Source organism: Ptychodera flava, chromosome 22, assembly GCF_041260155.1.
Source record: "Ptychodera flava strain L36383 chromosome 22, AS_Pfla_20210202, whole genome shotgun sequence".
In the NCBI taxonomy this organism is placed as follows: domain Eukaryota; kingdom Metazoa; phylum Hemichordata; class Enteropneusta; family Ptychoderidae; genus Ptychodera; species Ptychodera flava.
Window position 1 is genome coordinate 26,154,205 of NC_091949.1, and position 70,000 is coordinate 26,224,204.

The following is a 70,000-nucleotide window of genomic DNA, read 5'->3' on the forward strand; positions in this document are numbered from 1 at the left end:
GACCAGTCCCTTTAGTTGACTTTAGCAATTATGACTCTCAAAGGCAGGCACGTTTTATAACAACGACTAAGATCATAATCTTTCGCAAAATGCGCTCGTTCTTCATGCAGTCTCATAACGATTTGTTAGGGTTGTCATCGATATCGCCACAGCAGTTAAACATGGGATACTTCCCTTTTCGTCACACATCGTTCATTCAAATGACAAATGTGTGGAGTCAGTAGACGACAGCCTATCTTGTGATAGTATTTGGTAGCCGGTATCATGACAGTTTGTGTTCGTGTCGGCTGCACAGACGATCTGCCCTCTTGTGAGTTCGACTTTCTGAAAAACAAGATATGACTTGCGACAAAATTGCTTATTTGACACACAACCAGGAGATCTGCATTACATTTCACACCGGTATGTTTTTGAATATTGCCAATATACTCTTCGCCAGTGGTTTAATTCAACCAAAGGACCGTGCTTCAACCACATCAAAAATCGACTCGGAGGCGAGTCGAGGCTGTTCAGTGGCAATGTTAGCTTCACCGCTCGAAAGTTATTCTCGGAAACAGGACGGCAGCATTGGTCAGGGCCGGATTTCGCACATTATATGGAAAGCTGTGGTTATTTCTTCGAAATTATGTGATTGGACTGCATACTTCTTCTTTGGGCCTTGGACTTTCGCCGCCGAAACGTCAATTAGCAAACAAATCACAAGATAGTTCAGTCACATGAATCCGTAAATTTTGATGCATCGATCTATCGTGATGAATTCTGAACTAACGCGCATTAATTTCAGAGTTAGGGGAATTATTTGTACTAGTTTCGAGAACTTATAATATCAGTATACTCATTGATATAAAAAATAGACCGTACTGCTGCATATCAAATCAACTTTTAGACGATGAACTTCGAAGTTTTACATTGTACACATTTTTATATTAAAAACACTTTTCCGGAAAAGCGGGTGTATGGGAAAAGATACCGCGACTGTAGCGACTATTGCTCAAGAAAATGTCTTTTCCACTTTCTGCATTTACCTTCGTGGTCCATTAAATCCAACGTCAAGTCATAGTGAACTCTGAGCTCAGTCCCGCATGTAAATTGCGACCGTGATATACGATGATGGATTTCATTAAAAAAGTGCTAGAATTTCGCTTTTCCCGTCAGTAGGCCTACATGTACAGGTTGGTAGTTATTATATCAGACTGATTTCAAACCGTGTTCATATTTCCCAAAGTTTTAATTAGGCCTAATAGCTGCTATATTTTGACCATCTTGATAAAGATCTCGCCACCGGAATATTCATGAAGGTAAAAAATGCGTAAATCGAAATCCCATTGTGTACATGCTGAGAGGTAAACTGCACAGCTGGCAGCCTGTTGATGAAAATTGACCCCCTAGCTAGCTCGTAGCCTGCTGCTCTCTTTCTTTCTACCTCCATGCTTTAGCTGGCGAAAACGAATATATGGTTCAGTTAGCAATATTTTTATTCAACGAGAGCAAAAAAAATAACATTTTCTTCAAGATTGAGTGAAAAGTGATAGTTATCAAATTCTTTGCAAAGTTCGTTTCGTGAATATTTGAGCACTTGGGGAGCCATACTCAGAAGACGCCATTGTTATGGATAGCGTCGCGTCGCCTTCTCAACGTTGCGTTCGTCTATATTTTAGTACTGACACGTCCCGCCGGTGTCTAGGAATGTCCACTAAAGACTCTAATCTTGAAATCCTGGACCGTCTCGACGACTATGCGGTACGTTTGAATCTAGTGCCAGTGTGGTGATCGCCAAAGAGTCCTGCATCAGCTGAACGGTTCTCGTGTAAGCTTACAATTTACCAGGTATGTATGTACAGTATTGTATAGCTATTCACTTATTCTTGACCAGCCAAGTGTCTGGGATGGGATACGTCTACTCCTTCTGGTATAAACGTGTCCAGCAAAATCTGTATCTGGCACAGTATCGAACGTTTGTTTGTTTTAAATCATCGATATTCCTGATAATTTCAAACGAATAATGAACATCGAATTTCCGGGTCACTTTATGCTAATGAGTGTTGATACCTGTCAGGGACTGGACAAAAATTACGGGCGGGGGGATTGATTGGTGTTTTTAGAGGCCTGTGTTGGCACCAGATTGTCTCACCAGAAAATTTACCAACCAGATTACAGTTTCAATGGAAAACAAAAGGTAGTCCTCCTACATACTTAAACAAAGCAATCCCAGGGATCAGCAAAGTGCCTTATAAAATGGAAAATAATGACCCTTCAAAAAGTGTTAGCAAGGAAAAGATTGTCCCTCCAAAATTTTCATGTGCCCTGTGAGTCACAGTCTGTATAAATGATATCTTAATAATTGACATATAAGTTCTCATTTAACTTTGAACTGTTAAAGAATACTTTTAACCTTTACAAAAAATCACTAGGGTGAAAGACAATATCACATTTTTTGTTCACATCTGTTTTTTTAAACCAGTATTCTCATCATGTATATTTATATCAATTGCCAAACATTTATATAAGCACAGATTTAGCTTGCGTTTTATTTAAAATATCTGTTCGGATTTTCTTCAGAAACAAGAATGTTCATGTTAAGTGAATAAACATTCCGGTGAAATTCCAAAATCAAATTTCTTTCTTACACATTCACTTTTAACCATCTCAGTCCAATCAATTGTATTAACAGTGTTCAAAATAACACCTGTCTGGCAGTTCGAGACTGGTTGTTTTTCTGCAGGACTTGTAAAATAAAAAGGTTACCAGTCTTGCGGACAGGTTGACTTTAGCGTGGGGAGTCTTCTTTAAAAATATGTCTGCTATTTTTTCTCTGGGCTCCCATTCAAATTTTTATGGCAAGACAGTTTTCTTTCCCGTAAATTCATCCTACTCAACAGCGCATAACAAAAATACTTAGGCACAAAAAGCAATCGCAGTATCAGGACTGGTAAGTTTTTGGCAGGACAGGCAACTTTTTGAAGTTACCAGTCCTGGTGACTGGTTGATTTTTTCCACAAATTTCGAACACTGGCATTAATATCAATAATTAAGCATCTATAAACACACAGATATAGCTATTGATTTATTGCAAAAAATCATGGTTTCCTCATGGACTACAATGTATATTGAATAATCCAAAAATCAAATTTTTTGTACACAGATGTATTTTGCATCCAAATTCCAACTACTAGAATTACATAAATTATCAAACATGGATAAATGTACATAAAATGCATGTTGCATAGGGGAAAACTGTCAATATTTTGCCTAACAGATTCCAATGTATTAAATTTGATATTTTTTTAGTAAAGCACTGTATTGGCCACATCCTGTTTTCAAATAGTTTCAATAGTTGCGCAAAAATGGTAACCCTGCCCCAAAGGCATGCATGACAATTCAAAATACTTTTTTAAAAATGGACCCCAAAAAGGCCTTACCCCCTGTAATTTCTGTTCAGTCTCCATGAAAAGTAATCCAAGGAACACATGATTTATACGCTCTATTGTTTGTTGAACCTCTACTCAAAATGGCTGTGCATGAAGGTTAATAATAAGATAATGAAGATTTGCTATCCTTTATTTTCTTTTGAAACTGTAATCAGTTGAATGTTGGCCGATTTTTAATTCAATCCCACAAGTCCACTTATTCAAGCTCAAATTTATGTATGCACAATGGCTCAAGGACAGAATAGGGCCCATTGATATTTTTTGACCTTTTTTTCTATAGTCATAGGAGACATTACATTTAATGATTTATGTTGTCAATTTATTTCCTTTGTCACAATAATAGTATTAATTTAGAAGGTTATAAATAATGCAAAGTTACATGTACATGACGACTAGCATGTTTAACCTTGCACCCTGACCCCCTGGTACTCTATGACGTCATCAGACATTTATGTCTGAGCCGGGTTCAAAGGGTTAAAGAACCACTAGCTGTAAGTCTTGAAATTTGTTTACCTCAAAATACATGTATCTCCCCATTTTGTCCTGGTTTTCTGAATTCTGCCCTATAGTATCGTTTATGTAACTTGTGTGACAAATTATTGATATGTTGGACTTGCACAACTCTACAAATTGCTAAGGACTGTGATTTTTACTGTGCGCACCGGTAGGATTTCTCCGAGAGTGCCCCTGCTTTGCAAACATAGACAATTACTCATACACTGCAGCACAAGAGAGTTACCTGTACGACCACGGATAAGGCTAATTCACGTGCCGCGAGCCAAAGTTCAGTTTGCATGATTAGCATTTTAAGCTAGTAGAAATAGGTGAATTTTCACTCTAATTCACTTTATCGATTAATCTTCACTGTTAAATCACATTTAATGAGGCCTTGTATGTGCATAAAGTGGTGACCTGTGATATGTGTGTTCACGAATTCAACCTGTGCTGGCCGGTAAGGGACTGGAAAAATTTATAGGGAGGGAGGGCGAATTTTTCAAAACGATGCTGAGAAAAGTGACTCTCCCCAATCGTTATGCTGTCCCTGTATGTGCTATAGTCAACGTCAATAATATTTTATTTGACAGATCTTAAGTAATTCATGATGTGACGCCTCATCCCACCAATATGAAGGCTATTGCACTAATACTGGCAAATAAGTTAAATTCAGGTCAGAGGTCATCCTGGTTACTTGATATTTTTGCTGTACACTTTCCTCCCATGATGGCCGTCCAGCAAAAATCAGACCTATAGCCATATTGGCTGGGTCAAATGTCATCCTGGTCGCTTGATATTTTAGCAGAAATCTTAGTTAACATAATCAATCATCTCTTTCCACTAAACTTCAGACCTCCACCTCTGTTAGCTACAGTGTTGGGTATTGAAATTGTTTAACATTTCACACTACCGGTATGACTGAGGTGAGCCCAACTTCACTGCGGGAATGTATGAACTACATGCATTAGCATGAACTCTGTGTGACCAAACAATTCAGAGAATGTTGCCCCTGAGTGGCCCATCAAATGATGAAGTAAGGGCCATTCAACATTTTATCGCATGAATTGCACAATGCTCTGTGCATTACATTGGACTGCTTTGTGCAGTTTGTGTGAAGATTTCAGTGCAGATATGCACAGTATACAGGGTTTTTGCTTGTATGCACTGTGATGGGATTTAATGTTTTGGCAAATATTTAATCACATTGCAATCTTTATCTTGTCCAAAATTGCATGTACAGTCCCAGTGTTAGTTAATAATAAGTGTATACATCACCAAAATTAGAACATTCTCACAAACTTATTTTGGCTTGACGTTAAAATCATAAAAACAATGCTAGAAGATACAGCTAGTGGGGCTTAAGTTAACATGAGATTAATTTTAATCTTACCTAAACATGATATGTCATTTTATTTCTGTTTCTGCTGAAAATGAAATGTGGTGTTACTTTCAACATGCACATTTTAGATATTGATATGACCATTGATGTAAAAAGAGTCAATTTTCATCAATGGTCTGACAGTCTACCAGCTCTGAGATACTGCAGGAATGCATAGTGCAGTGTGAATCCAATGAAGTTGAGCCTTTTCAGGCAATGAAAACGCTTGATATATTTCTGATTCAAATATGTGTTGATGGACTGTCAGATTAATATGGTGATTCATCGTCATTATTGTCACGTGAAATCTGATGATTCATCATCTGTGTTTTAAGATAATTTAATTTTTCACAGTAGGATTTTTAACTCTTTTTATTTATTTCCTTGCAAGTTGCAGGTCCCGTGGAGATATTTATTAGGCGTTGAACAAATAAGAAAAGTGTAGTGCCCCAAGGAATGACAGAGTCACACGAAAAGGCATGCCAACAACTGAGAAGAATATGAGAGGTATGTACTTCATACACATGTACAAAGTCTGCACTGATAAGTTTTTTGTTTAAAGTTGTGAACTTTGAAGGACATGCTAACCAAAGCACCAGTGTTGGTGAATTATGGTACATGAACATGGTTAAGCAGAACCATTACAACACAAAGTAAGACAATTTTACAATGATGTTTGGTTATATTTGCAGAGCACCTAGCTAACAGCAATAAGCAACAAAATCTGCGTTTATAATCTTCTTTTGAAGATACAAATGTAATTGATAGTGATGTAGCTTAGCCCATGTCAAACTTTGAAATCACAATGAAATGTGTAAAGTCTGCAATTTATATAAGAGAAGCAGAGTGTTGAAACAACTTAAGGGGGCTCGTACATGAGTTCCAAACACAAATGTACATGACATACAATAATTGCATAGTCAAACCTAAGAAATGTTCTTTTTAACTCTGTCTCCCAACACTTGCCAAAATATTATTGAAGGAATCCTTGAAGTGTACTTTATGAACTTTGTACGAGAAACAAAACATCTAAACAATATCACAAGACAAACTGTCGTTAGAGAGTTTGTTGCAAATTGTGTAATGAAAGATGAAACAAGCTTCTGTTCTGATAACATGTTCCAGATTTCATGACATGCTCAAAAACCATAATTTTATCTTTTACTAAAATAGTATGAAACTATTTTCCTATAAACTTAAACCTAAACTACAATCCAGTGGAGACTATGTCATCAGCGATGACTTCTAGTTCAAGCACCAACAGATTAACTCTTAAAGGTATTGAATTTGATCCCAGGGCCTAGGAGTGGCACATCTAAAACAGTGTGTATCTTTGCATCAGAGGCGGAATAAACTATGAGTCAGGGTTCGCGCTAACGTTCGCCACAGTCGCAAATTGCGAATAGATGTCCGATGTGGCGAAAAAAAATGCTACGCCTTCGCCACACGTGGCGAAAGCTCGTGACTGGGTGCCGTGTTGACCCTAGACGCCTTCGAAAGTCACGTCAGTCCTGCGATCCCAGACTGACGGTTTTCTCGAAGGACCAATAATTTCGATATGCGGGTGTTCATTGTGATCGATCCAAAATATGTACTGGATAATTTATGTAGCCTACTATTCTAACAACTAGTCGTTTTTACAAATAAGTCTACGTTATTTTCCGCAATCCAAATTTTCCAGCATAAACGCTGCAAGCATCGTACGAAACATTTGACCACGTACGTCGCGTCAGGATGCAAGCATGAAGGGTAATTTGAGTTCACGCCGGCCAGCATAGCAGCCACAACGTATTCAAAACAGCGTGCACCATCGTTAATCACGCCGGTTCTGTCACTTTTAACGTATCAAAATAACCCTTAGATCGGTCAGACTATCGAAATATTCAGTCATTTAAATATCTAGCCTTTGAACAAAATAATTCGTTGCTTTGTCGTACGTCAACCGATGATCGACGGCAGAGTTCCTGACCATGCAACTGACAGACTGAAATGATGGCGTTGGACTTTGCCCAGAGCTTAAATGAGCATGCATGAAAAAGTTTCAAGATCCCCAGTTTGTATACTCTGGTCCGTGTACGGTTTGGGTAGTTTCGAGACACCCAAACAATGCAAATGTGTTACGAATGCACGGTACGATGCGATGCGGCTTGCGGGCAGCTACGATTGCCAACTACAAATAGTTTATTGATTGTTCTCAGCTGGGAAAGAAACTAGGTTTAAAATATCTTACGAAAAAAAAAGGAAATAAGGAAACCACCGAGAAGAGAACAAAGACAGACGAACCACGGTCTAGAACATGGTCGAACAAATTTCAGCAAGTTTTTTGTCTGTGCATGGAAGTATAATGTGAGACTACAGATAAGTCGGTTGATCATAGATTTGTCGTATTGACGAACTGCTCTTTTGATTTTTCACTGAGTTTGCGAATTTAACTAATTTTCAAAACCTAAGAAATTTTTTAATACCAATAGTTTTCTTTGATACTTTATGGACAATGCTTTGCATAGTCAGGCAATCACTGTAATTTTATCCAGATCACCAGATAACGGTATAAAGCAGTTTTTAAATCATGTAAAAAATAAAAAAGAGGAACAATTATGGCCAATGGTTAGACTTTGATGATTTTTTCATAACATGTTGTGCAAGTTTTGTTCCAAGAACTCTATTTGTTGTTTGTGTCATAATAAAGGTTAAAAATAAACAAAAGTTTTTTGTCCCTGTCTATAAAGAGAGGGGTCAATTTATTCACCAGCATTCATGAAATATAGATCTGAACGGAGTTAAGACCAATTTTTGTTTAATAAATATTTTTTTAATTGAAGGACAGACAACTTTCACAAAGGACCTGGAGTTTTACCGTGCTCCTGGTCATTATTATCTGCAGCTATAAAATTGGCAGAAAATGTGCTCAGCAGTTTATCTGTCAAGGAATTAAAGTGTATGTACAACAGCCCTGGCCCAACATTTGGATAATAAAGTACAAACGTTATTGAAAATAGGGTTTGTGCAATTTGTATGTGAAATTGATTTGTTGGGTGTGGCTAATAAAAATTGCTTGTGGCTAAAAAAATTTTGATCATTTTAGCCACACTAACAGACTGTGGCTACAATGAAAAAATTCCTAGCGCTAACACTGTGAGTGTATCTATTTATCCAGGAAATCTTAATCTCGACTGCTATGTTTGTACCGTACACACATAGAGCCAGTCAACGTTAGGGACACAAAAAAAAACACAAGGAACAAACAGGCAGTGGTTTTGAACAAAATCAATGTACCCGGTACTTCAAAATGAAAATATTCATACCTTGACGCACTTTGAACATAGCTCGTAACAAAGGACAATGGAAAGCCCATGGAACTACGTGTACAACTATAACAGCCACTCATGTAGTTGGTGCACAGTGAAGATTTTTCAGATCAACAACTTTTACGGATGGTGGACTTACCTTTCCTACTGCAAGGCAATTGTTATCTAACTCGATTTAGCATGAAATTTTTTTATGGACTGTGAGGTATGTAAGAGTGCCTTCAACAGCATACTCCGAGTTCCAAAACCGAGTCGGACTTACAAGTCCGAGTACTTGGACTTGCATACTCCGAGTAAAACTGCTTACTCGGACTTGTATACTCCGAGTACATGACCTACTCGGACTTGAATACGTCGAGTTACACTTGCTTATAGAAAAAAAACAATGCTGGAAAAAACACAGGAACAGCGTATACACTGCAGTGCATTTCCAGTCGCTCAGAGAAAAGAGTTTTTAACGCAATCTGTCTGACCTCTGATCCGATCTGTGTATCTTGTACAACACGCTCAAGTCATCGTCGAGTGTAGCTACCGTCACGCAAATTATGAGTTTGTCTTGTCTTTTCGTTTCATTACCGGATCAGATCCTGATTTGATACATGACTTGAATTGGGCACAAAAACGTTTCAAGATCACCGCGATGCAGCGCGGCAAGTTATTAGAACACGGACGCCATAATTGATGACCTGTCGACCTGTGACGTCATGGCCGTGGTTTGCTGGCGTAGCGAGGCCATGATAAACTTGCCCAAGCATTTTAGGCATATTATATCTTGATAAAATAATTAAACTAGTAATTTTCAAAATAAAATGAGCACAGTGCGCTCGTCTATGGTATGAACCGAGTGCGAGTGACCACTTGGTCGTAAATAATGACCTGACTTGACCTGTGATGTCATGCATTGATTTAAGTTCGCTGGACCGATTGTGATATCGAACTGAGTAACTGACTGGACTTGCCTGAAATTTATTGGTTTTTAATGCAAATGTTACGTCTAAGTCATCTTTCAAAAACTTTGCCGCCGGCCGTGGCAGTAGCTTTCTTCTGAGGGTAAAATCACGGTCCCGGTCCCTCCTTGTGGAGGGACCGTGGTTAAATATACATTGCGCAACAGATTACAAGACATCGTGAAAATGATTTTTTTTTCAAAAGAGCAGATTTTCGACATATCGATCCGCGCTAGCCGTAAACTCTGTGAGTAATAAAATACTTTTTTCGACAGATCGTTTCTTGTCCGGCATGGCAAAATATGCATTTATAGGAACACGTATTACTCGGCGTATTCAAGTCCGAGTAGGCCATGTACTCGGAGTATACAAATCCGAGTAAGCAGGTTTACTCGGAGTATGCAAGTCCGAGTACTCGGACTTGCAAGTCCGACAGGGTTTTGGAACTCGGAGTGTATAGTTTGAGATACTCCTACATACCTGGGACTGTTGACGCGGTGTTTACAGTTGTTACATGGTGGCAAATCCTTGTCGAATCGACGACTGCTGCATAAACAGTCACTGAAGAATCTGTGCATGCATTTACAAGCACTGGATATTTTTACCATTTTTAATCGAAAACCGTTCGTATACGTGTATGATGGTGACAAAAACAACATAAGGAATCTTGCGTACATTGTTACTGATTACTTTGACCAAACAAAAATCACCCAAATGCTGAACGATGATCATACAGAACTCTTCAGGTTGCAGGATTAAATGACCCCAAGCCCGATCTCAGTCAACAGTGCCGGGCTCGACGTCTACTCTATCAAACTGGACAAGAGAATATACTAAATTTACCTTGAAAAAAATTCAAATTGTGTATCATATTGAAAAAAATCTACTGGGGCCACGGAGCGAATTTAAAAAACCAACAAAACCCAACAGAAGCAGTGGAATGATCATTATTGTGCAAGGTCGTTGTATTATATGTCAGGGTAAAAAAATTGTAGCTTTGAAATTTCTGGACGGTATAAAAGGCTCAGTGGTAAAAATGTTTATTCATTGTTGACATCGTATCGATCTGATTGACACAACAAATGTTTGATCGTGCATCCCCTCGTGATTGGCAGCTGTTTGAAAGCTTTCCCCTATTGTTCTTTGAATGCTTCGAACACAATTGCAGGGCTCGACATAAGCGCTAGCCCACTAGCCCGAGGCTAGTAAATTTTCCAGAGGACTAGTAAAAATGTCTTCGGAGGTAGTCCTGCGGACTAGTGCAATTTTCAAGTTCCGTAGTTGTCCAGGAAAGTTTATCGCTACAAAACTAATGGGACGCCAGGCCACTCATTCGATAAGAATGAACCAAGCCTCGATCATTTTATATAAAAATACACTAAATTTTACCCAAACAAATTGGACAGTGAAACAGTGAAGCAAACTTTATTGATCACCAACTTAAAATGAAACAGTTTACCTGCTACGGAGAACCAAATTGTACTGTACATGCCAGTAACATGGCCCTGGGAAACATGGCTCAACGCTGAGCATCAAACGGAATTGTCTGCACGTCGTGTGTTTTGGTTTGCTTGAAGCTCATCACTTCGCCTAAAAACATGAGCAACCCCACAATTTCGTTCAAACTCTGTATCCTTGCCTTTCAAAGAAGATTTTTCTCAAGATTTCTTCAGGGGCATTCCCAAACAACACCTCCGATAGTTCGTAGCCAGTTTGACCCTGCTTTAGAATGCCTCCACATGCTGACCTCCATATATAGTCAAGACCCCCTAGCTTGTTTGAAGCTGATCTTAAAAAGAGCCACCTAGCTTGCCAAAACAGTGCTAGGGCAAGTTGCTACTGCTTGTACAGGTGAGGGAATTCCTCACAGATAATAACTTGGTCCTAGCAACTTATTGTTTTGCCATTTTAGTGGAAAAGGGTAAATTATTGGGGCAATAATAGTGAAGTGAACCTTAAAACAGTAGTGAAAAAACAACATATGAAATGGGTGTATCAGACTGTTGTATCCAATCACTTCTGGGAGTCATCGGTTATTTTTGTGCTGATCACATTTTGTTACCAGTAACTGGCAAAAACTTATAAAAGACACAAGCACATGAAATGGTAAAATGCAACATTTTTACTATTAAAAACTAAATTTTTAACAAACCATTATTACAAATGAGAGGTCCTCCCCACAAGCTGGTCAATTTTAAAATGTGATATATGTCAAAAATATGAAGGCACTCCACAGGAACATTTGTGAATGGCTGTACGAATTTCAGTTCTGGAGAAACAAATCTGTCCCCACCATGAACAAACATGTTCTTTGCAAATTAATGGTGCACTACCTGAGCTATGAAGAATTTTCCAACAAATTCATTCCTACGTCTGATTTTATTCTTGATGGCAATAGGCTATTTTCATGACCTCTCCTCCTACACAGGACATTTCATTCAGGTTATTTTTGTGGTTTATATATGATTCAAAGTTAAACATTTTGCAGTAAGCAAATGTGCTAGTCTTGCATGAAAGTTAGTTATTGGGTTTAAAAACCTTTGCGACAAAAAATATGAGAATGGTCATATATACACCTCTTTACAACATGAGAGCAACATTTGGCTTTGCTTTAGCAGGACTAGTAGATTTCATTTAGGACTACTAAAAGTGAACTGCTACTAGTCCTTCGGGCTAGTGGATGATTTGACCTTGCGTCGAGCCCTGCCACAGCATCGCAGCAGTTTTCGCATCAAAAATCAACTTAAAATGGATATAATGAGAGAATTTCACCAACAAGGTGATGCCACAAGTATTCACAAAAGTAATATATTGGAACAATGCTTTAATTTACTCTTTGGTTGTTGAAAACTCCAGATTTTCGGGAGCATTCGTTGATGCTGTTACCATGTGCCACTCATGTTGGATTATGAATGCCCAGGGAGATAGGGGGTATTTATAGGCTCCGAGTCCCCCTGCCTTTAATCCATACTGGCACCCATACGCAGTCAGTTCAGTCTTTGATTTGGGTGATTCCCCAGCATGACATGCCTCTTTTTAGTTCAATATATGTAATGTTACAAGGCACTGTAGGTCAAAGCTGCATGGTACAAAAATATTTCTACCTCAATATTCCATCCTAATTTGACAGATTTATATTCTAACGTATATGTCTTACTGTATTAGTTCTCGACCAACGTACAAAGACTTGGTCCATTTGCTGAAGCATTAATTGATGATATGTTTTGCAAAATTAATAGTGGAAGCACGACCATACACCATGTGTCTTGGAGATACATTGATGTTAGTCTCTCCTAACAAAAACAGGAATATTTAGTAAATAATAAAATAGGCAATGAATCAGTGAAAAAACATTTTTATCTTCATATTTGTATATTATGGCATAAACTTGTCAGTTGTGCAACAGTACATAGATGACCAGTTTATTCATCAAGGGAGCATTCAGTTATTACAGCCAGCACAATTTGAATGGGTTGGGGTTCACTTTAAATTGTTAAAAAAGTAGTTTAAGTGTTCAAAACATTTTTTGGGAGATAAAATGATTCGCTGCATTATTTCACTCTCGGTAGTCATTTAACTGTAAATCTGAACAAAAGTATAATTATCTGCCACTAAACATCTTGCCTTGGCAACTCTGAGGCTTGTCTTATTGTAAATCGAGCTCACTGAGAGCAATGAACAATTTCTATTACTTACATATTAAAGATATAGCAAGTTTTGTCAGGGAAAATATTTAACAGTGACCTGTTGACCACTAGTACCATGAAAATAGAAATGTTTAGTTGAAATTCCAATATCATTACTGTTGTCCACATCTGAACCTTCAAACACCCTATTTGAATCAAGTACATTTGTATCAATTGTCAAACACCTCAGAAAGCACAGAATGTGTTTGTTAAGCATTGTAAAAAAATTATTCATAGTTTTCTCATAGACTCCAGTGTATAGTGAATCAACATTTCAGTGAGATTCAGAAATCAAATTTCTTGCATACATTACCATTCTAGTCTAATGAAGTACTTTCAAATGAATTATCAAAGGTCTATAAATACAAAGATTTAAACAAAAACAAACTAAATGGATAATGTACAATTCTGATGATTTATTCTGTGTATCGTTATTTACAGAAATTGAAGGACGCAAACGGGGCTATCCAAGGACTAGCATGAAGCTGAAGACATTTGGTAGTTGTGTGTGTTTCTTCTGAGGACAGCGAGCAGGACAGAAGTTGCAAGGGTGGTGCCTTTATTCGGAGACACTTGCCATGGGATAGAGAGAGAAGTGAAACTGCGTACATTATGGAAAAACACTTGCATCAAAGGAAATGCATATTGAGGCTACCTTGCATTGAGGGCGTGGCCCCAATCAGACCAGAGCCTGAAGATGAGGATGTTGGGCCACACAGTACTAGAGATTTCCCACAATACATCATGATTTGTACCAATGTAGATTCCCCTGTGAAGTCTGTCATGTCTCCCATGTGTAGACAATTCCTGGACCACGTGTAGAAATTCTGAGAACGTACTTTTAAAAACACCTTTCTTCTCAATTCCCATTGTAAAGGATTAAGAAAATTGTGCTTGATTGAGAGAAGAGAAAGGATTTTTGTAAATTTTCCACTGATTGTGTCCTCAGCCATACAGAATAAAGTGATGGAAAGTAGGGAGAATTGTTGCACCTGTTTTATGAAACAAAAGGATATTGATTTTTTCCAAATAGAAAAGACAAAAGAAATTTACATGCTAACTATTTTCAGAGAATGACCCCTTCAGTTGGTAATAACTTGCTTCCCAAAACTGTGACATTTGTAGTACCTGAAGAATGTGACTTTTGTGGTTATTTAATGGTTTCTTTGAAATTTATACTGCAATATTTCAACGTACTTTTAATAAATATAATTAATCAATTATCGTGAGACTTCACATTATTGCTTTTATGCAGAACTGAAAAAGTTACAAGAAAACTAACGTCGTTGGTACAAATCGAACAGCATTGTGGGTAATTGATTGTACTGTGGGCCATGAGCCGTTATACAGACAAATGACAATATCAACAGCGCTGACAACTCATTACAGGACAATGTTTAATGTATAAGCATATGTTTTTGCATTTTCTTGATTCTGCTAAAAGCTCAATGATGCATTTTTAGTTTGAACAAAGACCACTCAACTTTTGAATTTTATTTACTAGATACAGGCTGTACTCATGTTATTACACCGACGAGTCATAAACAGTGATTATTTGTATAATTGTATTTTTTCGGAATTTTTTCTATTCTTGGTCAAGAAAGCTTCTCTGAGACCACAACTCCAATTGATTTGAAAGTTGGTGTGGAGGTTTTTAGGGTACAGCTCAGTAAGACTGTTTCAAATTGTGGTGAAGTTTGCATAATTGTATATTTGGCAAAATTTTTACCATTGTCTTTTGCCAAGTCTTTTTTTTTTAAATCGCTGCTACAATTGTACAGACGTTCAATGAATGACTTGAAATATTGGTTTCAAAAAGTCTGGTTATATTATTGTTTGTGATTTTTTTTCAGAAACCGCAGCTTTTGTTTAACACATGTGTCAATTATTGTAAATATTTCATTGGATTAGTATTATTCAGTGAATAAAAAGGACATTATTTTTTAATTGCATAACAGTTGTATGAACTCAAATTGTTGATGTGTGTAGTGTAACATGTGAGTATGAGTAAAATGAAAGAATACTAGTATATCATGAGAATACCGGTAATACATTTTAATCAATAATGGTAGATATTGTGCATACCATCCTATGGCAATATGCTTGCACATAATTCTGTAAACACAAAATGGAAGAATGCAGAAAAGATATTAAATATCCGCGCTGTACATATATATCAACTTGGTCCTGTTTGTTTCCCCATAATAGAACTAACTGCCCCATATCTATTTTCTAAGCATGTCTATGCATCATTACCAGTGTAATTGTTGATAATTGCACTGAAGTAAGGCCTTTTGAAATGGATCTGTCAAAAATAACATAAAGGATACAGAGGCCATGTTTAGAAGCAGAATACAAGGTTATTTGGTATACAATTATGGAAAAAAATGATGAAACAGTACAAAATGTGCAAAAGGTACAGGTTACTGTTTCAAGTGAATATCGATTCATGAGAAATTCAAAAATTAAAAGGAATGACAGCAGAGCAGTGATATTTTATTCGATTTCACGCAAGGTACCATGGAAAATTTAAGGCAAGAGGGTGGATTCCCATGATCACTAATTTCACGCAGAATCCATTGAAATCCTGCACAGGATTATTCAGGAGACTGTCTTATGGAATCCATTAAAATGCTGTAATGGATTCTGATGTGGATTCTAAAAGTGTTCCGTATATAGAAGAATCCATAATTGGATACCTTAGGATTCCCTGAGTACCCACAATGGATATCTCTGGATTCCCTTGGATTCTGATTGAATCCACGGAGGAATCCACAACAATGCTTGATGGATTCTGGCTTTTTCACATAGTGAAAGGCTTGTCACTGAAAGGAAACCAAATTTTTAGAAGTTCGGAAAGGTTTGGTCAGGTGTGAAAAGTCTACTCCCAAGGAATTACTGATAGCAAAATGGCTTATTTGCATAACAATGTAATTAATGGCAACTGAGTGAATGGAGATGCATATGCCTCTAAGAATGCTACCAAAACGACCCCCAAAATTGAATAGGGCTCTTCCCATCATGAAATCACAATACATGGAACATAAATTTGAGATGTAAGAATTAAGAGTCTGGTCATATTAATCCAAAATCCTCGCAACATATTTATACAATGACTGCACTTTGAGAGGAAAACAAAAGACAGAAACGCCTAGTCTTCTCAAGACTTCAGTTTTTACGATCCCTGACCTTTTCAAGTCGGGGTTTAACAAACGGTAGAACGTAAACCATTCATGTTACTTTGTCATTTTAGGGCTTATGCGTGTACATATGTCTGCAAGGCATTTGCACTCTTCCCTGGGTCTGATGCAGGACATGGCATGAAGAGGTCAAATTAGCATAAAGCCTTTATAAAGGGCTTTGGAACGGAGAGCTAGGAATTGGTGTACATTTGCAACAGTCAGGACTATTGGTGAATGAAAACATATTAAAATGTTAGATACTTGTACCTGATAAAGATATTTCTATAAAGAGGTATGCAAGAAAAAGTATCGAAAACACTGGGACAAGTTGAGAGGACAACGATACATACCTGGATTACACAACGGCTGTCCAGCTGATGTTGTATAACTATGATTGCGGCGATTTAGGTACTTGTCGACATGTCGCTGTTGTTGAAAAGTTTGCTCTCTTCCGTCCAAGTTTCGAAAATGGGTTGTGTAGTTTCGTCATGGTTAAACTGGGGTTGAACGGAGAATAACTTGAATAAAACGTGTTGCTTGTCGAACTGGACGGCTCGTAACTGCATGACAACCCACTCCAGGGACCAGGTACAACTTTAACACAGGTACAGCAAAGTCATCAAGGTGGCGCTTTACTGTTTACGACCCCCTAAGTGCTCAAATATTCACAGGAAGAATTTGCTTAGAAGTTATTATTATTAATGTTCAATTATGACAAAATGCAATTTCTGTCACTCTTGTTAGACAAAAAATATTACACAATGCACCATATATTTGTGATTCACCAGATTAATTAAGAGACAGGTTCGAATTCATCTACGAAGAGCAGGCTAGGGGGATCATTTTTTATATACAGACTTGCCTGTGCCTATCCCGTCCGTCTATTTACAGATTCACTGACTCGTTCTAGCTCTTTGAGTCAATCGATAAAAGTATTTTCATCTTCAATATGCTGTGTTAATTTGACCGATATAGTATCCTAAATTACTGTGGCGGGTTCCTTGCGAACGTATACGGACGTGTCCCATGCAATAAGCCGGAAAGCTGACGAGATCTTTGGCAAAACAACCACGTTTCGGCCTGAGTACGGAATTAGTAAGAGCTATTACTAATTCCATGGCCTGAGTGAGTAATACGGAGGCGGCTAAGACCTTCATACTGACTGAGGACTGAGTATTCCCTCACGGAACGGAGATGTCAGGGAAAGACGAGTTTACTTTTCAGAAAAATAAAACGTTCATTCTCGTTATGTTAGTCAATAAATCGAAATATTTTCGTTCCCTGTTGATGAAATCATAGACAGTCTAACTGTGATTAGACTGTGATTAGATATTTGACACATGCTTGATAAAAAGGATTTTTATCGACTATATTATATTCTTATTTGACCAAAATAATATCCAGCCTACTGTCATTAGTTCCTTTAACATTACAAAGACGTAGCCCATGCCCAAAGTGAAAGTGGCGAGATGTTTTTCGAAGCGGCGAAGAAATGTATTTGTAAGTACGACAGCGCCCAACCAGGTCGATCTACTATGTGTGTGCACAGACAAGGAGAAGTGTCTGTGCGTGAAAGAGAAATGGATTTCAAGACAAGCATGTCGTATAGCAAGTGCGATAAATAAGTTCAATTAAAAAAACAGAACTTTTTTTGACATTTTATCTTATTATGTCAATTTTTATGAACGCTTTTCAGATATATTGATAACTATTGTTTAGCCTACATGTCTGTCTGGCGAAAATTAACTATACATTCATGATTTATGCAATCTCATCGGGACACAGCCTCGCCTTCACATGCAGGACTAGGTTAGTATTTCTTGACCACTTGACGCGGGATTCGATTCAGAAACTAGAAATTAAAATTTCTTGCGCCGCTGTTGGACTCAGTCGCGATGTCTTTGTGTTTTTTAATAGCAACTTTAAAGTGAAAAACGTAGAGCCTCGAAGTCTATATACTTGTCGATTCGATGTACGACCGTACGGTACACTGTCAGATGAACTGATATATTTAAATGTTCTAAAAACCAATAAAAAGTCCACAACATACACGTCGCTGGTGTCTTTTCCTGGACGTCCTTCGACCCGTGACTGCGACCCTTGTGTTGTATTCTGTAGTTGAGTATAATAATTGATGAATTTACAGATTCACATAACTGAATGATCTTGTTGATGTGTAGGAGCGAGACGGCGAAAGTCTAAGCCCAAAGGGGGCAGTAAGTAATACATCACATGTTTTCTGAGAAAGAACCACCTGTTTCCAAAGCTACCATGCAAAATCCGGGCTTGATCAATGCTACTGTCCTGGTTCCGACAATAACTTTCGTGCGGTGAAGCTAGTTATATCGAGTTTCAAATATTCTAATGTTTTGCATTCAAATTAATAGCAATCACACCCATCTGTAATCCAAAAGTCGTAGGCAAAAGTCATGTTACACAGTTATTGTACAGGTCAAAAGTACAGCACAACTACATTATCAACCAAAGTACCGGTATACATGTCAGTCAAAGTCGTGAGAGAAAGATATGTGGACCTCAAATAAAACAATCACGAATATCACCAAACGTTGTTCCTGTTATCCGAGATGAATATGAGAGAGAAGAGACACGAGAGAGAGAGAGGAGAGAGAGAGAGAGAGAGAGAGAGAGAGAGAGAGAGAGAGAGAGAGAGAGAGAGAGAGAGAGATTTTTACGCTTCCACGAACCGATCATGATCTTTCGGAAATCGCCGTCGGCTTGCACAATTACGCTGTACGGATCACGAACGGATACTTTCCTGAAATTTGACTGACATTACAACATGCGTAGAACACGAGGACACCGCGACATTGCACTTTTATATGATATCCGATATTTACGGCTACTAGACTCTACAATATCGAACTTAGATTGAACCGTGAGGTTGTGAAATCTCTGATATATATCGGATATTAACTTGCGATTTGACGGAATCTAGTATCGTCTAGTATCGATGCTAGAGTCAGTCCTTTAAAGTCGGGCTTGGCCAGAACCTTGAGGTGGTGAAATCTCCAATATATATCGGATATTTACTTGCGATTTGACTGAATCTAGTATCGTCTAGTATCGATGCTAGAGTCAGTCCTTTGAAGTCGGGCTTGGCCAGAACTGTAAGATGGTGAAATCTCCGATATATAGCGGAAATTTACTTGCGATTTGACTGAATCTAGTATCGTCTAGTATCGATGCTAGAGTCGGTCCTTTGAAGTCAGGCTTGGCCAGAACTGTGAGGTGGTGAAATCTCCGATATATATCGGATATTTACTTGCGATTTGACTGAATCTAGTTATCGTCTAGTATCGATGCTAGAGTCAGTCCTTTAAAGTCAGGCTTGGCCGAAACCTTGAGGTGGTGAAATCTCCGGTCATTCTAGTATCGTCTATAGTATCGATACTAGTCCCGAAATCGTCGATATGTCAAACTTCGATACTAGATTGTAAATATCGGATATTTAAAAATTGTGCAAAGTCGCGCCTTCATGTAGAACACAGCCAAAAAGTTGAAGTCTTCTGATGTTGGTTTCGCAAGTTTTCAAACTTAGAATACTCACAGGAAAATGGTCGCCATGGTCTTCTCAGACTGTTAAAATGTTCTTCAACATCGCGTTTCTTACGATCGGTGATGTCATTTTATTATTATTTGATAGAAGTAGATAATGCACTGTACGTCTCATATATCTCATATTACCTGCCTGTTACGAGTTACTATTTATTTTCTATTTACTGTTTATTTTCAAGGGCCGACACAACTTGTTCATTTGTGACGTACAGTATAGAACTACTGAATGACGACCATTTGTCGATGTCGAGGCACCAAAAAATTCACCCATCCTTTGAAGCAGTCTATACAAATAAAAACATGTTTCATGTAAACTTTCACAATCGTCTCGTCTATTAATTCGACCATTTATTTCGGCAGTTTTGATTTCCTTTCAAATTCGATCCGACAATTTAAAATCATAATCATTTTTGTGTTCGAATTATATGGGTTTTTACGGTAATATTAAGATCCCGTACACATTGACAACGCTGGGTTTTTTACCCGCAATTTGGCAATTAAGTGAACAACTGAATTGCGTCCAGCACATGTCCAGTTTTCAGTCTTGAGACAGGCAGCTGAACAAGCGTATGGTCCGACAAACAAACCTGGCATGAAGTGGATGTGCATGTGGCTTCAAAACCTCCCTGCGGACCATAGACCCTCGAGGGTCTATGTGCGAACTAACCACCGTGTGCTAACAACATCGAAACCACAATTTGTATATTGCGTTGATTTGGGTCACTTTAGCCTTTACAGTGGACGGTGTGAGGCTGGGGTAATAGCACTAAACTCATGACCGGTGACATTTTTGCCAGGGCCATTTTAATAAAGTTTGGTTGGTCACTGTTGTGAGCCTGCCGTTGTCTATGCTGTGGGTTGGTGTTGACCTGGTTGGTTAGGCAAAAAATGAATTGTATGCATTTTCAGGGGTTCAGGGCGGTCAAACACTGGCCACAACATTTCATCTGTGTTCAAGCAAAAATCAAATGCCAAGTAACGAATGCGTGATTTTATGGATTTTTTCTGTCTTTCTTTTACTTCCGTGTTTACGTAGCTCTAAAAAGTTTAGGGTCGGCAGGTAAAATAGCGCAGGTCGGGTTATCGGAACAGCACAATTTTTTTGTTTGGCCTCAGCCCACTGACAAAAAGTGGTTAGTGCCAGGGCCTGTACGGAGGCTGCGGGCTTGTCAAACACCTACTTGTGTCAACAGATTAGTCAATTAGCGGGCGCTTATCCAACAGGTAGCTGTTGAATAAAAACAATACATTGATTATAATAGGGAGAATGGTAAATTAGGTGGCAAGGTGTTTTTCCACAGAGCACAGATCAGTGATGGAGGGACTCTACACACAGTGCAGACTGCATGTCTAGAGGCATATCAAAATATGGTCTGAGGTTGACACAGTATAAAACACATTACAGCAATAGAATACAAATCTGTATTAGGAAATGTGTATTTTCTTTCCAATAGAGCCTTAAAACATTTTTGATCAGCGTGGTTGCTTTTTACCTCCATACACACGGGACTGTGAAATACACTCACGTGTATCGTGCCTGGTTTAACAATTTCCCCGGACTGCCAGTGAATCCCTGTCCTGCCAAACAGATATATTCTCTTCGTTAATGACAAAATTCTTTCAGTACATGGTGAAATAATTTGACAGAGTGAATAGATTGTGGCATGGTCTTTATGGCATTACATTTATCATACATAATACCGACAACGGCTCTGTAAAAAATGTAAAAACTATGAGAGTATAAACCTTAGACTTGGTTCAAGTCTGTGATTTGTGAATGTTTGAGTGGAGTGAACGCAATGATTTGTATTTTGCTTTCATGTGAAACGCGCGCGTGAGTGGACGCGATGAGTAGGGTGAACGCGATGAGTGGAGTGAACGCTATACAGCGGAGTTTCACCCGGAATCCGGCAGAAACTAACTCACTACTGCGCAGACTTAAACGTGACGCATTCAATCGCTGGGAAAACCTGGCGTGAGCTGCCAAAGTCCGGATAGGTTTGTACGAAATAGGAGAGACACAAGAGAAACTATTATAAATGATTTTATTTTTTTAAAATTCACCGACTTGAACCAAGTCTATATAAACCTGTGAAAATATGACAGCCAATGATGATCACAGAAGCAAGGCTTGGTCATCGTCCGTGGGTGGAGGGACTGTGGCTTGGTACATTGGTTTGGGACAAGGTGACCAAGTCACAGTCAACTCGACCCCAAACATCTCTTTTTACATCCATGCCCAAGTCAACCCTCATTTTTTACGTCCGTGATCACATCTCCAATCACTGAAGAGATTATCTGCTAGACTTTCCATGTTCAATTATACCGGTACCTCATTCTGCCGATCTATGCTCCAAATTCCAAGACTGTCTGGCTCAAAAATATAATGTGATGAACGTGGATGAACAATGCAAGCTATGAGTCTATATTGTGAAAAAGGACGATCGGCATGCATCCGGACGTACCCCCAAGAGTGGTAACGAGTGAAGCCAATTTACGGCAGTTTAGCTACACCATGGAGGTCTGCCCATACCTTGATGGCTACATTAAGCCTAAGAAAAGTGAATAAAAATTGTACATTTAACCAAGACGACCAAGTTTCAAATGACGTATAAACATATTGTACAATTACTGTACATGAAACAATCACTGCCTTGCACAACACAGATCGATATGCATACCAGCAGCATACTAGCGTGATTGCCGCTGCTGTTTAAAATATGATAATAATCAGGCAAAGATCACTGATAACAAAATTTTGATAGTTTACTGACGACTGTAACTAAGGAACGATTAGGATGATCTAACAAAAAATCACAGTCATTACTTCCGTATCAGAACACAATAATCTATGGTTACCATGGCATATTACAACCTCGCACTTATCTGAAATTAGCTCCATTTATCTGAAAGTAGCTCGATTCCTAAAATGGCAGATTGTGTTTCGCTTTCAGCAGTTTGACAATCGGTCATCACTTTTATGTTATATATGTTCGTTTTTGTCTCAAGGCTCTTGGCAAGATAAGTCTACACACGCCTTGTCAATGTTCAATTCTGCAATGTGTCAAGCGATTTAGCCAAACGGTTCACTCAGGTTCCTTTGGGGCTAAGAAATTCATGGCAATCTAGGCATAATACATGGTAAATTCAAGCTATGGAAATACATCCCAAATACAGGAATGAATATAGATGAATTTAAAACATACAAATCATGGCAAATACATGATTGATACAGATTGTATTTATAATCTGTATTAACCTTTATTTACCTGTATTTACAATGTATTTGTAAGAGTGCATATACAGGTAAATACAGGCAAAAATACAGGGTCTGTATTTTTGTTTCCTGTATTACTGTGTATTGCCCTTTATTTACATGTATTTACCCTAAATACAGGCTAAAATACGTGCCTGTTTTGGCCTGTATTATAGGGTTTTCACCCAGTGTCATTTTTGCCCATGTTGTTTGTGTATAATGCTTTGGCTCGTGAAGTATTTGAGTGTTTTGAATGGACGTTTATTAGATAGTGCATCGTGTTGCATCGACTTTTTTTCACTTTTCGATAGGTAAATGACTCCAGGTAACAAAGTTTAGGGAAGCAAAGGTAAATTTAAAAAGCAACAGTCTTTTAACTCCATGATGTCCACGAGTTTCCGTAACGAACATTTCTCAGACATCGCTGTGTAATTTTGTCAATTAAATGACGTCGTGTCGTCTAGTTTTCGCCTGGCTGTTCGCCATTATTAGTTAGTAACGTGATTTATATTCTTCCTGCTAATCTACTACGGCGCTGCAAATACAATTTTGCTAATCCCAATGATGTCGCCAACCACCCATTAATATATATCGTGCCTTTGTCGTTCACTTTTGACATTTCCGACTCTTTTTCCCACATTGTGCTTCCGTGTCTTACTTTGTGTGTCCTTTCAAATTTTCTCACCTTTCAGGGTCTAGGGTATCACGAGCCAGTCATGATAAAAAGTGTCTGAAACATCGTCTGCAAGATAGTGAAAACGTAGACAAAGGATAAAGCCTAATCGAGTTGCAGTCTGATGGGTAAAATGCATGCATGATTCCCCGATCTGATAATAAAATCAACAACCGATCCGCATGGCTAATTTAGTCGGTACGGTACTGTCTCCCTAACCAAGCCGTGCGTGAAAACCCTTATAATCATTTGCTGCCTTTTGCCAACAGCATAATAATATTCTGCGAGGCAAATCAGTAGTGACGATACAAATTAAGCCATATTGGGGTAGTTTAGGTGACGCAGAAGGGCTTGCCACATCTTGTTCTGCCCTTAAACAAGACATTTCTGCCCAGTATAATCCAGTTTACCTATTTGAAGGTCGCTCGTAAGCCCGCACTAGTTAGCCTATGTACGAAAAATATTGACGTTTACACGGCAGCACTGGGGGCTTTTGTAAATGGCAACTTATTTGCCAATGACTACCTCGTGAAAGCTCTTAGCAATTGCACCATTTGTAGGCCTATTCAGCCATGGGATCTTTTGCTCGAAGGAACACTGCTCGGCCACTGAAGATGCACTGACACGAGTACTAACACCTTTACAAAATTACACTTTACTTACCTTTTGTGGCCGATCGAATTACCAAGACCTTCAAGCAATATTCCACGCAGCAACCATAAGAAAAGGAGAAAGAATAACCAAAAGGTTGATTCATTATTTCTTACTCATCTGTTGGAATGTCGACCCAGGCCTCCCTAACGTGCACGTCTACTTTAAAATTAAGAAATATTTGCGCACGGATTTGGTTCTGCATTGAATTATGAAAAACGTCAAACTCTTAATAACATGTCAAAAAACCATACTTGTTTGCAGTGTAGCCGGAAGGTATGTGCATTTGTAAAGACAAATCCATAATAAATCCGATTGATGAATTCCCCCGTCTAATTTGCCATATTGTGTCAATGATTGCTACCGTATTTCATCAATGAGGCGATTAAATTTCATGTCATTACGCCCCCTAAGTGCCATCTGTTTCGGTTCATGAGGTTTTATCATTCTGTTCTTTGTTATTTTCTAATTGAATTACTACCGGAGGTATCGAAACATTCTTCTATTTGCTATTATGCAGAGCAGAAAAATAGTGTGGTTTCGGTTACCCGACCTGCCCTAATTATGAGCCGCCGATCCTCAACTTTTGAGTGCTATACGGAAAGGCTGAACTTAAAAAATAAGAAATCATGAAGAAGGGCGAAATATACAAATCGAGTGGGACATCAATAAGAGATGCATCGTGATTCATTGTTGCACGCTACAAACAAGCAAAATTGCAGACAGCAATGTCCATATCGTGCACTCCATTTCATTTAGCAAATACACCTAGAAGACGAGAAAGTCGTTTTGTAGGTCTCTGTCAATTTCAAGCGGACTTTCGAACACACTTTAGAGGAACGTCTACCAGGTCTTTCTATTGATTACGCGTTGGAGTGATGTTGCTTGATTGTGGTTTGCAGTGCAGTTTATAAATATCAAAGTTGAATGTTGGTGAAAGTACAAAGAACTTGAACATAAAATATGTTTGAGCGACTTTAATGGCTAAAGCTTGAAAACATTGTGAAGGAAACTACTGGCAAAACCGTAAACTAATTTCCAGTTTTTAAAGAATCGCGTGTATTTTTCGCTATAATTTGCCCTATTTCGGCTGACAAGACACAATATTGAGTAACTTATCATTCATCGAACTAAATCAGGATGTTTGAAGTTCTTTCATCAAAATATTCAAGATAATATAGAGAGTTAATAGTTGTATTTCAGATCAAATGATCAAGGATTTTAAAACATAAGTGGCAAGCCAGTGAACTTGAACTTATGATCGCACAATATGTTTGACATGAATAAATGACAACTTCAGTAATGCATTACTTTAACACAATAATTAGTTTCTTCGATCTTAAAAGTGAAACCATTGTAATGTGATGAGTCACTTCACTGTTGATATATACGCTGTTGTGTATTGTGAAGTAACAGTATCAAATCTGAATACGTGTAGTGAAGGGATTATCCGTCACAGTTACTACGGAGATAGTTATCTTACACAAGGGTTTATGCGCCCAGTGGTCATCGACAACAATAAAATTATTAATTAAAATAACAAGATCTCAACTACACAAGTAGTACGATATGAATAAAGAATCAAATTTGCAACAAAAGCAAAATAATGCTTATTACATTTTACGAGGGTATTTAGGGAAATGGGATGTATCATTTTATCATTAATTCATATCTATTGTGTGATCAAAGCCAAGCCTTAAAGATAACTTTTAGACCCTATTCTGAAATAATCCGAGGGAGGAATGCAGTTGACCCGCGACATTTAGACCATAGGAGAAGCGCACTTTGGGCGATGTCACCTGTCAAACATGTCTACCGAGAAATAAAGCCTGTGTGGTATAAATGAACGCTGAACGTTTGTGTAGCCAACACTGTAATGATGCCAAGTACCACCTCTAGTTCGGCCAAGACGAGCCCATGAGAACATAACCACAGCCGCTAGTAGCATGGTGGAGAATCCGGGAACCAAGCAAACCGCACGAAGACGGAGAGGTAGTAACCGACAACGATGGCGACAAGAAGAACTGAATAGGACAAAATTATACTTAGAATTCGACTCAGTAAGTAACACTATGATATGAACCAATACGATTTATCTTTGAATAAACGGACTGCTGAACTCTAATTACCTAAGAACTTTCAATGAACTCTAGGGCTGAGTAGGATCCAACAATGAACATTATTTAACTGTTTTGTTAAAGTGGCTTACGGTGAGCGGGTACTTATTCAAGTCGACTTCAATCTTTTCATTAGGTAAAATATCGGATAGAGATTAATGACATGTAAGACAAAAATTACTATCACATGAACACGCCAAGTTTGTCGTCTCTGAACAGAAATACCAGCATTTATACTCTTGTCGTTCTACATCACTACAAATCGCGTCTACGTCATTCATTTTGATGCGTTAGATCTTTTTTGCGTGGATCTTCGATACATCGCGATGTGCTCCTCATTGTTCACAAACGATATGGCGGCCCGTACTACTACATATCGTAAAACAAATTAATGTGCATATGACATAGGTCAATGTCATTGTACCAGCTTTGAATGATATTGATGGAAATAAGTCTGAGTTATGGCTCTGGAGGTGAAAAATTGTAAAAATCAGCTATCTTTTTTGGAAGCCTGACAAAAACCATCCACTTTGCAAATTTTGAGCACTTCAGTTTTAGTTTTGTTACCAATATGGGGGCTCGTATTTTGTATAGACACAACCCCACCCTGAACATTTGACGCACAGAGTACACGTACTGGCGAGCGCGACGTTACAAAATGTGCACGTTGTTGGGATTCAGGCGATTTTTATTCTCGAGAAAAATAACGTAACTTTGTTTGAGTTTAATTTCTAAGCCTATGCTACCTCTGAAATCGTGTATAAACTTCGCGGTAGGTGCCTGTTGTGTGAGCTCCCTGGCATTTGCTCCATATACAAACGTACCGCCGTGTTCCTCGCGCCTCGCTTACTCTCCGACGACTAGAAATGATTGACAGCTCGCCCACGGCGTATTGATATTATTTCAAAGGTATTTTAGAAGTTTTAACGAAATAATTTCATTTTGCAAAATCGGCTTGTGCATTGTGATAGGTATATTATACGGTTGACGTAATGACCGTGTCACCGCGAGTCGAAGACGAGTGGTGACACGGTCATTACGTCACTTGTACTTTCCTTCGCTGAACTAAGAAAAATATTATGGAAAAATATGTAATTATTTTAGACTTTAGTTAATTGCATGGGAATAATTGGAATTCGACGAAGAATTGCTTGTATTCTTGTTTATTTTTTCAAAATCTTACTTCCTATCAATGGAGTGTTGTTTGACTGTACACTTCACATCCCTTCTATCATACAGCGAGCGTATAATCATGCTCTTACCGAGGCATGCTCTTACCGAATCGAGAATCAAAATCAGGGGTTACAGGGCAAATTATGTGAAAACTAGAGAAACAATTATCCAACATTTACCGATATTTCAAATTCAGAACGGCCGCCGCCCCTGTGCTAACTCTATAGGAAAAGAAAATTACATCTACTATTTTAAGAAAACTAAGACGGCGTGAACTGTCATTACTCAAAGAGCTTCAAAATGAGTCTACACGAGCGTTAAGTGAGAAAGGCATCGTAAAAACCTGAGAGTGGACCTGAAAGTGGCTCCGTATATCTATCCTCGAGGAGCATTCTAATTTTATTGATTCTAATTGCACAATTATCTCAGGCATCAATCGTTCGGTCACAGGAAACGGAAGAAAAATAACTTCTTTAATGTTCTTCGCCAATTTGATTTCCCTTCAAATCCCCGCTCAACCGAGCAGTTAAAAAGAAACGGCGTCGCTGCGGATTTTTAATAATACACTCCTTTACTTTGCATATTTTAGGCCATTCCATATCTTTTACTGACCATAAGGATAAACATTAATTTTCTTATATTACGTCAAGCCCTAAAATGTCCCTATTAAGAACGGTTGTCCTTGAGAACCACATTTTTTTAATTTACCAAAGTTTGAACAAAAACTACAGATAAGACTTAAGTGCATTAAATATTTCAATGTGCATGTCACTATTATTGCTAGGTGTATTGGGTACAACATAAATGGCTAATCTTTCTTTAAGGTACAATGAGCCTTGGAGACATATTTTGTGTCTGAAACTTTTACCGTTCTTTTCTGATCAATCACTTCTAGGGTCTCAATTTAAAGCTCTTAGCGTAGGAAAAGTTTTTGACCTCTTAGTTTTTCGACAATAGTTTTTATTTTGTGTCGATAGAGAGAACACAGGTATGGCGGTCATTTTAAATTTCAAATCTTAGGTAATTTGTTTTTCCGGTACCAAAACATTCAAGGTGGACCCCTTCCCCCGATTTTTATTCTTGATTTTAAAAGAGAATGGTTAAAAAAGATTCCTCAAGAAAAGTTTTAGCAAAAGTTTTAGTTTTTCACTTTCGAGGTGCATAATGCCTCAACACTAACCCTTATTGAAATGTATAGTTTGACGAAGTACTGTGTCTATTCACTCACACATTGTTCCCACATACAATTTCAAATCCACGTTCAGAAGCAGTATAATTATTTTTGTGCCTTATTTGTTCGACAAATCTGAATTATATTGATCAATTTGAATTTAAAACCTATATATATATATATATATATATATATATATATATATATATATATATATATATATATATAATATATATATATATAAGTTAATTAAATGAAAAATACACTTTATATCTCATTGAACCATATTAATCATTCTATGCGAATAGACAGTCTTTGGAATGATGTGGATATGTCGCAAGGCTATCAAATACCTGATATCAAATAACTACTCATTGTTTTCAGGATTCTCTTTTGTAGGAATCGAATCATTTATCTTTAGCTTAACTGCACAACTCTACTCTACATGGAATAAGACATATGCTAAAAATTGACCAAGAAGATCGACAAAAGTACTCTAAGGATTTTACAACATTGAATAAACAACATATTTATCTCCATTTATCAATAGAATTGTCACTAGAAGAGATTTTGTAGTCGAAAGGAAAGTCAACTTCTTCTCGACGTTTGAGGACAAGGAGTCCCTTAGTCATTTAAGATTCGACGTGGTCGAGCGCAATTTCCACACGATAACTCGCAAACCACCGCGTGGTCGCCATAATGGCGGTCTTCACGGTATCTTTGTAATTTTCAAGAAACTATTTTCAAGAAAATACTTATCACAAAATGAGATCGTGATCAACTACCAATAGGCCGATTTACAATTCAAGTTCACGTTTTACAGCTAATCAGGATAATAGAGCCATGGCGACAAACGCATGGCATACTTTCTTAGGTTTCAAATAAATGCTTCGCTGCGGAAAATGTCTTTTGAACGACTCACATGACATTCATGAGCACTAAAACTATTTGTCAATTGAGGGAAAAACCCAGCACGTTCTGTCTATTGAAATCCTTTACGATGGACATAATGATGATACTTCGAACAGATTAAGTACAAAAAGTACCTCCATTTAACTTTTGCAAAAAGTTGAATCAGCAAATTGATTCCATCACATGTACAGGATAGGTGAGCTGACTCTCCGAAGGAGAGACAGAATTCATAGAAGAAGTAGTGCAGCATTATCACTTTATGTAGTTTAAATTTCACATGTTGCCTGCAACAAGTATAATTGCTGGTCTGAATTGGTTGATTTCTTCAAAGATTATATTCGGCAAAGGGCTAGACCAAAAAACTTGAGAAGTATATGCATGCGTGAGTTTGATAATTTGGCTTGATTTCCGGTATAACTAACGTACAGCCTACCATTTGATGACTTGTTGATTGTCACCGTAGCGGACAACATAATATTTTAAGTTTTGGACAAACAGTCTTAAAATTCATGGTGTAATGTCGTTATTGTTTTTATGGTCCACCTTTGCACACATAAAGTATAATGCACCTCGGGGACAGGCATTCGGACTCTAACATTCACACATTACTTCCCTGGTCCACTACTTGTACGGACTCATTTTGAATCTGGTGACGGATATGACGTTTTGTTTTTGTTTTCTATGAAATTTCCCCAAGGCAGTTAACATAGGGTATAACGACCATCTTGCATCTCAAAATAAGAAAATTTATTTAATTTATGCTGGAGTACACACCTTTGGTTGGTGATCCCGAAAATTTACTGTAGATATTGAGATAGAATGATTTAAAATTTTCACGTGTAAATTTTGAGTGTAGGTTCAGAACGTTGAGTTCTGAGATGTCCGAATTTGAATAGTCGAACGATTTTGAAGACACTTACGGAAAAGTTGTTCATTGTTGAATAATGACAGTCTCTCCATGGTCTAATGCTGAAAAAAGTATTTCAAATAAAATCCTTTGTAAAACAGGACATTGACAACAGTTCAAATATCAAACAAGCCAAAGCGGACTGTTGACCACAGACTAGAATCATTTTATAGGTGCAGAGGCATGCAATATCTTCTTTTTCCAAAACAATCTTTCGCAGTGCAATCAAAGGATATCCACGCTACCTTAAACTGAAATATGGTAACTTTTGGCCACTTTGACCACGGAAGTAGACTACAGCTTCCATGCTGTAAGGCAGATACACTAAAGTTTCACTGGGGCTTCGTAGATGCTCAACCCAGTCACTAAATGGTGGCTGAGAAGTGATACGTTGCTCTTATAAATATCTGTTTTCCTATCGCTGCATGTGACCGAACTGATGAATGGGTAATGTCTTGTGCATATTTGGTATGTATATTCCTTAATCTCAAACCTGTATTCGTTCATCTTTACCCACCAGGTTTCTGTCTTCGTGAGTATATACACACTCACAGCGATCGGCGTTGATCGTTATTTCGCCGTCATGCATCCCTTGAAGATACGAATAACGAAGACCAAAGGCAAAATACTGATTGCATTAATATGGCTGATGTCAGTGTCACTATCCATCGTACAGGCTGTGTTTGCCAGGGCAAAGCCGTTCGTATGGGCTAGGAGGGATATTTACCTCTGCACGGAGTGGTGGCCCTCCGAGACGGCGGCCACTGTCTATGAAATGTTCGTGATCCTCATTTCCTACTTTCTGCCACTGATTGCTTTGCTCTTCACATACCTTAGGATCGGTATAAAGCTGTGGGGACGGAAACTTCCCGGAAACGCGGACGAACAACGAGACAAATCGTGTGCAAATTCCAAGAAAAAGGTAAGTATTTGTTCACAAATGATTGACAAGTCAGTATATTGTACGGACAAAGCCAACGAAGGAGATAACGATTTGATTTAGTCAATTGTTATGAAATCGGCCAAAATGAAGCTAAAACTAGACAGGTGCTGTTCACAGAAAGATTCATCGAAGAAAGAGTGATTTTCTTGTTCCTCCTGTTTCCTTCTCATTACTTGGTAGTCTCAATGACCTTTTTAGGAAGACACCAATTTCATCATATCACTTACATTATAAACGAATGTTAATCTTTTCTTTGAGAAACAGTAAGGTAGATTTTTCCAGACTTTGCTAGCAATTACAAATATTTGTGCTAAGTGTTAGTTGAGCCGGTTTTCTCAGGAAGTATGTAGTTTACCCTAGTCGAGGTGTTAATAGTTTTGACAATTTGCAAAATTACATGTATAAAATGTATTGTAATTGCCAGGACAAAATCTATCAGCTGTTCTTTGTATGTTGCGAAGACATTTTACCAAAAATTGTTATATATGTTGTAAAACATCCTAAAACCTTACGAACCCTCATGTAGGCGTTGAGGTAGAAACGAGACTCTTTTCTACCTCCATGGTATAGGTTTACCATTCGACTAGCCGAGACTCCTTACAATTGGCTATGCTGATCTGGTAACCATAGATACACCGGTCACTAGGGCGCGTTCGTGGTCGAAAATATAATTGGACAAGTGTTAACCGATCCCCAGACTTCCTACATCTACTTTAAAATGGAGCATGTAACCTTTAAATTGGAGTTTTTCAGAGTGATGTGATCATCTGTACTTGTTGCTCGGAATAAGAAATAATTGCTTTAACGAAGACGTTATCAATTTTAAGCCACTTTGTTCGTTCGCCGCCTGTACGTATCACATTACACAACCCACGCTTCTTTTACTCTATTGCAGAGGTCCCTCTTGGGGGCTGCAGCTCTCTGCGCCTCTAAAACGTGACTTTCTTTGCTATCAATTACATTGGTTTGAAATACCCAATGAACATTTAATGACTATGTACTGAAAGATATCTCCAGAGAAGTTCAAGTAATTTTCTACAAGATATGAACTCGCAATTTAAGGTACCTACACACCTACAAAGGTATCGGTTTTCATTTTAATAAGCCAAGATGACAGAAAAGTGTTTTTTGACTCGTTAGATTTGGAAGAAACATTGTGCTTTCCTCGTATAACAGATATTGAACTTTTTCTGCTGTATATTCAGGAGAGAGTTACCTTAAAAGGTAGAAAATTGCTCGTCGAGAAAGCGAATTTAGTTTTAAAGGGGTTCTTTGTGTTGAAGGAAGTTTATATTTCACAAGTTTTGAGAATGACTGTGCTTCTTACAGCAAAATCAATCTCGCCTACAATATATTGGGAAGCACGCCTTTTGACATTGTTTTGTTTAAAAGTCTTATCAGAACAAATTGCACTGGGTATACTGCACTGTGAAGTTGTATTATGTGTTTTCTTTTGCGATGAAGAAAATTAAAATGGGGTGAAAACTACAACTCGCTCGTTTTTTTTCAAAAATAAAGATTGCTGTTTCACAGTAAATTACTATATTGATGAATAGTTAGGTTTTGAATAGCATTTTAGGCATTTTCAAGATATTTAGGGGTAAAAACAATTACACAGTATTAAACCTCATTGGCGTAGACTCTCTCAGTCCTCTTCATTCCGGATGGGACATAAGGCGATGACGAGTTGCCTCCATTGGCATAGAAGGACTCGTTTATATAGTAATTTGAAATTTTAGACTTTTGATGAAATTTTCCATGCGAAATTTTAAATTACTCATGGATATCAAGGTCTATCGTGTAAACCTTGGTATATGAGAAACACATGAACTAACATTAACCAACATTTAAAATTCAAAAATTGCCGCTTTGTTCTGTTTTTGAAAGTATATGGCGGTAAAGATAAAGATATTCGCTTTTCACAAAAAAAAAATTAATTCTGTAGAATCTCTACATACCCAAAATGTTTAAGTGAGGCTACTCAAGTGGCAGAACAGCTAATCATTGTAACAGTTTCCGTATACATAAAGCAAATCGCCGAGGAAAATTTCCATCTTAAAGGTGGAATGCTTTTTTATATTTTCTTATTCTATGGTTTCGCAACAGATGAAGAAAATAATACGATTTCATCGTCATTATTCAACAGTCAGTGTGACTAGAACTGGCATGAACAAGGATAAAAGCAAGGAGATTCTAGAATAGCATATTAAAGCTTAAGCTTTGGACCTGATATATTAGCATAAAAAAGGGGTTACAAAATTATATATAGTTTATATATATATATATATATATATATATATATATATTATATATATATATATATACATATATATATATATATATATATATATATATATATATATATATATATATATTATATATATATATATATATATAATGTTCGAGCTACACATCGGTACTGAGTAGACTTTACTCAGGTCTTGCAGTAGATTGCAAAGTTTGCTTCAAAGCAAATCGTGCTCACTTCCAATTTAAGTGCAAGAGTATTGTTCACTAACCGGCTTAACCTTTCAAACCATATCCTTACACAATAGATTTTTACTTTTTGCTCTTCTTCGACTATCTGAGACAGAACATTAGTACATTGCGCTTGCACTTTGCACTGTCGAGGTATTTCGATCTTTATCCCTTTGCACAAGCCACGTTTGTCGTCTCTAAACAGAAAATACCGGGATTATTCTCTGGTCGTTTTACGACTGGCATCAATTTTGGTGTGTCGGGAAGTATTTGCGTCGATCTTCGATGTGCTTGTCAAAATAACAAACAATATGGCGGCCCGTATTTTGTGGCGATCAAAATTTGTAAAATCAGTTTTTAGAGTCTGACAAAATACATCCACTTAGCAAATTTTGAGTCCTTCTGTTTTAGTTTTGTCGCCAATATGGAAGTACAGACCCCATCGCCGCCAGAACTTTCTACGCACAGAGTACTCCTGAGCAACAACAAGGGAATGCAAGTACTCATTAATTATCAAGCTGTACGCTGAGCCTCAAAAAAGTGCCCAATGAAATCAATATTTTCATAGACTACGAGTGTTACGCTTGTATATTCCTAAGGAATTATGTATAATTACTAGAAACAACGAAAGTCGAAGCCGGTCGCATTACCGTGGGTTGGCTCTTGCTGTGCAATGAGAGTACGGTTGGGCGCGATGTTGCACAGTGTAAGCGCCGTTTCGGTTCAGTCGATTTTTGTTCTCGAAATATATCGTAATTTTTTTGAGTTAAATTTCTAGGCCTTTGCTACTTTTGAAATCGTGTATAACGCCTATGGCGTATTGAAATTTCCAAAACGTAGCTGAGTAGTTTAAACGTGGATTTGTTGAGGAAAACTACTTTGTTTGCAAAAAATTATGAATTCTTGGTCTGTGCATGTGACAAGCATATAATTCCTTTATTTTTCTTCGTTCAGCTCGAAAAATACTTGTGACATAATAACAGTGCTACCACTCGTCTTCGACTCCTGGTGACTCGGTCAGTACGTCACTCGGTTTGTTTTCTCTATTTTATGTGCTTAATATTTATTTAACCACAAAAAATGATGTAAATGATGCAAAAGATACAAAACAATATTAAAGGTATACTGTCACATGTTCCAAATTTGCCACAGTAATCATGGAAAGAGAAAATCTAACCAATCACATATTTTAAGCGGATGGCCGCTTCTTAAGAACAGCGCCCTAATATGGGTATTTCGAATACCAAGGAACGCCTCTTTGACCATATATGGGCATGTTTAGATTACAGGTGACTGTATACCTTTAACACCAGAAAAAATGAAAATAATGCAAATCTGACACATATACAATATTAGCATCATAAAAGTGACAATAATAATACAATCACACAAGACAAAATCTGGTGAAGACCAAGAAGGTAGTACTTCAAGAGCCTATCTAGTCCTTGGCCAGGACAACAAATTTAATAATTTTTTCTTCCTTCGCTGAACGAAGAATATTAGGGAAGTATATCTGAGCACATAAATACTGACCTTTCCAATTACTTATGTTCTGCAAGTATACAACGGGCCTATAAAATTTTATGTGAACTGTGCAAAGCATATGCTTTAAAGATGCGTTTCAGGTGAATTACACGTGGTTCAATCTGTGGTCCAAATATCACTGGCTTGGCCAACAGCTAACAATAGTGGTTTAATCGGAATATTCTAGGTCTAGAGCCTCTGGCAAGAATTGCAAACATAGTTTGCAAGATTGGTACAACACTTTTTGATTACGCAAATTTTGACCAGAAACACTGCAGGTTTTGCACAGGGAAGGTTGTGTTAAAGTTACTAGTGTTCAAATGTACTATCACGTGATCCTTATGTGTGCTCTGGTTACTATATACATAGGACAGCATTTGGCAATATCTATGCTTTCAGAAAATGTACATTTAACGGAGTTACAAGCTCGGTTGTTTGAGGACAATTCATCGCCTTGGAAGGGTACAATAATGTTTGCAACTTCAGACTCGAAAACTTCACGCCTTGTATGCTTTGATAATATGGCGTGGATGTTTGCACAAAACAGTAATCACCGAGCTTTAAATTTTAAATGACATTTATATGTCATTTATGTCTCGACAACGTTTAGATTTCCCAAAATGCACCTATAAAAGATGTGCTTAGCCTTGTGAGAAGTAGGCGAACACACTTAATACCACCTTGGAATATCTTATCTCACTTAGATCTCTCTTGAAGAAGTTGTCGAAATCGAACTAAATGGATATGTATTAGATTCCCTTTAGCTTGATGTCATTTGCACTGTCAGATTGTTGTGGCTGATCCCGAGGGATAGCTCAGCCAGGGTATCATTAGACATACCATTTTCAAATGTTTCCCCAGCTGATCCCCTGGGATTGTTCACCAGTGGTAGTGTTTGGGTAAACGTCCTTCCTTTTATGCCGGGGTAAATTGTTTTGTGCGTTTACTGTTTTATAAGACAGATTCGGCACTTATTTGTCCGTGTTTGGTAATTCGTTGGTCGAAATCGAAAATACCGCAATATTGCTGACAGATTTAGAATTCGTTAGCTTTGGGGTTGACAACATATTGAGTCGTTTGATATGTAAAATGTTTGTAAAGCGATGATGAAGATAAAATTTTGGTGAGTTAAAGGTGGCATATGCCACTAGTCAAAGGGACGTACACGCTGTTCATGATGTCGTTACTGTACTCAGCAAGCAGACGACATGCATTGTTGATACTATCTTTCGGCAGCAAAAAGGAACGCTGACCATATGAGAATTAGCACACATAATATTCATGGTTCAAGATGACCCTTCCTGAAATTGCCATTTTTGTGTTTATGCGACTCGGTAATTTTATTACCTTGTATGATCAAATTATTGGGTTTGTTTTAACGTCATACTCATGTCAGTTAACATAGGCCTGTGTGGATGCATTTTGTTGTTAATGTGCACTGAAAATCGTACACGACTGATTGATTTAATAATGGTTATTTGTTTTCCACCTTCCCTTGAGTGTGTCTGTTTCTGATTAAATTTTCATGATTTTCAGCTATTAATGCATTTTTCTGTTCAGTATTCAATTGTAAGTGTCTTATTTCTCCGGTCGATCAAGTATCAAATCTTCAGTATCATTTTGTGTGAAGGTTTCTTTTTAGAATAGCGAGTGCTGGGTGTTGTCTGGATAAGATACAAAATGAAATTGTACACTGTCACTTGAAAGGTAACCCTAGGAATTTTCAAAGCGTGCAGACGGCTGTAGACCCATCAGTTTCCTACATTAAATTTTAGTTATCTAAGCGCGCATTGGTATACATGCACCATTGAGAAACGAAGAATGAGAATCTACTCAAGGAGTTCGTGTATCATTCATTTTCCAGGACACTTTTCTTGGATTGTATAAAGTTCAAGAAATTGAATCCGATTCCACGCAAAACTTTTAGAAATTCTTTCTTACTCGGCCTCAAAATTTTTCACAACTCTTTTATGGTCTACCTCTTTTGGGAGCTCATTTTGGAGCTCTTGGAGTGAATAAAGTTTCAGCCATCTTTTTATGTGCAAAAAAAAAATAGGTATGATATTTCCTAACGGAGTAAACACAGGGATGGTAGCCATTTTGAATTTCAAATATGGGGGAACATTAGATAATTTCTTTCTCTGTTACAAAACTTTGCACGGTCACCCCTGACTTTCATTCTTCTTTGTTAAGAGAATGGTTGAATGCTCCGTTGACGAAAGTCAGAGCAAAACTTTAAGTGTTTCAATTTCGACTCACGCACGACCTTAAAGACAAGACTGCTAGGGCAAGTGTCATATCCCGTCATTTATGCATCTCTTGACGTACCCTCCCTTACACAGTATTGTATGTGACATGTCGAATTTGTGGCAAGTATTGAACCTCAATAATGCATTCTCAACATATGCCGTAACATGTTGAAACTTGATTCGAATTCTGCCAACTTCTGAAATTGAAGTGAAATGTATCTTAAGTGTTCAACATATTACAGTACCCATCCAACTATGCTCAAACCAACATCGTTGGCTTAAATATGCATATGCACGATTTCGACGTACACAAACATCATCATCAACATTATCTCACTTATGCGCGAGTTGATATGATAACATGGTTAAACGATTTGCAATGAAGGGTGACGTTTAGTTCCATGGTTTGCAACGTTTTAACATTTTACAACTCTTAGACATGTAGGAGAAATTACTTTTGCTCATAAAATAAAACCAGTGAAAAGTAACTTCCAGCTGCCTGGTTTTTTAATGGTGACAAGCATAAAACCGATTCGTAAGCACGAATTGAAAGAAGAAAGTGGAGGAAACTGATGCATATTCAATGAATATGGGTGTACAACAACTGTGAATATTCCATCACAGCTACCACTGTTAAGTCTTTTCATCAGCTCTGAATGGTAGTAATTTGATTTTTGAAGTTACTGCTCGATTTGTGCGGATCATGTAAAACCCCAACTGTGCCAACCGAAATGGATACAACTGTCCCACAATTGACAGCAACTTTCACAGTAAATGTTAAAATTCACAGTCTAAGAATGATGATTTAAAATATTGGAATAATTGATATAATGGCCTACCAAACAGTTATACTTGTCTATGTTTTAATATTCACTTTCAAATCATTTGAATTACTTTATATTTGAATGTGCATTTTGAAACCTTGCACTTGGCCTCGATTAGCATGATAGACTAATTTTATGCAGTCCACATACTGATGGAGTTGACTTGTTTATGACGCCTTTTTTGTGCATTGACAACCTGGATACGTGTTCTGACACTGACGAAAATGAACTATTCCTTTGTTTGTTTCTTTTTAGGGCAATGGTTGGCATATGGATAAATTACTCAGTCCTTGTGACGCGCGATATAATATGCACAAAAGTCGTGCTCCTTTATGTTAGGTATCACAACAATGTTTGAGCAAAAACGATGTCTCTGTCCGGGCAGTCATTCATGTAAACAAGAAATGTCAGCCCCATCCAAATTAAGAAAAACATACATTCACGTCACTCTGTTTGCCTCCTCTTGCGTAGATGTGAGTGTTTACAGGATAATATTCTTGGTTTCTCTAAGTATGCTCCTGCACTTCTTTGGAATTTCTTTTTGCCCGCAAACTGTATTACTTGCCCTTGAGTGATTGTACATGACAAAATATGATTGAACATGTACAGTTGGCATACGTGACGACCAATGGACACAAACCTTTGAAGACTGACTAAAATGCCTTCTTAGGGGTCACTATCTGCGGACCCCGTCCCTAACCCTGACAACGCCCTAGATTACCAGTGATTGGTATGAAATGCTGTCCGCGTCAACAAATTATCTAGGCAATGCAAAAACACACAGTCGATTTGACAACTGGAGAAGGCATTGCTTTGATATCGTGACTTAGCCGTTTAATTTATGGAAACAACTTAACTCTGCCTTTACTTTCATAAATTCACACGGCTGAATACCACTTTAATGTTTAAAAAGGCGTGAAATTATTTTCAGTCGCACATCCATCAGGATTTTGGCAAAGAGGAAATTGATTATTTAATTTGGATTCAAATTTTAAAAATGTAAATCATAGGGCAAAGCACACTTACCGCCGACTTTTCCCGTTATTATTCGGTAAAATACACATGTACACTTAAGTAGACCCTAAAATCGGCCATGTTTCGATGTGTTTGCGTTTTGTCAGTTTGGCGATTTGTGTTAAGGCAGAATACGCCCCGGGGAGAGAATTTCGGACTTTCAAATTGTTACAATTCTTTTCTAATCTGTTACCAGTGGAGACTCATATTAAAGCTCTTGGACTGTGAAAAACTTTTACCGTCTTAGTTATTTGAAAATAAAAATTTTCATTTTCCCCCACTGGGAAAATGCTTGATATACGTTCAGTATATTTACGTATATTGACGAATATGGAACACAAAATTAGTTTTACATGTTACGTATATCTTTGGATATGGAACATATCAATACGTTGATATACGGTGCGTATATCTATATGAAGATACGGCTAGATTTCATTCGGGTTCGAACCCACAACATACGGCATCAGTCGCCTAGCGGAGAGGCCACAGAGAGAACCGCTCGGCTAAATCTCCACTCCCAAAAAAGAGTGATTCAATAGCCGGCTATCCGTAATTCCAGCAGGTCCAGTTATACGTAATTCCAGCCGATCTTCTCACATCAAGTGTACACTGTACTTGTGCATTTTATTAGTATACGTACTTGTATACTTTACGTATTTGACATAGGTTGAGAGTCAGTATATGTGTGTGTGTGTTGTTGTATATCAAGCATTTTGCCTAGTGCCCCATAGAGTAAACACGGGGATGGTGGCCATTTTGAACCTGAAGTATCGATAAATGTCAGGTAATTTGTTTTTCTAACACCAAACGTTGCATGCCCACCTCCCCCGAGTCTATTCTTGATTTGGTTGGAGTATCATTGAAAGTTTCATCCAGGTAAATTTGTCTTTGACTTCCTAGGCGCTTATAACCTTAAGTTAAACGGCCTTCAGATTTGAAAACTAAAGACGCATCAAAATCACGTTGATTGACTCGTATTGACGTAATATTTACTTTGAATTCCCTCATAGGTAATAAAGATGCTAATCGTGGTAGTTCTTATGTTCAGCATATGTTGGCTGCCTCTACAACTGTTTAACTTGGTTGTCAAGTTTATGCCGTACATTTTTGATGACCCGTCACGTCAGGACATGCTGAGACAGATTAATGCCTGTGTCCTATGGCTGGCGATGTCAAACAGTTTTATGAATCCAATCATCTACAGTTTCCTGAACGATGGATTTAAGGTAAAGTAGTTTCGAATGGAAGAAAATTCTAGATTAAGGCATTTTGAAGCTTTAGCTTCTGAACTGTCACTATTTCAAATGTGTGGTATACAGATGCTATATACAGTTAGTGTGACCTTAATTCGTAACTAAAGCCCCCATAGCTGTATCTTTTAAATTTACATTGTCTTCGCCACGAAAAAGGTATCAAATCTTCGGAAAGATGTTTTCGATTTGCATAACAAAGCAATTATATCTTTGAAAATGTACGTATTATTTCAATCTTTTGCGACGAATTCAGTCCTTTGTTTACAGTATTTGTGTACCCACTCGCGGCGACCATGACACCGTGCCTTCAAGTCAGAAATTATTAAGTTGCTAGAGCTAAAATCTTTGCGTTCGTCGCCAGTGTTTATTAAACATCATGTTGTCATTCTTCGGTAAGCGTTTTTACCAAAGCTGCTTTTGATTTCAAACAATTATACAAAAAACGACTAAACAGATAAAGCCTATACCGCATCAATGACATACTATATAGATGTAATTATATCTGTATTATTTAATGCAGACCGACATGAGAGGACTTTTTCATCGGTTTGTCATGTGTGGACGTCTGTCAAGACATCGAAATGTATCATGGGTATCCAGAAAACGATCCATGTTCACGTCAACGACACACTTGAGTTCGAGTCGAAACTCTTCAAACCATTTGTTGCGTTTGTCTAACCAGAAAACCAACAGTGCCGGTTCAAAGATGCAGACGAAACCGATGGGTACTGAGAATACGTGAGAGTCCCGTACAGTTGGATGACACGGTAAAGTACTTGACTCGTTTGTAATAATTAATAATTGTTCTAGGATGTATGCTTTTCTAATAAAATGTATATAACGCAATAATGTACAAGCATCCCAAAGGATTGTCCTTTTTTTACCTTTCTTCCTCAGACGAAGCAAAAAGAAAGTCACACATGAGTCGCTGCGTAGCTTAAAGCTGCTTTATGCATTGTCAACTACTACGGTCTTCCTGAGGGCTACTTGTTCCCGTAAAAGGAAGCCCGAAAATATACCGAACTTTCTGTGCTATTTGTTTTTTTCGGTTGGTTAAACGTATTATGAATCTGATGGATATATGCCGACTTCGCTTACGTTGATGGAGCTCTAATATGGAAGCTAAACAAATTGCTTTGATTTCCTATTGAAGTACCCTCGACGGAGCTTTGCGGACTGATATATTGACATGCTTACTTTACTAGTTTATTGACTTGAAGACTGACTTTTTAGTCCGTCTAGCAAATGCAGCTTTCATCGTCTTGTTTTCATGAAAATGGACGCTTCACTTTTTCCAACAGAAGCATAAGGTGCCCATTCTGAATTTCAAGTATTGATAAATTTCAGGACATGTATGTTTGTAATTTGTTTGCAAGGTGACTCCACATTTATATTCTTGGTTTTGGCAGAACCGGGTTGAAGTTTCAGTAAGCAAAATTAGAGCAAATTTTTAAAAATCTTTCGAGCCGCGAATTACCCTTACCTTGAACTGTTTGTAGGTATGTGCTCTTTTTGAACAAATCTGATGGAGAAGGTCATACAATTACATCATATCTGTCTTCCTATCTTTTCAGAATGAGCCCTGACGCTTATACTCCGAAAAGAGTGGACAATCAAGAGAAAAGCAATCTCTAAACAACACAGCCATTTCATTAAGAAGTCAGCGATGGAAGACAACCAAAATTCTTCGGCATTAAGGCAGTCGTTGCTGACAGTTTGCACAAAGTTTTCACGTGACACTTCACAGAGATGACTGAAGAAGGAGCAAAAGTGAACAAGTAATCATGTAAACGCCGTTCGACGAAGATACGGGTATCAGAACCTTTTCATCTTCCCTGCTATCAGATGACATTCACAGGTTCACATTTTGCGCCCGCACATATCATTAATAGATGTGTCGCAGTCTGTGAGTGTTTCAAATCAGAGGACGCAGAGGGAAATTATATTAAACTTCAAAGACTTGAAGACTGTATCTTTCCACAATTAAGGGTGAAATATTCACGTTTGAATTACATGGTACTAAGAAATGACTTCACTTACCTTCTGCATTATGTATACCTGTGTATACTTTTGTATACAATTATTGAATTACCATGTTATCATGTATGCACAGACATAACCGTTTCTTGGATTTCTCTGTACGGAGAATACTGCACTTTATAGTGACATTAAAAGTACTGTCACTTGTTTATTACTTTCAGATATTTTCATCGCCTATAAGGGACATTATCGCATGAGAAACCCTTAACGGAATGCATTAACTAATGCCACTTTATTGGCAGCTCCGATGTTGTGTCATAGCTATGAATCAATGCTTGTAGCTTTGTATGTATATATATATATATAGAGAGAGAGAGAGAGAGAGAGAGAGAGAGAGAGAGAGAGAGAGAGAGAGAGAGAGAGAGAGAGAGAGAGAGAGAGAGATAGAGGGGGGGGCCTCTTTGTAATGTAGTTATTTTATTTTGTCAGTTACGTCAGTTACTATAACTAGGTGAACAAACGTCCTGAAGTTACTTAAGCTGTATTCCATGGTACAAGTATTCCTGTATTGCCGCACGTCACTGTAAGCAACTTTGAAATTGTCTGGAAAAACTTTACATGTACCAATCATTACTGCACGTGTTAACAAGTTCACACATCACATATTGAGTATTTCTTAAAGTGAAGTCATAGTTTATTTATGCACCTACGTTTAAAATTACAAGTACATAAACGTACCTAAACGTAACCTTGATCGTTCCCAATATTGGCGGTCTGTTATAATCCTTACTTTGAGAAATAATATCTGACATACCGTTACTCTGAGGAAGTGTCACCTTTTTTGTATGAACGAGAACTAACTGAATCAAGCGGTGTTGAAGACTGTATGATTGTCCTCTCGTTCCACCTAACATCATCTTGTAAACATTGAGATACATCACATAAACCAGATATAACTGAAAACGCTCACGTATTTTTATATATTGCAGTTGTATGTAAATTTAAACTTTTGCCACAAGTTTGCAACTTCACTAAAAGTGCTATGATCAACATAATGAATAATATTCACCACAGATTTATTACAAAAGTCATTAAGTATATAAATATTTAATTAGCTGAAATAAAAATATTAAATTTCTTTGACTGCAGTCATTGTATCACGACTTTATATCGCAAGTGTAATTTGGTCAAGTCCTTCAAGCTATATATGCCAAACTGTGAAAGCTCATTAGATATGCACATTATAGATTTATAGATAAGCTGACATGAAAATGCGAAATGACTTACAATATTATTATCACCTAATACCATCAATGTACAACTCTGATCAAGCAAATCCAGGTATATATGCCTGATTAGGAAAGTTCATTAAATATGCCAATTAGGAATTGGCTGCAGTAAAAACGCGTTATGACTTTCAATAATGTTGTATCGGTGTATCTTCAATGTACGGAGCAACTTTCTCAACTTTGATGGAGTCAATCAATGTATATTCCTTACAAGAAAGTTCATTAAATATGCAAATAAGGAATTGGCTGAGGTAAAAACTGCTTAATAACCTTTAATTATGTTGCATCATAGTATCTTCAATGTACATAGCACGTTTCATTAAGTTTGGTCAAGTTCATTTAGAAATATCTATACCTAATTAGGAAAGCCCATTCAATATGCAAACAGGAATTGGCTGAAGTAAAATATTACATGTAACTTTCAATAATGTTACATCATTATATCTTCAATGTACATAGCATATTTCACTGTTCGGTCAAGTCAATAAAGATATATAACCCTAATTAGGAAAGTTCATTAGACATGCAAAATAGGAATCGTATGAACCAAAATGCGTAGCGAATTTCAGTATTATTAAATCATGGTATCTTTAATATACATACCGAATGTCGTCAATTTTTGATCAAGTCAATCAAGATGTATATCTCTAATTAGGAAAGTCCATCAGATATGCAAATTAGCAATTACCTTTCATGTTCTCCCTTTATGTCTTTCGTGGCAGATAATTTTCTTGTGTGATCAATGTTTGTAGCAAATCTCATACAATTCTGTGTAGCTGTGCTCTTTTTATGTCTGCTTTTTTCCTGAAATAATTATTTAAGCTAATGGGCATGCAAGCCACATCCACCAAAACACTATCAGTTCTTGCCATTCTCAAATAGAGTCAATGTACCAGATTTGATTCTTATCCGATAAGCCGTTCTTAAGATATTTTGCCCACAGACAGACAGACAGACAGACAGACAGACAGAAGACAGACACTGCATCAAAACACAATAATACAGATAATTTCACGTTAATGAGTTGCCTGTATCATAGAATAATAAGAGTGAATTGACGTGAATCCACATGAATACAGGCTTGCTGAATACAAGCAATGGATTATTGGCTGTTTTCATCTGTATATGCACTATTCAGCTAAAATAAAGGCACTAATACATGCTAATACAGTAAGTATTTTGAGTTTCATGCAGTGAGACGCACAGACAGACAGACATCACGGAGGCATAAGCTCACGTGTGTAAACACTTGAGCTAAAAACGTAGGTCCACATTTTTTAATGAAAAGTGGCATATGACTGCCTGAAACATAATGTTCTTGATTTCTCTTCGATGTCGGCAACTTATACTGGAATATTGTTTGCAACGCTATAAAATACCAGAGCAGTCTTACTTATTTCACTGGAATTCTGTGAATCAATGTTTTAGCAAGTTTTTCAGTGAAGGACGAAAATGGTAGCGCGCCACCACTGGCATAATTGTGTAATTCGAGCTGTCATTCGCCAATATGTGAGAGAACTTATATTATTCTGCCGTTCCATATATTTCACACCTTTTTATTGTCCAAAGTTATCCTACTAATCAAAACATCGACGTGTTTTAATAACATGCCATATACTTTTGGCCATAATACTCGTATTTCTAACTTGTGACAACAGGGAAGAGCAAAAGTTTTTGTCACGGCTTTCATCGATAATGACATTCATGATGTGTTATCTAAACGAATGTATATCTGTACATGATATATTTGGCATATTAGGTCATTTGGCCGACGTCTTCTGCTGCGAGGGTCTATAACGTATTCAGCCGATATTATTTTGATTTCATACCTTTGATCGGCCAGTACAGTTTGATATTCATGGAGTAAAATATTATACGTTTCCGTCTACCGCTTATGACAGCAAATAATAAAAAAACGTGGTTTTGTTTTAAGCATACCTTTGCCGCTAGGCGCATAGAGATATTTCACATCCATTTTTAAGCGACTTTTAGCTGTCAATTATTTCCATCGTGGCCGACGTTGAAGGAGCAGACGATCGACGGATCGAAGCGATGACATAACAGGGAGGCTAATTCCAATGTAAAAAGGGTCAACTCGACTGGCTTTTTGGACCAATTACACAAAACATTGTCACTCATGAACTTGACGATTTTATACAATCTCGACTGAAAGTTGGCACTTGACGAATACATGGAAAGCGGTGCCCGACGGTGTGTGGACTGATTAAAACAGTGTAACAAAACGCACGCCTGAATATATGCCACTGATCGTTCGAACGATGTCACAACTCATGTAATAGGTCCTAAATAAATAGTCAAGCTACTTTTCCGTTGCGATATTATTTATGGCCCATTGTACGGAATGTTTCGTCGATAGCTTATAGGAAGTGTAGCTTAATGAGACATTTGCCTTCAAGTTGCAAGAAATTATTCTGCAATTTTGAATGATTATGGATTCTATAAAAAATTATGAAAGCAATCATGACCAAACATGTGGCACGACTGTAATTGCTGCGCGATCACTTTCTACATCTTACACCAAAAAATGCTTTTTCGCTCAATTACAAAGTTCATTCGAAAGATTGCTTCAAAGAACGATGGCGCCCTTAAGTCTGATGGTTGCCTCAAATGTTTAATTTTGCCATTCTTGCTCCCTTTGACGTCAGTTTGATTGCTATGCAGCAGCGCCCGGTACTGCTGTGAAATGAATGTCATGTTATAAAGCTGTTAAAACGAGCCTTGCCAAATTTCGTGATTTGCTGTCGTCTTCCTATTCTCGTCTTTTCACATAAGATTTCCGGAAGTACTTTATCAGCTTTATTTCGAAAAAGTAGTTCCGACTGCTGATCTCGTCGGACAAGATAAATGTACACAACGGACAGCATTTCACACAAGTTAACGGTTCGTACATTTCCTTCCAGCCGTTGAGACAAAGCTTTGGATTAATATGAGAGCTGTTGACAAATGTTTGCCCATTGCAATATTCCCTAATGTCGGTAATAGTCTGTAGGAACTGTACCTGGATTAGGGAGGATATTGGGGATAGTAAATGTCTATAGTTTTAGTGTGATGTCTTACAAAGGACATAGAGATATAATATCGTTTATTAATACTTTTGTTAAATGACCAATAGCTTCTATAGTTGCTGATGTTCTAAGTTAAGCAAAAAAAGACAAACGACCGCGTCATTTTATACTGCTATGGTAACTATGGCGACCGGCAGAGTCTGACGCATATATGTCTCGCCTCAAGCCATGAAAGCAAATTTACGCTCGCGTCACTGAAATAGTTTCTATCTGTTTGGATCACTATAAACAGGATTTCCTTGAAAATGTCCTTGAAACTTAAAGTTTAATCAACAGTCATGTTTTTGTTTATTTCATTTATTTGGTTCATTCGTGCATACAAAAGGGAAGAAGTTTTGCCTCACCTTGTATTGTGGCAAATGAAGATCTTCCGACAGTTTCTTTGTTCAATCTTTCAATGAAATCACAGCCTAGCCGCCATCTAAAACACCATCCTTTATTCACGGACCTTTTCATGTGCGAAATCATCATGTAGGCTACATCATGCGCCACAATCTCCTTGAAAGCACACATCGTTGGTGAATGTATGCATATTCACCAAGGTGACTTTCTGTCTTTACAAGTCCAAACATTTTCTAACAAAATCCGTTATCTAACTGTGCAAGGTTATGTTGCATGGATATTTTTTGAATTGTGCCCGTTTTGTCAAAGAAACATAAAACAATCTTCTACCTTTTTCTTCTAGTTTTTGATTAAAAAACACATCACGGAGTATATTTTGATTTTAATGTTATCTACTTCTACCTAGTTAAAACGTCGGACACCAGTCCCCGAAGCCTTGATAAATTAAATGTAATAGGTTTATGAGAAAAATGTCCCGTCCCTCGGCCACATCATGCTCTTCTCCTACCCTTAAGTCTCTTAAATGTTTTTACAGTTGCACGCGGGAAATAAGTACTTAGTACATTACAGCACTTCAAAAAGATAAAGACATCTACAAGTGACAGGGAATTGTTTTCGAAAGAACAATCCAGCAGAAATTAAAACTTCATGAATGAATGTAGCCTGAGGACTTCAATGACAGGGATTCAACGCTGACAAAGTTTAAAACGGTATCAATATTCACCACCCTTGACCAATTCCGTGATAATTTCCGTCTATTTATACCGCCGGGAGAAATTTTCGTACTTAACATCAAAAACACTCAGCAAAGCTTAGCTAGCCCTGGTATTCAACAAGCGTGTCTAATAGCTGGCAACTCAAGATCTTAGCACATATAGATATCACCGCAGAAAATAAGAAATACAAGGGTGCCTCTATTTAGACAGTGAACAAGATACAACATGTGATAACTTTCTTAATCACTTGGTTATATCGTAAAGCGAATGAATAGTGTTCTGTCAGACACGCCCTCTGAAAGTGAAGCCTAAGAAGAAGAATCGTGAGAGAGAGGTGAATTTAATCTTTAAAACATTCCAATCCTGTCGGAAATGCCTTTAGGATTTATTCAATTTACCGTATGTGCAAGCAATGTGAGCTACCCCATTCGTGAGTCTCCATGACAGCGCGCCGCTGGTGAATGTAGGCATTTTCATTAAAAGTCACTCGCTTGGCTTTTAACGTTTGAATGCTTTCCGATAAAATATGCCAACAAATCTGTGAAGATATGACTACATTGTGCACTGACCAAGGTAATGTGCCAGAAGTATGTTTAAATTGTAACACGAAACATGCTTTTAGTTCTTTTTCTTTCTGGTTTTCAATCACCAACCAAGCCGTTGAGAGAATTTTGATTTGATGCTTTCCGGTTTCATCAAGCTATGCGTAGGCGATTAAAGATCTGCATAATTTGCGAAGCCTCTTAAACTATCGCGATTGCGAGCCAGTACACTTTATAACTCGACCTTTCTTAGCAAGGAGCCGCACTTGGACAAAGGACTGAATAACGATTTAGTGGATTAAGATTACTAATAGTCTTGGAAAGAAATTCCTAAATTAAATACGATAAAGAAAAGATTGCTTCATCGCTGATAGTCAACAGACATTATGGTGCCTTACGTAAATTACAGTTAGACCAAGACAAAAACCATCTAAAACATGAAGGCAGTCAACGTTGTTATAGCCTTGTCAATCGTGCTTGGCCGCTTTCACTTCAATGAGCAGGGACGCCAAACAGCGAAATCTCCACATGCAAAGATGGTGATTTAGTAACTGAGCGTGCTTGTTACAAAGTTGTACATAATCAAATCAAAATTTCAATACATCGGATAGGGTAATCCTTACGTACCCGTCAACCAAATGCCAAAGCCGATAAATAAATTTTGTCTGAGAAAGAAATCATTGACTAAAGTGACAGAAATTGTGTAAAAATACAAGATGCCGGTGAAATGTACGAGTAAGTTTTTCAACCACGGCCATATGATAAACTAGAAGGGCGTCTGAACCTCGTCAAGACTCCTTTGTGCTTTAGTTGCAAAACTTCCTATATTTTCAATAACCTTATTATGTGAATCTGAATCGTACAATATTTCTTTCTCAGTTGTATGGATTTTCATATACAGTTGTTCAAAATTGATATGTTTTTTTTCTATTTTACACTTTTAATACTATAAGTGATCGGCTACAGCGAACTTCAATATTGATGATAACATCTCAAAGTATCGTTATTTGCAAAGTACCAGTGTTTTTTATCTTGATATTGGCGGTAAACTATTTATTTAAACATATTTAGCCATCATCAAATATTGGTACATTCTAAAAAGGCTAATTCTTTCCAAATTTGCGTAGGATTTGCTTTAGTGCTATTGATTAGAGATGGTAAAATGAAAAATGAAAGGACAAGCTCACTCAAAGCAGGTTACTATGGAAAAGAAAATAAATATTGGCATTATGCATGCTCTCTCCAAAGTTAAAAAAGGGATAAATTGCATTGCTTTTTGTAAGGGGACGGCCACTAAGTCGGAAATTTAAATGTCAAATCGCAAATCTGTAATAAATCATATGGTTATAATTATGTAAATGCGGCAAATTTGTGTAACGACTCAATCGCGTTAATGTTCTTGGCGACAAATTTGTCGAGAAAATTGGGCACGAAGATTAAGAGAGAAGGGACGAAATAAGCGCTTTTATCTGACAATTTTATCGCAAACCACGTATGCTTGAGTTTGATTCATGTTGCTTTCTAAAAGTATGTTATCCCTAAATGTGAAAATTATAAGCCACAGTGGTAACTTTCGTAAATGACGTCGACGGAGACGGAGAAAAGTTTACTTGCAAACAGTCACGTACGAAGTATAAGTACCAAGCCGCAGATACTTGAACACATTTCCAACTGGATGGAGAATCTCGAATAATGCAAACTATCTGCATTATAAAAATGAAAATATCACTCATTTGGTGTCATCTTTAGGTGCTGGTTCTCACACAAAGTGAACTTGCCTTATAAGCAATTTGCTAAGGTTCAATCTACAACAAGAATACTCTCAATTATAGATTGAAAATATTGCTTGTTTAAGTACTCTTTAAATGTTGTTCAGAATTTTCACGTAATAATCCGTATCCTACTGTTTTTAGCTTGCATACTATGTTTCTTCAGAAGGTTTGAAGGCTTTAGGAACGGAGAGTGAGGTATGGAAATTGCTCTATATCTATCGTATCTGTGTTGTACAGAATTCGCTGAATATGGTAAAAGAATCATACAGTTGCAGTATCGTGTACAAGTTAAAGCATTTATCAAGTTCCAAAACAATTTTTGAGCAGACTTTTATTTAGCTGAGCCCTAAATAAAGTATGGAGTCCGTATATAAGGAGAATAAAAACAAATGCACACCTCGGCATAAAATATAATGTCGTATGTGGCGATTACGTGTGAAGTTTTAAACGACAGGAATTATTATCAAAGTTAATTGTATGCATTAGTACTCACTAAGTGTATAACGTTAGTGACTTGCCATCAATTCACGTCACGAAATATCCCCTTTCCCTAGACACGCTCTCATCGACAATAGATATATAGCTTGCATACTAAAAAGGTTTGAAAATAGCACTGTGCAAGACATCACTTGAACTGTGTTTGGCTTTACTCGTCACATTGGATGGCACTTAACTGATCAGGATAATATTCTGAATACACTGTATATTGCGAGTTTGTCGGTATCTGCTACTCGAATCACTTACAAATAAACATAACAGCAATAAACTGCATTAGTATGTATTGTCGCCTTCTGCTTTCTGAAGTATAAAGAATCTCTTCAGGTCGGAACACAGGGTAGGTTATCTTGACATGCGTACCGTCTTGCAAGGATGAATGGATATGTATACGGTATGTCTTTTGTAAATAATGTAGGAAGCTTGTTGCTAAACTTTAATTTAAATTTAGCATTAAATTCTTTATTTAAATTCTTTGAAACCGTTTTGCTATATCAAGATCAGATTTTTTCGAAGGGTTCCGATATCGCTTAATTTATAAATGATATTTATAAATGATAGAATGAATGTGATCACCTTTGAGGTTTGTCTTCAGAAACTAAAATTTAAGAGTAACACACATATTGTGCCGATAAATGGTCGAGATTCACGAATCATTGTTTGCAAGCGATCAACAGAAAATGCATGACAAAAACTACAAAATACTTTGATGGGTTTTGAGTTTCCAAAGGCTAATACATATTAAAGTTTAATTTTGACCATTTTTTACATCTATTAAAATTCAAAAGAAACACATAAGTAAATATGACAGTATCACCGGACAAAGTTTGCTCAGAGGTACTTTTCCAATATACGAGGGTTTGATAAACGTTTTGAGCCCAGCTATATGAAGTAGTGATGCTAGATCAATGAAGCTTGGTTTGCATGTATTTCAGCTCTTCTGATGACTAGCTGACTGGTTTATTTTTAGTTCGCTGTGTATTTATTTGACTACTGATCAAGGCAATTACGGAAGGTTATAAAACAAAACAACGAGGAAAGTTGAGAAAAGGTGTTTTGTTCCATCACGACAATGTTCCACCCAACAAGTGAGTTATTGCCATGGCAACAGTGCCTTACTGCGGCTTCAAACTCGTTCTACATCCACCATACTCTCCTGACCTACCACCCTCAGGCTTTCATCTCTTCCCAGACATCGAGAAAAAGTTACCTAGAAAGCATTTTGACGATAATAATGACATCATATTCGTCGTTCAGGGCTTTTTGACTACCAAAATGAAACCTTTTTACAAAGCAGGGATCCAAGCGCTGCTGCAGCGCTGGCAGAGGTGTGTGGAGCGCAAGGGAGACTACGTTGAAAAATAAATGGCATAGAAACTCATTCCAGGAACACTTCATAGTTAGGCTCGAAACTTTTCATCCAACCCTTTTATTCAAAGACAAATTGGATATACATTGTATCTTGAAAGACAAATTGTTATGAAAATACAGTATCTTTGAACATTCTGCACATCTTTGTCTCGACTATTTTCAACAGGCGCTTCCCATAAGTGTCCCGTATATCGTCAATACATCACTTAGCATTCTACACGTCTATTTTTTCACTATTTGTAAAAGACATTGTCCTTTACGAGTCCTGTAATAAAACATTATTTGCCTTTGTTAAGTTGCCATCATCACATTTCTCTCGGCTAGGCGTAAGAGTCACAGCATATATATGATATTGCAATACAATCCTCCATGTACGTGTTGCATTCTTAAAATGGCAGCGCATTCTAATATTTCAAAAATATGATAAAAACATTTCGAAGTGTTTTCTCAAAAGCGTTAGAACAAAGTATTCATGCACTTTGTACAAGTTTTACTTGTAATTTCGCGAATGTTAGGGTTCACGTTTGTACATTACTGCTATGTTGCGTCGTGGCGCATGCGAACAAGTATAATTACAACTATTTTCAGAAGTTATATGTTATCGGGCGATTCTTTTCATTCATGGCATTTCACCACTGCTATGGTCCACATCCATCAGACAACGTTCATTATGGCATCGTTGGTAACATGGACCTGACTGGGTAGTTCGATCTTCAGCACGCCAACTGGCGATTTGTTTCGACCTGCACAGAAAACTGTGCACTCTTGGGTTCAAATGCTTTCTCAATGCTTTAGGGACAATTGGTTCTTTTTCAATGAATTGACATTTAATCCCTCTATGAAAGTCCTTGCTGATAAATGGCGTCTCTTAAGGTGCTAAATTATGCCTTAAAGTTTGTTGCGTGGTAGTCTTCATCTGAATTAACACAAATCGGTCCAATGAGACGCGAGGCATTAGACAAGTGAAAGGTCATTACTTAATCGTTGGCGCTAAGCAGTTAAGCTGTAACCTGGTTTACAGAAATATATTCCAACCTGATAACGCTTTCAAGTTTGAAACATGAACATAAACAACCATCCATAAAATATGAAAAATAAATCATGTGCACCTAAAGAAATGAGAGTATTAATGTCAAATAGGATTCAATTCTGGTACATAAAACTTTTAAGCTGTTCAGTGGTTGTTATCTGGGAACAAAGACTAAAAAATCTTGTCCCTTAGAAACTGAGAGCGAATTCTAATAAGTTTGTAGTCAATTTTTGACAGACCATAGCAAAGCAACGAATATTTCGAGATACTTTGGTCCATCTAATACATTTAGTTTGTCCCTACCCTTACTCAACACACCGTAAATGTGCAAATATTAATATTTGCTGGAAATATTTGACGATACGTTAATAATCATGATTTAAGGAAAAGCGACATTCATATTTTGTGATTCACGAACTTGTGACATAATCCATAAAAATTTTAACGCAAGCCGGATCGCAGGTATCGAACACAAACTGTAGAAATATCCACTTGCTGACAACACAGAAAATTCATCTGAATATCTCAGTCGACATTTGCCCTAAATTAATCAGCTCGAAACAATCAAAATGATAGATGTATATTTTGACAATGGGAAGCAAGCCAAGGTGTGTTTTGACGTCATAAGACTGTAAACGTCCAACACGCAAGCGTGAAGAAAACTCGGTAAGATATCCCCGAGGCTGTCTTTCGCCCAGTTAAAGCTATAAATTCATTAGTTCGTTAAGGTTTGTGTGCGATATGTGATAATGTACGAGCGTGAGTGTCAGTGCTTCATGAAATCTTCACCGTATGGAGCGGTCGCAGTCAGAAAATGTAACAACTTAGCCCGGATATTGAACCACTCCTTTTTGAGTGTTGGCTTTTGGCCGAGCGGTTCTGTCTGTTGCCTCTCCGCTACGCGCCTGGCTGCAGTATGTTGTGAGTTCGAACCCGATTGAAAAAAGCCGTCTTATCGAACATTGTGTAAAACTAGGTTTAATGTAGATAGTAAAAGATTGATAATAACATCTGGAAATAATAACAACTTTTTGTAAGTCACTGTTGAAAGGAAAATTTCAGACTTTGCATTTTTGATTATTTTATTATGCGACAATAATATGTCTTCTTTTTCATAGAAGTACATTGTTTGTGTCAAAATGGTAAACATTAAAACGGTATCCTGGTAACCTTATAATTATAAAACAAATATCGGCCCAGAGAGGAATAATATTATTCTTTTTGCCGATACAATAAAATATTTCAGACGTAAATGGTTACAATTAAAGAATATTCATGCAAATCACGCATTCTTTCAGAAACGGTACTTCTTCGGCATGTATACCTCCGCCGCTTCACAGACGAAGGCAAAATTAAATTTGTGCATTTATACATTGCTTTTTGAGGAATGCAAAATTTACTTTACCGGTGAAAGACAAAGTACTTGGCAGATTAAGGAAATACTTTCAGTACTGTGAGTGAATGCAAACATAGTTGCAAAACCCCAAAACTAGCATTGAGTAAGCATGAGTTTGTTTGACTTAGCATGTTATCAAAATCCAGGACCCCTCAAAGACATAATGTACATTAACGGAAATGTCAAGTCGATAGTGAAATCAACATGCTGCGTTGAGATCATGCCCCTTTTCAGCTTAGCAGCATTTATTGATTGCACCACAGAGATTCCGCTTCAAGAATATAATAATGGAACAATTTTCTTAAACTCTTCCGGTGGATTTTTACCTGAACTTCAATTACCGTATTTCCAGGAACCAGGATAAGACAGCCGGATATTTTCCAATGAAAATCGTTTTTTTAACTTATTTGCATAAACATTTTTGGGTACTCACGATATTACTTAAAATTTACTACAAGCACGAGACAGAATTTTCTTAGAAGGCTGATACATAGCGAGATAACGTAGATGTGTTATTGTGTTATATATATATATATATATATATATATATATATATATATATATATGTATATATATATATGTATATATATATATTATATATACTGTGCGTCTGTCTGTCTGTCTGTCTGTGTATATATGTATGTGTGTCTCTGTGCGCCTGTGTGTCTATGTGTTTGTGTGTTTGTGTGTTTGTGTATCTGTTAGCGTGTATATGTATATATGCGATTATAGTGAAAGGGTCACGCACAACTGTTGTCCTTGCAAGGAAAGGATTGTAAGCATTTTCTGTATACCCGATACGATTCCTCCCACCTAGGCCATATATAATGACTGCTCCCTTACGATTCGCTCCCACGTCTTTAACACATTTATATGTCGGACGAGAATTCAAAATCTGAAGAGTGACATCGAGTATTATTTTATTAGATGCTGACCAATACATCTTCAGCTTAAATCCAAGTTACATTGATGAAACAGTCGTAACCTGCAGAAAAATAGACATCTAAAACAACCGAAACCTAAATAAGCTGTGTTTTATCCGGCTTAATTCGCGTATCCAACGTGCAAATGATATATGCTGCAGGTTAGGAAACTATCGGTTTCCCTGCAAACATTATCGAAGAATACAAACTGAATTGACTAACGGCACTTTAAAGGCCACCGAGTACTAGATTTCTTGTTTGCTTGTTTGTCTTTTTTTAATTGACAACTTAGAGGAAATTCACAAGAAATTCACCAAAAAACCCCAAGGAAGTCCACTATGCCAAACTTTCCAGACATTCAAGGCAGTTATATTTACGGGAGCAGCTACCGTACTCATGTTGTCGCTTAAGAATTGTCAATACAATATATGTTAGAAAAATCACTGACGTTTATTTTAACGCATTGTGTACCTTCAAATCGAGAGTTTTTGAAATTTTGTTCCCGCTTTCCCACAAAGTATCAAAAGCATATCAATGTTCGTATAAAAATTGTTCAGCGTTTTGGATGTCAGAACACAAGTCGTCAGTCGATTGCGATTCCGAACCTTTCACCGGTATGAAAATCTTTCCACCCTCTGAATTTGCGTCATGGCTTTGCGTTCCCTTCATGACGTTACAAATTGGATATTTCCCAATCAGTGTCTGAACTCGTACAATTTACATAGCCTAAATGTAGCTGTTACGGCAGAGTGGTGACGAATTTAAAGTCACTCTGAGTCTTAATCTTCTGAATTGTCCTGTTGTCATGGTTTCACTCTCAGTGTTGCCTTGCGATGCCCCTACCTTGTAACTATACGAAGTGTGACTTTTTTGAATCAACGAATTGCTGCCATTTGAACATTAAATGAGCCTTTATATGGTTTGATTTTATCGAGGAAAGTTAACTCTATGCGAAAGGCCCCTACAACAGTTTACCTCACCTTTGGTACGCTAATGTTTATTGGCTCATCTTTGCGTGGCATGAACGAAGTGGTTCGCATAATCACTGACAAACCACCTGACTGCCGCCAAATCAACGCTACATTTCCAGCGTTTCTGAGTTGTGTGCCAATCTAACTAGCACATTGCTCACTTAAGGTATCTCTGTGTCCTATTTTCTCTCTATTATTGTTAACTCAACGTGACTTAGTTTCAAGACTGCTAGTTGTAGAGCGTAATTGCTGTACATTGTCAACATTCCATAGTTCAAATTAAGTGGACGAAACGAGAAGTCCGTGTAACATATTTATAAAGTTTATATTCGAAAACGAATTCATGATTCAGTGATTTCTCGCACTCTTTTCCTTACGTCCTGCAATGGAAGTGAATTGGATTAGAAATCGAACAAATCATGTATCTAGCTCAGTTTCATTCGATATGTCCAAGAGTTTTCTCTCTATACATCTGATATGCTCATATTTATATAACAACCTCTGCAGTTCAGCTCAAGCTTAATGATGAATGTCCGAATAATCTTAGACTGTTTCCAAAGTCCATAATCGAAGAAAGAATGCATTTCGAGACGACGACATTGATATAGGTTTACGTTCAGGCTTTCAACGAGATGGGACTGAGTATTGAGCTAATGTCGAACAGCTGCGTAGATGCGCTGATAACTATATACGTCACGAGGAACAAGTTGACTGAATCCCAATAGGGTGGCAAACCATAGTTCCCGAAAGCAATATTATACCTACATCCTACCTATTAGGCACAGTATAAAACTGATCAAGGCTCATCATCAGTGTAGAGTCGAAGTTCGGTTTTAAATTTTGTTTAACCACGGACAAATATAGACAGACTGGAAACACGGCATGCGTTTTGTTCCATGGTCGTATCGGTGGACTATTGGCTTTTCATATTAAAATGAGCTTCAAAGGTGTTAAACTTTTTGGAGGCTTTGTTTGTGGTTGATAATTGCACGAGATTATGCGAAAAATACGACGAGATGGCATCGTACTGCCAGTCGCGTAGCAACCATAGTTACTTTGTGAGCTCTCAGGCCAGAAACACTGCTTCACGCCAATCAAAACATAACACGCCAGCAGTTTCATAAACATGTCCTTCCTTGACGCACGTGTACAAGACGGTATGGCTTACCGTAAACCATTGAGTAAAACCAGACAGTATCGATAAAAGACTTTCAAATTTGGTTCAAACACACTCATTATATACTCATAAAAATATGAGAGGAATTTTTAAAACGGTAAAACTCGCTTTCCTGAAGCTCAAAACTCTCCCTTTCTCGAAAGCACGTCAATTCCGCTCAGCACCACACGACAACAACAACACAAACTTTGCCGAACATACTTTCGCTTAACAATCGGCGAAAATCCGAAAATTACCGAAGATTGCATGGTCGGCACTCTTCGGAAAAGAGAGGCGAGAGCAACCTGAGGCGAGGCGAACATGGATGGGTTACGTAACCGCTTCACGCCTTAAACAATACCTGTTGCGAGTCTGCCTATGTTTGTCTGTGGTTTAACAAGAGATGCAAACAGATGATGTACTTTTATCAACGTCAAACGTCATACTTATTTGATATGTAAATCCACTCAGGATTGCAAATTGGAACATTGAAGCGTTTATTATCGATACGATGTACATACATACATACATACATACATACATACATACATACATACATACATACATACATACATACAGTATAAAACGGATAGACAGAAAACATGCATGTTTCTTCGTGAACACAACTTGCGTTATAATTCAACACTGACTTTTAAGACTTTATTATGAGCTGTCGAAGAAAGCTTACAATCCCCTAAGCTACAAAATACGAGTGAAGAATAAGATCTTCAAGGTACGAATTGCCTTAAAGGAATACCAGGATAAGCTTCCATTCACATTTCCTGACTGAATAATGGCCTCATATTCATAAAGTCATTAATTTGCGTCAGATAGTAAAATCCTTATTCTAAACCCTCCTGACAGTTTGAACACATCTATGTCTCTATCGGTGGTAGAAAGGATCAGCAATATAAGATTTGATCTGCGAGGTTCATACGCGTAGACAAGTTTCGGTTTTGTGGAAAGCATTGAACTACACACATACAATTCTTCATATTTATTCCAACCGTGCGAATTTCAGCAAATGCTGCCCGAATAGAAATGACATCCATGTAGTGTTTCCATGTAAGGGGCCGTGTCTAATTAAAACATGCGCACGGTAAACAAAACTAAGTGCGTTTGTCCTCAACCCCCTCCCCTAAACTAAAGTTGACGCCAGCGACGCCCCTCCCCCCCGGCATACACCCTCTAAAATCAATCTCTGTTCAGTGCCAACCCAACAATGACGCAACCAAGAGAAAGAAATGGAACAGTATTTCCGAAATGATTGTTACGTTATTTTACTCGTGGACTGATTGTGTAGCGCCGGTGCCGTACTGGCCTTGTACTCGCCAAACAATGTAGTGCGATATTTTGCGATACAGACAACCGTGTAACGAGATGTTGCGATAGGAAAACTTGTAGTGCGATTTTTGCGCACAGTAATCGAATACACCCAAACCCCCTCCCCCTTAAACACAGTAGTTGCGTTTACCGTGCGCGTGTTTTACTTATCCACGGCCCCTAACTCATCTTTAGAAAGACCCTTTATGCTTTTTTCCCAGATTACTACGCGAAAAGAGATGAATGTCGACTAATATATACATAAGCAAAAGTAAATAAGCAACGATATCAGCTTCACAATCTGAATTCTCATTGCTGTAACGACATTAAATCTAAGGACGCTCAGGACGGATTATGAAAGATTTTGGGGTACATTATATTGATACGAAATAGGAACTAAGTATACTAATTGCTCACAGGGCTTGCGAGCACAGGTGTATATCAGATGACTGTAGTTCCGTTTTAAGGACACTGCTGAAAAGAACAGATTAAAGATGCTAAAATTCAAAAAACAATTACCCCAGGTGCGACACTACACTTGCATGCAGATACATGCATCTGCACCGTACATTATCTTCTTTTAGATCAGCTAGGTGACACCTGAAACAGTTTTACAAGTTAAAAGATTGATACCATTAAGATCAATATTGACAGCAATTGGTCATTGAATTTTGGCCCTCTAGAAACAAGACATTAAAGTGATAAAATAACGTAGCTATGCTACAAATTAGTCGCGCTAGCGGCTTACTGACTACGCCTGCGCAGATTCATAATATACTATGCAAGTTACCGGAAGTGTACCCGACTTTCGTAGGCGCCGCCATGTTTTTTTGGGAGCCCGTAAATAAACAAATTCGAAACGTGCTCGCTATTATTTTATAACGTACCATTAACAAAATATATCTTTGTTATTAGCGAGTAATTATTATTATCCACCCTGTCGCTGATACAAAATATCGTTACTATCACGCCTAAAAAAAGAAGAGAGAAAACTGCCGTGCATATAAACGAGAACAATCGCAAAGAATGCTGGGATTGAATCTTAGAAAAGTGTCCTCTGTGTCAATAACTTGGTGCAAAATTTGCCCGTTTTTAGACGTAACGCTGGTTTTCAGCTTACAATATTGGAAGTTGGGCGGTACAGTTACTATTTCAATGCTAATGATGGCACAATACGTCCCTTGTTAAGCACAATAGGTAGTTATCATGGTAAGAATTCCAATTTATGTCGAACTGTTTTACACATTACAGAAAATCTATACCTACAGGGTCTGACATCGTGTACGTGAACTGTTTTCATCAGAGGGAAAACCGTTCATAGTTGTACAAACGTATAGAGAAAGTAACAATTAATTATATTTTATCCTTTACGATTACTAATCATGAATCAATACAAATAACATTTTTAATATCAACGCCTGGCGCGACACCAAGGGCTGAGCCCTATACAATATCAAATGATAATGACGTATATCATAATCGCAACAGGAAAACACCTTTCCTTGGTATATTCGAAAGTTTTTTGATAGTTTTAAACAAGGAGTCGTTATACTAAAAGCAATGTTCAAAAGCTAAGTTATCTGTCAGTTACTCACTAAAAGCTCCTACCTCGTCCTTGTTGTCATTTGCTGTATTTATTTACTATACAACGTCACAATAATACTCCATCAGCTTGATTTAAAGCTTTGTAAACAGCTGATTTCGCTTTATTTACATCTTTCTTTGATTCTAGGAATTTGTTTTTAATTTTTGCAAGCGCCGTGTATGTAATGTTGTAGCCAGTGAATAGGGCATTTCACAGTACATACTTTTTTCTGATGGATTACTCGTTTTTTTTCTGTTTTACACTGCATGAAAACCCAATAATTCAGATAAATTCACATTAATGAGTTGCCTGTATTATAGTATAATACACGTGAATTCTCATAAATCCACATGACTACAGGCTTGCTGAATACAAAAAACGAATGCTTGGCTGTATTTATCTGTATATGCACTCTTCAGCTAAAATACAGGCAATAATCAATGTTAATACAGTAAGTATTATAGGGTTTTAATGCAGTGTTAAAGTTTTTGCCATAAAATATTTTCGTCGTTTACATACGCAACCATATTGGCTTTCACTATCGGTTCGAACATTATCGTTTTTGTAGAGGAGTTCATCTCTTGCTGTTGTCCTTCTCAGGGAGCACTTTCCTTTATTTCATGACTTGATTTGTGACATTTTGTAGCCAAATGCAACTGGGGTCTTTTTATTAATTTTGAAATTCTTTTTCTCATTGTAGTCAGTTGCCTATCACGATATTTAATGCAAATGTATTAGCGCGACTGGACTAACATAGATGTAAAATCAAACGAAGAACTGATGAACAATTTTAAATTTTTGTTATGATCTCGGTTACTTATAGGTCCTCTGCAAACAAACCTTACTTACAAATAGATCGTTTTTCGTTCTGAGAGTTAATGCGATCTTGTCTCCTATCCGTTTCTATTTATGGCTTGACTTTGTTGTAATTCAGTAAATTTTTCGATCGGATTAGAACTTACAACATACAACACCCTGTCACCTAGCGAAAACAGCAAAGTCAAAACCACTCGGCTCGTCAAATCCCAGTCCTTAAAAAGATTAACCGAGCAATAAAGTTGTTACAATTATTCTGACTGAAGTGATCTCCACATGCTGTGGTTTTCATAAATTCACTCGCACTGACCTACTCGCTATCACAAATGGAATACCAGCTTTATCTAAGCAATGAATACATAGTTTAACTGGGCGACAGACAGCCTTGGGGACAACTCGGGGTAGAAAATTCAGCAAAGTTTCGATCCGATTCGAACTCGAAAAGTAAAGCAATTTCAAGGATTAATAAGTTGTCATTTTATATCAAGGAAGGTCATGTCAGTCTGCACATCTTACCAAGGGTCATAAGTTAAAGCACGTTAGCATTAGTGGTCACAAGTGTAAACAATTTATTTTACCGTGTGATCCCAAAGGTCACGACGAAGATCCTCCACATCGCAATAGGTAGCAATAACTCAAGGAAAGAATAAGAAGGCCAATTAACTGATACTGTTTTTTCAGAAGTACAATGGTGGATAAGGAAAAGGCTAAATAGACACATAATTCAGGCATACATGTGTCAGATTGTTACAATATGTAAGATTTAATCATCACATCGAAAGAATCAATTAACTGCCTGCTTTCAACATGGTTATCTCCACCCTTGTTGACCGATGGAACTGAAAATACCAAATCTCGCAAGATCTCGTAACGAGTAGGAAGTCAAGAGGATCAAGGCCGTACAACTTTCCTATAAAGGTAATAGACCCCAAATGAAGTTTGAAAAATCTGCTCCTCAAATTTGTATAAGCATTTCTGAATCAATCTTCTACTTTCGTAACCCGATCTTATCTGTATTTCTATTTTCAGTTTTACCTCACGGTTCCTTAACAACAGGAATTCAACCAGTTTTCGTTCAACAGGACTTACTATTAACGAACGTCGAACGAGCAACAGTGCGTACACATTCAGTGGAAATTCCAGACGGAGTCGGAGACAGCGTAAAAGGTACAGTGCGAGTTGGAAATCAGCGCATCGGGCTTTCCCTCGCTCGTGCAGTAGGAAAAGGTAAATATAGTAATACACGTCTCTTGATAACTAGTATAATAAATGTGTCCGGCAATTTCGCACTTTATCCTATGAAATGAGATTTACATTGACTGTCATAAAGGCGATTTTCAAAACACGTAAAAATGACTCTCACCTTTTATTCCGTCTTCAGAAAATAGGATTCTGTCGACGTCAATATTTGATACTATAAACTAAAACCACGTGCACATTGAAGCATAAACCTGACGATAACACACTTTTTATGATGACTGGTAAAAAATTAATCCTCCGATACGGTTGACTGGAAACCTCCCCTGGTTTGACATTTGAAGGTTAAGGAGACTTCTGGAACAAACTTTATAGTTTTCTTTTGTGTGATGGATCGATTACCTTTACTGGGCCAACCTTTCAACACAAAATGACCTATAGTAAGTACCAAATGGATGAAATTCTCGCTTAACTTTAAACAGGAACTTCCCCTACAAAAAAGCTGGATTATCATTAATCTATGCATACGTAGAAAGCCACGCTACTGAATTTTTTTTTCGGTTTTTGTCGGACAGTGCATATGTGTCTCAAATTGTGTTTCCTGTACGACAAGCTGACTCCATTTGCATATGTCACGAAAGTGCCCATCATGATTTTTCAAATTTGTCATACGGTCAAAGTAATGTAACATGAGCATTCAAAATTCCCGCCCAATGTATGCTACTGGCTGCGTCATGGATAATCCCTTATTGTGCGCCCACGGTCCTGTAACTCCCCGTTTAAGGTCCCCGTTTAAGGGGTTAAAAATATTTGGGTTAGACTTAGCTTTAAGAATGGCGAAAAATTGTAGTGCACACTATCTAAGAAGATGAAGATCGGGGAGAAGATCGGGGAAGGGGCGCTAAAAGAAATATTTCAATGCACAGTAAAACCTGCCTAAACTGAACCGTTCAGGGACTGAGAACATTGTTCGATTTGGAGAGGTGTTTGCTTTATACAGGTCCTTTTAACAGAGTTCTATTGGAATATGACTGGGAAATGGGATCAGTTTAGACAGGTTTCAAGTTTAGACAGAGTTCAATTTAGACCGGTGTCCAGTCAGATAGGGTTCGGTTTAGACAGGTTTCACTGTATATGAAATCAAGGTTTAAAATATTTAATAATCAAGTTACCTGTGTCAATAGTTATTTATTTGGGGGCCTTAAATAGAGATCGAGGTTTTTTATATGTTCAATCGAAGTACGTTATCTGTCGAGTATTTAAAATATTTTATCAGACATTTACGTTGAAAAATATAGCTTCATCGCTCTTGCGAAAGTAAAAATCACCTTTTGATCATGTTTCCCTTTTTCGTTGTCACCTTCTTTAAGTCGTTACTTTAGATTAATTCGAGGTGCACATGTTACACTGAAAATAAAAACTCGATAAACCGGATTGATCCACCAACAACAAATTGAACACAAACCATATCACCAGATTTGCAGGGTTCTATCTTTGATTTGATATCCTGATTCAGATTGGCCTTAACTCTTGATGGAAATATTTGTCGAAAAGTTATCTATTTACAGCACAAACCTGAAAAGAACGAGTTCTTCTTTTCTTTACCTTTTACTACCCAACAAAAACATTCAGCAACCTGTTCCAATGCAACGTCCTATTCAAGATGGCCTTTCGAATTACATCTCGGGAATTGAATAATCGCACAACTCTATGATATATGATAATACTTGAGCCAACTTCATGAAATGGAAATGGCTAGACTTAAAGTCAAAGCCCAAGCAAATTTATGACGATTAAATACAGTTTCTAAAGAGGGAAAAGTGTGTTAAAAACGCTACAAGCTTTATAGCCTAATCGTGTTTCTGTAGATGTTATCTCTTATGTTATGTTATGTTATCTTTATCATTTATTAAAGTGTCATCTGCGGACTCATATATTGTCACACGCAGCCCCTAGGGCTTACAAAACAGTGAAGTAACACAGAGCTTTACGGTATGAATAAATGAGCGTAAACATACTTACTAATAACATTATACATAAATTCCTTTCTCTTACAAAAGGCATTACTTTCAAAGTTTGATAGGTCTACAGGCATGACTTTCATTAAAAATTCTAGATTTTCTTAGTCGCTTCTTATGTCTAAATGAGGAGATATTTCCTTTCCTTTGAAAATAAAAACTCTCGAAATTCACGATATAATTCACTGTAAAAAAGAAAATGTATCTCATCTCAGTTCAACTGCGTCTTTACATAAATCGCATATTCTTTCATCGCTATCTATATTTGAAATCTACCAGATTCGTTTTTTAGAGGAAGATTATCTTTTCTGAACTGAGCTACACGTGATCTTTTACTGCATGACATACCATATTTTAAGTTATTTTCCAGACCATAATGTTTTTAGAATGTAATGTATGTTTTAACTTAGGCTTATCTTTCACTTTAATGTCCCAGTTATTGCTACAGAATCTTCTCAGTTGACGAGTGCAACATTACACGTCTCGATGTTAAGAAAAATTCCATGTAAACCAATTTCTATAAATAATTTTAAAATATGCTCAGCCCTTTTTCTTAAATTTAAATGATAATAAACGGTTCCGTATTCTGACCATTTTCAACTGGTTCCTAAAAGACACCTGTCCCGTGTCACTATCAACGGCAAATACAGGAGCAAATTTGTGAACACCGAGAAAATATCAAAAGAGCACGATTTTGAATGACGTCACATTTTGGATTTGATCTAAAGCCCCAAATGACACAAAAATTATCCAATATTGGAGGCAACACATGAATGAAAATTTAGAGTGGTAAAAGTATTGTACCGGGAATCTTTAAACATGTGTATTTTAGAAATCACAGCACCAAAGGCTCTCCTTGCAACTTTTGATAGAGTATCAGCAGTAACATCACAGTTTAAACATTCATCCAATAACAGAACTAAGTACTTTTACTTGGGTGCAACATCTAGGTCTGCATTACCATATTTCAAAAAGAAAAGGTTGTTAAAGGTCTCCCTTTGTTTCTAAAATGAAAAAATTGCGTCTTTGATTCATTTACCATCTTTCGCTATCTTCTGCACCAATTTTACAAATGATCAAGAACTTTTTGGAGGCTTTGCCTCATTTTCAGCTAAAACGACAATGTTATCGGCGTGTAACAGAATATTACCCTACTGGAATGCCCAGGCCTAGATCGTTTATCTCAGTAGCCATACCATTAACAAAGATTGCAAAATGTGTAGGAGATAAACATCACCTTGTCTAACACCATGACATCTTGAAAACCAAGGTGTCCTATTCCCATTAAAGATTAATGCAGGAAAGTTATCTACTTAATTCTGATTGTTCGTAAAAGGACCATTTACACCATTGTTTAGTAATTTGAAGAACAATAGATCTGTATCAACCCAGTCAAAAGCTTATTTAATATTAATAAAAGCGGAAAAAGTAGACAGACCTTGTCTCTTTCTATGTCTTATAATAGATGGAAGTATTAGATGTGACCAATGCATGCTTTTGCTTTTTTAAATCCATTCTATTCATCAGTGATGTTTTCCGAGTCAAGATAGTAGCATAATTCAGTGAATAAGAAGTCCCTAAAATACAACTCATGCTGACTAGAGATATCACGTGACGTCAGATATTTGGTACTGAATTTGAAATAACAATATACTCATTTCTATACCGCATGCAGCTACTGGCAAGGGAAGACAAAACTTAAGAAACAGCACTCGGTATACAAGAATATTACGTTTCCTTTCTTGCGCTGAAGGTATCAATGCTGTTTCTATCGGGGGATCAAAGTGTGCGGCGGTGTTTCAAGACAGCGTGAGTAGAAAAGTTAAGAAATACACGGTTTGAAGACAAGCAAACAAACAAAGAATAGTGAACATCACCTTCGCTGAAGGCCTCTCAAATTTTGGCTGACTCATCGCCTCCCATTTATCAGGTTTCGCTATGACATCACAAAGGATGTAAGATCGCCGCGAATCACTGGGTCGTTCAGTATTTTCTACCGCAACGTTTACAGCAATATCTTTGGTTAAGTAAAGGGAAAGTAATAGCTTAATTTTTTAGTTTAAACCATTTCCAAGATTGTTTTCATCGTCAAACATATTATTTACGGCAACGTAATGCACGCAATGTGGCAATATTTTGTATGTACACTACGAGTTAATTGAAGAAAAGCCGATAGGGGCTGCTGACTAGGATTTTTCGAGACACTATTTAATGCGAAAAACGTATATATAACTTTCGAACTATTCGGTCATGTTAGGTGGTGATATTAGATGATGTATTGAATGATCTAAATTGAACCCACAGTCATCAAAACTTGACTGTGTATGTGTATTGGTTTTTGCGCGGTTTTGTGTCTCGTCATATGCATGTATTTGGCTCTCTCTCTCTCTCTCTCTCTCTCTCTCTCTCTCTCTCTCTCTCTCTCTCTCTCTCTCTCTCTCTCTCTCTCTCATGTAAGAGGTGAGATGACACTGTATAATAACATGTTTGACGAGAATGCTTTATGTATGTTTAAAAGCTAACAAATCAAAATTGAACAGCTATACTCATATGCTTGTAATTATATGTATATGTACCTGTTTGACGATATTTACGGCATGCAAGCACAAATGCTATAGAGCCTCGTGTTAAGAAAAGAACGTAAAACTTAAACTTAGAAATATGCTAGGAGAGAATATGTTGGAAAGGCAGCATTATACTGGAAAAATTACTAGGCGACTATGTATAGCATAGGTGGATCCCCAAAGTGATAAAAAGATTGGTAATGGTTCATTGGATTTTTACCGAGAGAGGTACGGGCTCGATGTACAGCTAAATGCAAGCAAGCTAAGAGAACAGCGTCGGTGAACGAAACCTGGTTTTATCTTTTCTAATCGTTATATATCAGATTATTAACACTATATAGTGTTAATAATCTGATATATAACGATTAGAAAAGATAAAACCAGGTTTCGTTTTAAACAGTTCCGTTAATGTACCCTCCTAAATCTCTGAGCAGAAAACGAAAGTACAAGATCAGAAAATTCCCTCAGAGATAAAAATGCTTATGATAGTTTAGGTAAATGAATCGCAAAAGATTCACTGAGTCATTAATGCTACTATTCACACTCTTTCGTCAAAACAAGTCCATCTCGCTAAATATAAAGGTGAGACTAAATATACTTGTTGATCCAATCTACTGATCAATAAGTGTGAGAGTTATATAGAAATTTTCGTTACCTATATTCTACAATACTCAATCGATTCTATGCAGGGAATTTTAAATGAGGAAACTGTTGGTAGTTTTTGTCCATCTGAGCTTGAGGTTAAAAACCAATTAATGTATTCTATTCGCGGTAATTCTTGTAACTCAGAGCTATTTTGCATTCGGTAGAATATTTCGACTGAATCACTCAGCCTTCATCAGCTGTTGTGTCATTGTGAATAGTACGATGACGTAACAAATCAATAACACAACAGCTGATGAAGGCTGAGTGATTCAGTCGAAATATTCTACCGAATGCAAAATAGCTCTGAGTTACAAGAATTACCGCGAATAGAATATGATTCCAGAGCAAGGAAACAATATTTTTAGTTGAATTAATGTATTGTGTGTAAGAACGTTCTCAGGGAGCATGGAAGCTGACTGAGAAGAAAGTAATCAAGGTACTAGGTGTTAGTGATACTAATCAACATTACACTTCACAAATAGTGTGTATTCGGCCGAGAAAATCTGCCGGTCACGCCTTGTATGCCGCCCCGGCATTTCAATTCTCTCCGAGTGGATATGTATATTGGGTAATTAGTATGTAAATGTTTACAGTTCGATTAAAGATTATACGTTTTGGTGCATTGGCGAGTGATGGCGCTCTAAAGAGTCTAACACCACCGTAACAGATGCCGCAACATGCTAATTAGCGATTCAAAGACTCACTAATATAGTTGGACTGAATTAAGCAGTAAGAAGGCAAATCATGTAAAGTTTGATCACTGATATCACTAACAAGCCATTCCATACTTAATTATTAATTACGGCTTATCTTCCCTTGTCAGGCTATTTGTTACCTACCTTTTGTAAGCTTAGGTACTTGCTGGACATTAATAAGACATTGGAACGTTTGTCGAAGGACGTGTACGTCCTCTCTTTCCATCAAAAAGCACAATTAAAACTGGATACATTCACATGATAAGGAAATTTAGGCGCGCATTTTACTTAGAAATTGCATACCCAATGCTGTATGTAACATATTTTTTCCGATTAATCTCCAATGACTCAAGTAATACAAACAACTTGTAAGTAATACAATCGTACACGAACAGCCTTTCTTGTTTCACTGAAATGTTTTAATCATATGTTTTGGCAAGTTTCAGCAGTGGGGGTTGACAATTGTAGAGCGCCATCACTGGCTTGAATGTGTAATGCGTCATGACAAATTCAGAACGTCTATTTCACAGAGTAGATTTACAGTAATTATTTACTCCTTTTCCGATACCAAAGATTGCATCGTATGCTTGTTGTAGAGTAAGTCAATGCTATGACTATAATCGACCATGACAAATCTTATTAGTTTTCTTTCTTTTAAAGAGACCAAACGTATTACTTTGATAATTCTCTGCGGTTTTCATACTTCTTTTTGTGGAATAATGCCATGTAATATGTGATGCGTGTCTTGAAGACATTGTTATTGCGGCCTTTTCAAATTCTCAAGGTATTGACTGCTGTTGAGACTCTGGCATTGTTATTGACGCCTCTGGTTTGATCACAAAAACCAACATAACAGCTTATCCCGGCAATCGCAAACAGCTGATAAATGTCTATTACGGCTGCAGTCTCATATTATCGTTTTATGATATTTGATTATACT

The 70,000-nt window shown here is 37.4% G+C and overlaps 2 long non-coding RNA genes across 3 annotated transcripts; both read left to right on the forward strand.

The window, feature by feature from the left end:
- The first annotated feature begins 1,588 nt into the window (after positions 1-1,588).
- On the forward strand, positions 1,589-14,290 carry LOC139123052 (uncharacterized). 2 transcript variants are annotated; one of them, XR_011549570.1, is made up of 3 exons: positions 1,589-1,827; positions 5,693-5,808; positions 13,684-14,290. It is a non-coding gene; the product is annotated as an uncharacterized lncRNA (long non-coding RNA). The 2 variants fall into 2 exon arrangements; XR_011549569.1 differs by having other exon boundaries at positions 1,591-1,827; positions 5,699-5,808.
- Positions 14,291-40,922: 26,632 nt separating this feature from the next.
- LOC139122413 (uncharacterized) lies at positions 40,923-43,122 on the forward strand. Its single transcript, XR_011549453.1, has 3 exons — positions 40,923-41,121; positions 41,669-41,915; positions 42,723-43,122. It is a non-coding gene; the product is annotated as an uncharacterized lncRNA (long non-coding RNA).
- The last annotated feature ends 26,878 nt before the right edge of the window (positions 43,123-70,000 follow it).